We start from the raw sequence: 72,089 nt of genomic DNA on the forward strand, positions 1-72,089 counted from the left end.
CTTCAATTTGCTCATGATGCATGTAAGATCTATAAATTGATTAGTTTGGGATATTAGTGTTGAATACTAAATAAGTTTGATTACGATATACAATATAAATTTTATATTATATTTCTTTTTAATAGTTTATGTATTTATATATATACTACTAACAATGTGTTTGAGTTTCTATTTACTTTAACTTATATATATATATATATATATATTTAAAAATATACCCTAACATTATCCACTTCTCTCAACAACTTCACACTTATAACTACCCACGTGTCTTGAAAACCCATGAACTCCTTCCCCATCTGTTTCATAAAGAAAAAAAATTCTTAATTTTTCCAATTGATGTTGTCACCAAAATTTTAGTGTTTCATTTTCCAATATTGTTTATTTGGATAATCATTTTCATTTATTATATATAAAAGCAAGAGTTTAAATAATTTTTTTGTTATCAATATACTCTTTTTTATTCATTATATTAATGTTTTTGTTATTTTAAATTTATTTAAGATTTATCTCATTTAAATATATAAATTTTAACTTTAGTGAAATATTTGAGAAAATGTTGAATTTGTTGAGTGATTACTTGTTCCGTTGTAACTTACAAAAGAGAAAGTGAAAGAAATATAAAAAAAATCAATTTAGGGAAACGCTTACGTAGTTTAGTTCATTAATTTAAATTTATATGGTCTTGTCTAGTAAGAAATCAATTATAAGCTCTAAGTACAAGCTATTCAAGCCCAACTGATCCTTAGATAGCTGCAACCTCACTATTGGATATCTATAATGAACTTACTACCCAACTAAACATTTCCTTAGGGTAAAAATACATCCAAAAACACACTTAGTTAAGACTTGTTGCATTGTCCGTTGTAACTAGACAAACAAGTTGCACTAATAATCTCACATTTAGTTAATACCACCTCGGACTGCCCCGAAACAATGGTTTTCTCATCTCAATCAACCTGTCATCCCAGGTTGACTGGAAACAATAACTTAATGCATAACATCTACTGCCCCAGATTGCTTGGCAACGATGGTTTTACTCAGTAATATGACCATATGAGTCCAGAAAACTAATAGGGTAACAAATAATCCATTTTCATTATAAGTTCGATTCTCATTCTATCGATCTCAAAATAATCAATTCGTCAATCAATATATCATTCATTCATAGCATGATTCGTCTCAATTCCAAGCCAATTTCACCTTTTCACCAAGTTAGACTATTTTCAATTTTATTCAATTTAATCTTCTATCTCGATAATTAATCAAATTCATACTAATATGATCCGATCAATCATAATCAACTCAAATTGATCTAGGATCTACAACAGAGTCTACTTCTCAGGTTAAAATAGAAACTCAGAGTAGAGTTGCTTCTTCACCACAGTCAGCACCACAATATTCTATTACCAAGAATAGACCTATAAGAGAAATTAAACCTCCAAAAAGGTACGCTGAGGCTGATCTAGTTGCTTGTGCTTTAAATGTGGCTGAAGATATAGACGCAAATCAAGAGCCATCTACTTAATTCCGAGGCAGTTAGTTGTGAAGATTCAGGAAAGTAGATGTTTGTCATGCACGAAGAAATGGAATCACTCCATAAGAATAGAACATGGAACCTAGTGAAGCTTCCTAAGGGTCAAATGGTTGTTCGTTATAAATGGGTGTTCAAGAAGAAAGAAGGGACTCTAGGAGTTGAAGAACCCAAATATAAAGCAAGGTTGGTTGCAAAAGGTTGCAGTCAGATTCCAAGTGTATACTTCACAGATGTGTTTCTCCAGTTGTGAAGCATAGTTCGATTCGAGTCTTGCTTGATATTGTGGTCATGTATGATTTGGAGTTTGAGCAGTTAGATGTAAAAATAACATTCTTGCATGGAGAACTTGAGGAAGATATTTACATTCAACAACTAGAAGGTTTTATAGTCTCAAAAAAAAGACTATGTTTATTTGCTGAAAAAATCCCTTTATGGCCTGAAACAGTCACCAAGGTAGTGGTACAAGAGGTTTGATTCATTTATGACTACTCATGATTTCAAAAGAAGTAGTTTTGATAGTTGTGTTTATTTTAAGAAAAACAATTATGGTTCTTTTATATATCTACTCCTTTATGTTGATGACATGTTGATAGCAGCCAAAGATAAAGGAGAGATAAGAAAGGTTAAAGCTTAGCTTAGTGAAGAATTTTTGATGAAAGATTTGAGAGCAACAAAGAAGATACTTGGGATGGAGATTTCAAATATAGAAAATCATGTAAATTGTACCTAAGTCAGAAAGGGTACATTGAGAAAGTTCTTTAAAAGTTTAATATGCAGAGTGCCAAGCTTGTTAATACTTTATTAGCAACCCACTTCAGATTTTCATCGGCTTTGTCTCCACAATTAGATGATGAGATTGACTACATGTCACGTGTTCCATATTTTAGTGTAGTGGGATCTCTCATGTATGCTATGGTTTGCTCACGTCCAAATTTATCATATGTAGTTAGTGTAGTCAGTAGATACATGGCAAATCTCAAAAAAGAACACTGGAAAGCAGTTTAGTGGATTTTCAGATACTTACTAGGTACTATTGATGTTTGCTTAAAGTTTGGAAGAACTAGAGATAGAATCATTAGGTATGTTGATTTTGATTTTTTCGGAGATATCGATAAAAGAAGATCTTTGACAGGGTATGCCTTTACTATTAGGGGTTGCGCAATCAGTTGGAAAGTCACTTTGCAAACTACAATTGCTTTGTTTACTACTAAAACTAAGTACATGGCGATTACTGAGGCTTGCAAAGAAGCTATTTGGTTAAATGGACTCTTTGGTGAACTCAGTAAAGACCTTCAGTTCAGTATAGTGTTTTGTGATAGTCAAAGTGTCATCTTCCTTACGAAAGATCAAATGTTTCATGAGAGAACAAAGCATATTGATGTTCGGTATCATTTTATGCGTGATATTATTGCTTGTGGAGATATTGTTGTGAGCAAAGTTAGTACTCATGAAAATCCTGCAGATATGATAAATAAGTCACTTCCTATAACCAAGTTTGAGCATTGCTTGGACTTGGTTGGTGTTCATTGTTGAAGAACACCCCTTCAGGGGTTTCGTAGAAGAGGTAGAAAATTTGTTCGTTGAGAGTTCGTGGTGAAGAATTTGTTCTTTGAGAATTCGTGTCAAGGTGGAGATTGTTAGAGTTGAGTGACTCGAATCCTTCTTAAATTAAAATACAGTGGTAAAATAAAATAAAAGAAAAATCCATATAGAACTATATATATATATTTATTTTACATTGATTAGAATAAGATTTTTCAACCTTACTACACTTCATCTATTTGGCATTGATTAGAATAAGATTTTTCAACCTTCAAATAGATGTAGTTGAAGCTCCTATTGTATCATTTGAATTCGACATTAGTGAATTTTTTTCTCCTCTGCCTGTGATTTTTTCCGAAAGGATTTTCCATGTAAAATATGTGTGCTTTCTTTTTCTTTTTCTTATTGCTTTGTGATTGTTCTATATTGCCATTATCGACGTTAGTTCTACAATTTTAATCTTTTATGATATAAAAATAAATATTTTATATTTAAAATAGTGAAAACAATTTAAAAGTTCTTGAAAATTTATTCTTTTTTAGTAATATTTATGAAAAAGACAAAAATTTTATTAAATAATATTCAAAAGCCATAAAATAAAACTCATTTTGTCAAAATATGTTTAAATATTCAAAATAAAAAACTAATATGAAAAAATTGATAATCAAACTAAACCAAACTAAATTATGATAAATAGTTCAAAAATTCAAAAAAAAAATCAACTGAACCAAATCGATATCACCCCTAATACAATCTGCATTGGTAGTTTTAAGGGGTACCCAATTGGCTAAGAGAGATTTTCAAACCATGTCATCTACGGATTTTATGAAAGCTCACATACGACTTATTGATATGCATAATTGGAGCCATCAAGCAAAGAGAGCTTAGACACAACTTCTTTCTTTCTTTTTCTCCATGTTTTAACAACTAACAACAAGATATCCACCAACTACATATATGGATCTGATATTAAATGAAAGTATGGAAGTTGTTGAATTGTAATTCATGAAAGAATAAGTAAATGAAACAAAAACAGATGTATATATAGTTCAATTCAACAACCTACGCTATAAAATATTATTGAGTGAGATATCCAATACAAGATATGATTCAAGACCAATTGGTCCTTAAATTATTTCAACTTCACCATTGTACATCTATAATGAACTCCCTCACTATTGTTCTTCAAACCATTATATTTCCAAAGAGAAAAAATGCTTTAATATATAAACTTCAAGAATTCCATATATAAAGTTTTATAAATAACACAAGTATATAATATAATATTTATAATAACTATATATAATCTATGAATTATTGTGGTAAATTTATTAACTAAAAAAAAGTAAAATTGAAAATAATGATGGGAAGTTTTTTTTTATAATATTTAAATTATTAAAATAATTTATGTACTTTAATTATAGTAAAATTATATTATTTAATAAATTATGAAAGTAGTGAGTACTTTTAGTAGATAAAAGCATTGTATCTATTTTTGAAGAAAAATGTGAGGGATGAAAAGCACATGTGACATCGCCAATTCAACTAAAATCGAGTAAAAAGTATATCATTGTTCTATGATTCCACATGAATTCAATCTTTCACTTAAAACAAAAATAAATTATAAAATTAAAATATTCAATTAGCATCAATGTCATCTTGCAACTATATTTAATTAATTAATTAATTGATGATTGCCCTTATACGACAAATTTTTTTTTGCTCTATGTGCCCTACTCTATAAATAAACATTTAATTCATAACTAGCAATTAAGCTTACACAAAGCAAATCATCAATTTGAAGGAGGATTTAATAAGCTAATTTTTTTTAAAGAGTGTATATATATATTTTGCTAGAAAATAGTTTTTAGTGGGGGAATCAAAATATAATTTTATTATATTTATGTAATTTTATAAAAATTTAAGGGGTTAAATGATAATTTTACCATTTTTAGAGCCAAGATCATTGTCTGTTAAATCCTTAAATTAAAGGATAATATGTGTTTGAGCATGCTTAAATTTATTTTGCTAATTGAACTAAAACTTAATCGTTATTATAGTTAAGATTATAGTTAGGCTTAACTAAATCAATTAAATTATAATTTAATCAAAATAATTTAATATGTAATTTTATAAAAATTTATGGGGTTAAATGATAAATTTACTATTTTTAGAGCCAATGCCATTGTTCTCTTAATTCTTAAATTAAAGGATAATATGTATTTAAGCATGCTTAAATTTACTTTTTCTTAATTATTTTCAAGGGCGAAACTAGGGCCTGGCAGGGCCGACCCCCCTAAAATGAAATTTTTTTCATTTAAGGTCTTTGAAAATTTTAAAATTTAAATTAGTAAAGGTAAAATTACACTTCAGCTCCACCCAAAAATGATAAAATTTTAATATAATCATTTAAAAATTATAAAAATAAAAAACAGTGAAATTACATGTTTTCTATAATAAAATTATTTAATCATTATTATAATTAAAAGAATATATTTAGGCTCAACCAAAACAATTAAGTTATGATTTAATCAAAATAATTGAGATGTCAAATCAACTATTTTTAATGAAGCAAATCAATTTTGTTTGATATGAATAGGAGAATTAGGTAAGGTTTAGAAAACTACAAAGTGCTTATTAAAACATTTGATAATGCAATTGCAAAGTCATGTAGAAAATCAAATCAAAATGATTTTCTCTGTTCTTCCATTTACTTTTTTTTTTTTAATAATAAAGATTATAGTGGAAGATGAAAAAGATGAGAACTTTTTCCCCCTCAACTTGCACCTCTCGAATATGATGAAATCCCAAAATTAATTAATTAATTAAAACCCTAAAAAGTAGTGGATGGGGTGAAGTGAAAATTAATGGAATTTTTTCGCTCCTTTCTTCTTCTTATAATACATTACAAGATATATGGCTGTTAATTAAGAATTTGTTTTGCCCTTTATTTTTTTCAGTTTAAACAATCTAATCATATTTTACTTATTTTCTTTCTTATCAACTAGAATTTAATTCAAATTGATATGCTTATCAGACACATCCTAAAAAAAATGCAACCCTTTGGTTATATTATTTACAGATTCTTGATGTGTCTCCCTGATGATATATCAGAGATTCTTCAACAAAATAAAACGTGTAGCGTCTTTGAATAATTAATTTGATGTAATTTCTTTTTATTTGTTTTTCACTTAAAAAATTTGATTACACCACAAAATGAATATTATTTCATTAAAATTAATTATGTCGTTAATATTAGACATGAAAAATCAAATAAGAAAATAAAATTATTAAATTTGAGGTGATAAATGGTATAAGTTAATATATATATATATGTAAAATGTAGCTCTATATTAATATGAGAGTAACTTTTTTTTAAATAGAAAATGTAATTTAATTTAATTTAACAAAGATCTTTTAGATATTATCAATTGTACTTCAATTATTAAATTAAAAAATAAAAAGATAAAATTTTAAATAGGTCTAATTATATCAGACATCCTTGAACTATAATTTTCATTCTAAATTGGTCTTTGAATTTCAGATCATTCTAATTATATTCTCAAACTACTAAAGTTATATTAATTAGGTATTTTCATCACTAAAATTGTTAATTTAACTGTTAAATAACACGTTTGATTTTATGTGACATAATTTAAGAAAAAAATGAATATTGTAAAATGGATGTTTTAAAAATCTTTCTTTTAACGTTTACAAAAATTTTACAAAAGTTTTATAGTTTACTCTCTTTTTTTTTTCAATTTTACTTTATTTTTAATTTTTGCTTTTAAAACTTTTGCTGCAACATTTTATTTTTATTTTAAATTTACCTACATAAGACTTGATTTATCATTTAACGATTAAACCAACCGTTTTAATAATGAAAATGACTTGATTGGTATAGCCTCGATAGTTTAGGGATATAATTAGAATATTTTAAAATTGAGAACCGATTTAAAACAAATGCCATAATTTGGGCCTGATGCAATTAACTCTTTCAATATATAAATAAAAAACTAAAAGCATAATTATACCTTAAATGCCCCCTTAATATCAAAATGAAAATAAAAGAAAGAAAATGGCCCCTTCCCTTTCCATCCGTCTACAGCTTCTCAAATTAATTGCCATTGAGAAAACACAATTAAATGATGTCCCCTCGGGTCTAATTTTGTTTTATCTTCTTGTTTTCAAATAATATCGTTTTATCAATGAGTCTAATCATTGGAATAATTCATTCAAGTCCCATACCCTAGTGTAATTTCCTAGCCATAATCACATTGGACTCATTTTTTAAGTGAAATTAAAATGATTTCAAGATGGGAAATGGGAAACATAATATGAATTTCCTAATAGTATGAACATATTTAATTAGTCCTACATATGAACATTTTTAGAATAAAACTTAGAGAAGCTAGGTTGGAATAAGTCTTATTATATGAACATATTTAATTAGTCACACATATGACAATCATTGAATTTCTTAGCGAAGTTCTTATTTTACATGGAGAAGATATTGGTTCTTGATTCAGTTTAGACAACAATTTAATTAACAGCCCATTGACAATAATCATTGTTTTATAAAGAAAGAAAAGCCTAAATTATTAAATAAAACAAGAATGTATCAAAATATATATAAAAAAAATACACAAATATGATATAAATATTCAAATGAAAGAAAATGGATTACTATATAGATCATATAAAACAAAGTGATTTCTGTTTATTCTTTGATATAAATTTATATCTATATAAATGCTTAACTTGAGTGACAGATAATTATTTTAACTGCAATATTATATATCAAAGAAAAGCAAGTGGCAAGCACAAAACTTTTCAAATTATTAACAACTTTCTTTTATATAATATGCAAATACAAAATATCAGCTTCAGATTCACCCTTTTTGTTTCTCCTTAAACATTTTCAAGTCAAAATATATGAAAATGGAGACATCCAATTCAATCAAATGTGTAAATTCAAAGAAGGGGGGTTCCTAAAGAACTGATCTAGATCCTTTTTAAAAAATGGCTGCAGACACAAGAGCCATACTGCCATGGAAGAGGCTGGTTTGGTTAGGTTAAGACATGTGGGGAGCAAAATGCAATGCTCTCCATTCAGGGAATTAATGCATGCCAATGAATATGTATATATAACTAAAAAAGGGTTTTTTTTTTTTGGTATGATAGCTTAGACATGCATTAGATGCCACTGAATGTCAGAAAATAATCAAAGGAACTATACATGCATGTATCTATATTGTAAATGTCCACTCCATCATAATATATATATATTATCAAAGGAACTATAGAAGAAAAGGGTAATCCCAGAAAATAAGGTTAGATGAAAGATTTAGATAATCTTTTATTATTGGAAACATAAAAGTAAGCAAAGCAAAGAGAGATAGTTTAATTAATATACAATGAGATCATCACCTAGGTTTTCTTTTTTCTTTTTTTTCACAATTTTATCCCTCAATCTCCCTATTTTTAGATTCAAACACAACATTTTGAAAAATCTATGAAAATCATGTCTCACTCTCTTATATATAAAAGCTATGGTCGGGATTTATTATTAGTAAGGCTGTCGACCATGTACCCAACCATATGTCTCATGCCCTAATTGTGTTCCTCCATTGGAGACTAAATTAGGAGGCAAATTGTATATTGGAAGTGAAGATGGATCAAGCAGACCTGACTGCGGGCCGCTGCCGCCGCTTCTGATTGTCGGTGGAGAATTGGTTGCTCCACCGTGGATCTGATCCCCATGGCCGCCACCACCACCACTGACAGTTTCTTCTTCATCTTCTACTACAGGCAGTCTTTCGTAAGTTGCGTTAGCAAAGGTTGCTGCAATGACCATAACAGGCCCTGCTGCGACTAGTGAACCGACGACGCTACCGCCGACGACTTGTCCTTGACCGCCAGCTAGGTATACGGTGAGCCCTGTTGAGCCAGGTGGTGCTGGTCCAGGCAAGAAAGCTCCAGTCAAAGACAAGATTTCGAACCTTCCTTGAAGAGCAACCACAGCACCAGGTGCTGCCGGTTGTCTTAGTGTAACGTTTGCTACGGAGCCACTGCCGCTAAGCACACAAACCCCACGTTGTCGTCTCCGAGCAAATTGGGCTATACTTTCAGCGACATCAGAGCCGCTTGCAACTTCCATGACGTGACTACGGAGCGCGTTTGGACTGTCCCTGGTGACGAAAATGGGCGGTTTAGGCTTGTTTTTGGAGCCTGGAGGTCGGCCTCTTGGTCTTCGGTTACCGATCTCGACAGCACCCTCTTTCGGCTCGTCGCCGGTGTCCCTATCATCGTCTTCTTCATCCCCTCCGACGTTGTTTCTGCTTTTTCCCATGTCGTTCATTGAAATCTCAAGGTCACGCTTGTCTAACCCTGGTGAATTACCTGCCGGGTCCATGCCTTGTAAACTCACTTGATTAACCCACCAAGGATTCGCCATAGCTGCAAATTGAACTCAAATAAACTAAACCGACGATCAAAAACCAGAACTGGGTCGATCTTTTCGCTTTGTTTTAACAATTCAATTAAAAGGGTTTCTTGAGATAACAAGAGAATTAGATGCAATTTTAAAACTGGGAATCGATTGTAGAGAGAAAGACCAACAACAACAAAAGGGAACTAATTAATCTGTGTTGAAGAGGGAACAAAGAAGATCAACGACCCAAAAATGTTTGAAGAAAAACAAAGAACCTTTTTGTGGTAGCATCAACACAGAGAAAGAAAGAAAATGAGAGAGAGAGAGAGGAGAGAAAAAGGAAAGAGAAAGAAAGAATAAACTAAAGCACTAAGAGATAAATTTATTGAAGTATTTAAAATTAATAAATAAATAAATAGAACTATACCAACACTTGAAAACAAAGGTTGGATCAAATGTTCTTTTCTTTCTTTCTAGGTTGAAACTGTATGTTTGTGTGTGTTCTTTATTTAGGTAGCTGTAGGCTTTGTGTGAATTATTAGTGTTACTTTAATATGATAATAATGTTCTCAATTACATATTAATTTTTAAGTTGTGTTGTTCGTGTTATTTTCTTGTGTCTCTACATTATTGTCAAGGTAGGAGTTTCTTGATTCAAATACGTTGAAGTGTATTATTTTTTTTATTTATGAGTTAAGGAGAAGTTATATGTGGTTTTAAGCAGTTTCACTTATATAAATTATATGCATTCGTGATTATTTATCTAATCAATAGATTTATTAGATATATATATATTTAGTAATGATGATTTTGAAATTTCTAAAAATGGTGAATTTGACAAAACTAATTTTATATATTTATTAAAATATATATAATACATTAAAATTCAGTTAACTTATATACAGAATTTATACATTTCATTCTACCATTTATATAACAAATAAAATTAAAATTCATAATTTAAAATCGGCATATAAGAAACTCAAGCTTCCAATACCGGTGCAATATATCATTAATTAGTGGTGACGAATGATAGGGAACAGCATCATTTATGATAATAAAATAAAACCAAACACACCCTAAACTATCTTACATATAATAATACCTATTTTAAACAGACAAAAGAGTTTGACCAATTGAGCAAGTTGCACAATTTTTATTGGTATATTATTATTGTCTCCGGCTTCATTTTCATTTTAGGATCCAAAATGACTTTTCGGAAAATAATTTTTAGAAATTAATTTATTTTTTTGAAAAAGTTAATATCTTTTTATGTTTAAATAAATTTGTGTAAAATATTTTTTATTATTTGATAGATTTCTTAAACATATTTCATAAAGTTGTTTTGAATGAAACAAACATATTGGAGATTTTCTTATATTTTTATTGCTTAATTGAGTTTATTTTAATCTATAATTTTATATTTTATATTGTTTTTTCATATATTAAAAATATTTTATTAAATTCAGGTTCATTACAACATCATTTTTAATAACATAACTATCAAGGTCGTATTTTTTTATTTAAAAATGTGACATCAAAAAAATTGACAAAAAATTTAACAATGTCAATAATTGGACTTGATTTTCAAATCTTAAAAGTAAAGGGACTAAATTCTTGAAAATAAAAATACAGACTAAATTACAAATTTGTGAAGAGTATATAGATTTATGACATATTTTAACCTTTATACAACAAACATTTATTGTTAATATATTTATAATTACAATAAATATTTATTATTAAAATATTATATTGAATATTTTCAATAATATGTTAAGAATATTATTTATAATTATTGTTTTAAAAATTATTATTAAAATAAAATTAAATATTAAATCATTATTAAAATAATAAATTATATTAATATATTAATAATTTATTATATGACTAAATATAAATAATTAAATATGTATGTTTAATAATATTAAATATATAAATTTTATTAATATTTAATATTTTAAAATAAAAATAAAATTTATTATCAACATAATAATTTTAAACTTGATGTAAGTTGATTTTTATATAAAATAAAATTACCTACAGAGGAGCTCTTTTTCGGAAAATAACTTACGCTTTCATTTTATAGGAAAAATGGCTTATTTTCCATTGACCAAATTATTTTCTATGAAACAAGCATAGGAAATGCAAAAATATGTTTCGTAAAACTTTTTAATGTAAACAACGGACCCTTAGTTGATGTGGAAAGGAAAAAGGTTAAGAATTCAATTTGAGTTCATAATTAGGTTTAATGGGCAGTAAATTTGATTACAGATTAAAACAAGTAATCGTGATGAGATTAGTTACTATAATAATAAAATTGATCAGGATAAATTTAAAATCAATTTTAAAAAATATATTTATATTCAAATGTAATAGTGATATCATTACAGTTAGAGAACAAAATAACTATTGAAGAAATTAAATTAAATTAAATTTATATAAAATATAATTTTACAGTAAATAATTAATTTATATAAATTATTTTATGTAATTAATAATATTTATGAATATATTTATATGTTTAATTGATGTAGAAAAAATATTAACTATTAAGTAAGAATAATGAATAAACAAATATTATAATTGAAAATGTTAAAATAATAAAACAAAATTTGCTATGACGAAAAGATGTACAATGCAAGGGTATTATACGTTGTGTGCAAGCATTTGGGCTTGTAATGCTTTGTGCCTTCTCGGGCTTTAAGTTGATTTACGCCGGCCGGCACTTTATTCAGTTGTAGTTTTTGGGCTAGGCATGTTTCACTATGATCCAGCATTACCCAAACAGATAAATAGGCAAGTAATTCTGGCCTAATTATCAATTTAGATTTGTAATAATAAGTGATGCTCCAAATTGTTTTGAAATCTGTAAATGTACGTTATAAAAATAAAAATCTCTTCCTGCATTAGTAACAATGTCTATGCCAAGCGAACTCACTTCCTCTTGGATTAGTAATAATACTCATGCCAATTAAACTAAGACTCAGTTGGCACATTATAAAAACTTAAATGCATGTATACTTTCTAAATTGAATATAATATTTTTTAGCTTTTCGTTAGTGAAAAGATAATGGATGAAATGGGATCAGTTTTATAAATAGTATTCATATTTACATTCATATTTATAGAAGGATGACTAACCGTTAAATTCTTTTATATTTCAATCGGCCACTTTGTTAAGTACTCGATACAAGAGTGCTAGTAGGGTGAACTCCCAACCATATTTGGGGATAAGAGTGAGTTCCTCTAGCAAAACTTATCTATATCATAAGCATTCCACCAATCATATAGAGTCACAGTAGTGACAACAACACTTTCAATTGGAAGGATCATGATGATGGCTACATTTTTCAACATAGTTGTCACTTCATCGTAAGGAAAGTGAAGTTGAGAGTCTTTGATGTCCATCTTTCCACAAAGCTATAAGCAACGATAATTGCATTGGATTTTGAAGTATTACATACATATTAAAAAACTGCTGCCTCTAGACATGCTTTTAGTCGACCTTACTCTTTATTTGGCATTAGATAACGTGCATGTTGTCAATTTGAAGATTTCATTCCTCAACCTAATAGTGCACAAAACAAAACAATCAATATACTATGTGTAACAAAATAAAAATTAAATATTAACAATAATAAATACTAGATTAAATAACCAATTGATCAAAATTACCATATCCACATGTTATGCATATCTTGTTAGAATGTGCTTTGTCACCTTACCTTACCAATCACAATCTTATCTATGGGTGGCATCCCTCCAACTATGGTCCTCGCCAGTACATGCATGCTCGACACATGGAGTGATTTTAAACTATCTTGCCAAGACAAATGTTGAGTCTCTTCATTACACAATTACACAGATAGCCCATGTAGGCTCTTTTCAAATCCACATCAATCTAATCACAATCGAATCGCTAAATCTATTAGTTCTATTGTCGCCTAGTTAGAAGGCTATCATGTTTGTTAAGAGGTTAACCACAACAAGACCAACATAGACGTGTATCAAGACCTAATGCCAAGGGTAGTCAACCTTGAATATAACACCCCACCCTTAGCCTTAAAAGAGGATCTTCTTCTTCAACTTCTTCTCTTTATGCTCCTACCTTGCTTAACCTCCCACCAAATGGCTTTAGCAAATCACCACTGTATGAGCCACCCTCTTCATTCTTCTTGTTTTCCTCCTCAACATCACAACTACTAGAGCAATGTATTCCTTTAACAGAGCCACAACTACTCGAGGCCATTTTGTATTTATTAGGGCTAAACTCCCTATTAATCAAAATTAAATACATTAAATTCAAAGAAACTCAATGCTCATAGGTGTCGAGTAGAATTGTCCATGAGTTTGGATTTGGACAAGGACTTTTGTTTTTGAATCGGCCCGACTCAAATTAAATTAAATAAATTTAAAATATTTTTATTTAAATTTAATTATTAAAATACATAAATATTAATATGAAATAATATATTTTATTATTTTATTATCTTTAAATTTGTTTGTTTTTGTGAAGAATAAAACACAAATTGGATTGAGTTTTAGTTAAAAATATATATATTATAAATATATTTAACTATTTAAAAAATAAACATTAGCCAATAACTAATCTACTTAACCTATTTTAACAGCATACAAAATTAAATTAATCATCATAACCAATGTAATTCATCCAACTTATTAAATCGATTAAATCAGTTGCGTGGTTAAAATTGTAATAAATTATGTGAGTAATTGTCAGAAGATACCACCTCATCGATTGTCCCTAAACTAGTAGCCTATTTACAAGGTAAGCACCAATCTTTGGCCATTTGACTGCATATGATGGCAGGGAGGCTATAATATCAGAAGTATTACAAATTAAAAAAAAACACTTAAAACACGAGTCAGGCTCCAACTAGACCTGATTATGGTCCGAGTCAGATTTAGACTGGGTCAATGCAAATTTTAACCTGTTTTTTAAGTTTGAGTTTGACCCAATCCAGAAAATGAGCCTAAATTTTGCCTAAGCTCGACTCAGATAAAAATGTTAAAACCCGAGTCTGATTGTTCAGTATCAAAACTTTTTAATATAAAAATAAATTTAAAAATATAATATATCAATACACTAAAGCATTAAAATAAATGTTTTCCAATAAATTAAAAATATATTAAAAACATATTTATATTTAAATAATACTAAATAGTTGCAGCTTAGCAAGCAAATACATCTAAAATAGTAACAAATTAACAATAAAATAAAGTTATACAATATCCAAATAATTATAACAAAATAATAGTAATATAATAACAAAATTGCGGCAAAATAATAACAAACAATAGTAGAAAAAAATTTAGGTAGATTTGAGCTAAGCTCGGGCCGAAAAGTCTTACTAGAGGCTTGATCCATTGTTTAGAAAACAAGCCTTATTTTTTGTCTAAACCCATTTTTCAAGCTTATATTTTTACTCAAACTCTCTCACTTTTTGAGTAAACCTTCAGACCTAGGCGAATGACTCAATCAATGATCAAGTTTAACTCGAACCCTAGATATTGAAGCTTAAACCCAACTCATATTTTGAATTAGCTGAATATAAAATTCAAGTTTATTCCAAATCCTCTCAAATATCAATTTTAAGTTCATACGGATAGTTGAGATAAGTTTAATGGGGATTGTTTTCCAACATTGACAAATCCTAATTTCACAATGCAAATTCCACCCAGCAACAATCATTACATGTTGAAGTTTGAAAGGATGAAACAAATGCTATATTACTTGAACTTTAATTAAGCACCGTATACAGGTATATCCAAAAGATTTTCATGTATTGGAGGAATAGACATAAGTACTCGAACATGGAAGCAACATAAGGTGCAATGAGTAGATAAAAAAAAGCCCTCATGCCAGAAAACTAATGAGTGGATGTCCCCATGACATCCCATCAAAAGGGGAATAGAAGGGTGACACTTGAACATGATGAATGCCAGTTTCTCATTATCAGTTAACATCTTCATGAAATTAAGGCATTCAAGTACGGGGTAATGATGATATATATATATAAAGTTCAGGAATGCTTAAAACCAACAATGCTATTCATTTTGCATGCTTCCACTACATCGGTAGCTACTTTCATATTGGGACACCATATAAATTGATTGCATTAAACTAGCAAGGAACTACAAAGAAACATATATGGATTTATATTTAATACGTTAACGGTATATATTTCTATGCACTATTAGTGAGATAGGCGTATAGAATTATAGATTGTAAGTGCATCAAATATTTAACCCTTCATATACGAATATATTTTTTTATAAATTAATCCAATTATATATACTGAAAAAGTAAAAATTTCCCATACCTTCAAAAGTGGATACATTAATCAACTTCAAGCTTTGATTACAGGGAAAGCCTTTCCATGCGTAACTGAGATATTAACATCTTGTTGAACTACGAGGGTCAAGAAAAATACTCTACAAATCTCTACATGTATTTGTAATATTCGAACTTCGTAATTAATCAATGTACGAATTTCCATATTTCATCTGCCATTCCATGCAGTCCTCGAAATCGAAACTGCTTGCACAATCCAACAATGCATTTTGCTGCTGCTCGTAACGGCATATGTATTCAACCCAACAAGAAGCTCACAGATAGCTGCTTCGGTCTTTTCCCTATCTGCAAAATATAATGTTTGGAGGAGAAGAACGTTCGTCCGAGTAACAATTTGTTGCTGCTCGAAATTCCGCTCGCTTTGCCATCGGATCATGTTATGTGCCATTGGGGCAAGCCAATGTATATCCCGTCGAGAGTTTCTTTCCAATCGTGAGCCAATGGAGCATCGTATATCTCCAAGTTCTTGTCATAGGACTTGAGATTAGTCCTCAGAGACAGTCTCAGACTTGTTGGCAACATCTGATACAGATCGTCTCGAGCTTCTTCGCCGACCAAATGAGGGTACCGCAGCAACTTCTCGATGACGATTACTACATTCGCGTAATGCAAGGCAAGAGCAGAACCTCCCACAGTGGAGGGTGAAGCATATATGCTAACCTACTTTTAGGACCAAATTGTGCATTATTCAACACACCAAACTTGGATTGTCTCTGGTTTTCATTCAAAAGAACACTACATTGGGACTGAAGAAAAGGGGAGCTATTGCGCCGCTCTCTCTTCGGCCCATCATTTGCAACACTACAACATCCCGAAATCTGGCTACTTCGATCATCACAACCAACGTTCCCATCATCATTGCCGCTGTCCCCGTACCTTGAACTGAACGGTTCAAACTAAGGCAATCAGTGAAAAACCTCCCAGGACTAGTCCCACAAGCAAACCAAAATCCTCGACTCGAAACAACCCGAACTCACCCTTTCGAGAATCAATCCCCTATGCTTCAAACTCATTCCCTGTTTCTCCGTCACATTCCCAGGCTGACCACTCCCAACACTACTACTCTTACTAAGAACCCGTTTCAAATACCTAGAAACAACGACGTGGTCTTGATCACGAAACCGCCATTAACCCTCCCAAATTACTATCCTTTCTCAAGACTCCCCAAAAACAAGAAGAATCCTAGCAAAAACAGTACAAACAGTCCTAACCAACAACTCAACAACCTTATCAAATGTTTGGTTCCAAAGTGAAACATTTTTAAGATGCCTAACATCTTGTTTCTGCCAAATCAATTTTTGCTCAAAGCTCTCTTACTTTCCTCATGAGGGTTTGCTTGAAACTTCTTAGAACCCTGTTCTAATTCATTCAAAACCTCCATTTCATTATACAAATAGCAGTGGAATTAACATAGCTTTCATTTTCTTAACCATTCCATCCATATCTTTGACTAAAAATCCCAACTCTCTAACATCAATAACCCCATTAATTACATCTCCATAAACATGTTCAAAACCTGTTAAAGCAGGTTCATTACATTTTTTGCCTAGTCTAGAGACAACATTGGCAACCTTGTTTAACTCATCCAGCTTTTCAGCTAAAACAAGGGAAAGAAGGTAATTCTCATCAGAAGAAATCAAATTGGAAATGCCTTGGGAGTTTAAGATCTCGAATTTGAGCTTAGAAACCTCGGGTTCAGACAGGGATTTGTGGAGATGAATAGTTTTGGACATGACATTGGCAACTTCAAAAGACAAGATACCGACAGTTTCATGCTTTTTGGATGTTGGGTTGTTTTGGGTGTTCTTTTTCTTGGAAGAAGGGTCGAGAAGAAAAGCATGTTTAAGATTGGAACTTACCTGGCTTCCCAGTTTATGTATCCAAGTTTCTGCTACCATTGCTGAATAAGTTGAGAGCTTCTTTGCCTTTTGGGGTCTCAACAGCTGAAACTGAAAATCTCCTTATTTTTAAAAATGGGGTTTCCCTAAAGAAGAAGAAGACAATCCTTCCGAGTTCATTTTAATTCTTTTGGGTTGAAAATTAGAAAGGAGAGAGGTGTGAGTGTTTGAAAAAAAAAAGAAGGGATGGTGGTATTTGAATGTTGTCTATGAGAGCTTTGTTTTGCATTGGATATTCATTTCTCTTTCGATTTTACCCCTTTTTTAATTAATCAACTAATTATGATTTGTAAATAAACAGCATGATAATCTTTTCCAAAACTTTAATTAAAAGATAAACTATTCATACACTCGAATATATATTTTCTTGTCAAATTAAAAATTGACAGATTAATATAGATTAAATTAAATTAACTTAAATAAATTTACTCCATTTGTTGAAATCTAATTCAAATATAGTATCAAAATTTTTTTTTAAAATATTATTTGAATTTAACTTTTTATCCAACAACCCTATAAACATAATCTGATAAAGGACATCAAATGTAGAGTTTGCTAATTGAGATGAACATTTTTATTTAATTTCTATATTAAACAAGACAAAAAAAAATTGTGTTAGCACTAGGATCTTACTGATTGAGATGTACATTAATGGTATTCATTACATTTGAAGGTTCACTTATATTGTGGTTGATATCACCACCTAAAAGGTGAGACCTCATTAGTACTAAGATATCAAGTGGTTTTGACCCAATTTTTTTTTCTTATTGGTCAAAAAGAGAAGCACCCAAACCCACCCAAACCAACATATTTAGAAAGTAGTTTGACTTAGTTTCCAACCCAAATATTTCACACTTTTCACACATACACCATAAAAGCTTTCATGTATGAATGAATGTATATGTGAAGGAGAGAATGCATTAGATGTTGCTATAGACTGTTAGTTGGGGGGTTTTGGGGGGAGAAAAAAGAAAAAGAAAAAGAAAAGAAACATGGTCCCAAAAATAAAATGTTTATTAATCTCCTATACCTTCTCCATGGGGAATACAGCATTTCCAAAGTGGGCAAATTGTGAATTTTAATATATAGAGTAATTGGTTGATTGAGTCTTAGTTCGATTGGAATAAGTATTGTTGTGTTAAAGTGCATTATTTTCCTACATATGAGTTGAGGAGGGACTACTGACAGTTCTAGATATTGTGTAAAAAATATATATATAATCAAACCTATAATAAATTATTCAAATTATATATAATAATTGGTGTATCATATTTATATGTGTATAGTATATGACAAAGTATATAGTAAAATCAATTTAATTCTGATACATAATGATAACCATTTTAATATTAAGTAATGATAATAATAAATTTTATTTTAATTAGAAAATCAAAAAGTTTAAAATTTAGATAAATGTTTAACTTAAATATTTATTTACATATTATCTATTTTAATTGTAATTTTAACATGAAAATTTTAAACAATAATTATCAATAAAATTATTTTAATATTAATTATCTTTTTACTTTCAATAATCAAAGTATGTGTAGAATATTGTTGGAACAACTTTCATTTTGATAGTTGCAGAAAGTAAAGACTGAAGAGCAATTGCTAGATTCGACAGATTTTTTTTTTGGGTACCTAAGAAACAAATAATATTCACCATGCAAACTTTGGTTACACAATGACACTCTTTGAAGTCCTGATCCACTACTAACAAAGTATAACGATAGTGATTGCAGTTTCAAACATTGATGAAGCTTTCTCACACAACATGTTGCAAACGATGAAGGGATGGACGGGATTTCGGTGTGGGCATAGACCTAAAGCCTCAAAACGTACCAAAACAAAAACAAATCAACCGATACAATATTAACTCCTTTAATTCAAGTCAAAGGTTACATTTTCTAAGCTTTTTCCCAACCAAATCCAATCAAAGAGTTCCATCCTAAAGAAGGAAATGTAGGGTAATGGGATGTTGGTTGTGGACCCTTTTACTTAATATGTCTACAAAATTTTTACTGCAAGTCTAAACTTTGAATGTGCATTTGTTAAAATTAGGTCTAATTCTCAATCCAGCAAATTTTGATCAATTACAAATTATATACAGTGTAAAGTTAAAGTATTTATACATTTTTGTATTGTTTATATGATTATTTTTATGATTAATCGTTATTTATCATTAAAATATCTATATATTAATATATATTAACGTTTGATTTTATTTTACATAAAATAAATAGTTAGAAGTTTAAAATTTACATCAAATTTGACATACATAATTTATATAAATAAATCATAAACTATAACAATTGGATCGATAAATATTGATCGAACATATATGAATTTATTTTAATTTTTAGATTATATAAGGAAATCCCTCTTCTATGTGTATATATTAACTAAGTTGGGTTAGGTAGGGTGGCAGAACAACAATTCCAAATCTCTTACCTAAATCTATTTGGTTTGTACTTGGAATTTATCTAAAATTATTCATGTTATTAAAATATTTTTAATAATTAAAATTAAACCATTCGTTAATTTTTCTAGTAAAATTTTAATTCGAGTTGGGTAAGAAATCTAAAATCTAAAATTTAATCTTTTAAATTATGAAATCCAACAAATCTGAAATTTTAATCCATCCAAGAAATCTAAAATTTAATTAATCTCTTTCTCTATTTTTAAATTATTACTTCTTGTAAATAGAAACTCCAAATTGTAGTAATTATCTTTTTCAATGAAGCAAAATAATATAACAAAAATTCAAGGGTTAAATTACTATTTTGGGTCTAAACTTGACAATTATTTTTATATTGGGTCTGAATTATTTTTATTTAAGTCCTAAATTTGGCAATTGTTCCACATAGGAGCTTGAATTTTTTTTGTCCAATTAATCTCTGAATTTAGAAATTGTTGCCGCATTGAGTTTGAACTTGACAATTTTTCACATTAGGGCCTGAAATTAAGGTTTACAAATTACTTAGACAAAAAGATTCAAGTCTCACGTAGAAACAATTTCCGGTGCTTAACTAAAAAAAATTAGACCCTCCTCAAATTTCAGACTAAATAGTTATTTATCTCTTCTTTCAAACGCAACTTGTAGTAAAGGAAATTATTAGAGTTTTGGGTGTAATCTAACATAAAAAAAAAAAAAAAGAAGAGGTTGTTGGATGAAAAACTAGCCACATGGGTTGGCCACCCTTGATAAAAACAGGTCAAGTAAACAATTAAATAATGACAAAAAGAAAGCTTGAAGATGGGGTTCTCGCTTCAAATTCCAATTCCTCTTCTCATTTCATTTCAACAAAAAGAAACAAAAGAACTGAGTCATGGCAATGCTAACAGCTTATGATCTTTCAGCACCAAGCTGCAAACGGACAGACCCACAGATTTTCATTTTGGGGACATAAATAAATAACATCTATGAAAAATCCAATGTTTGTTCCAACAAACATATGACTACTAATAATATGATGTTTCATTTTCGTTGAGGGTCCGACTAGCATTTTCCTCTATAAATGATTTTTTAAAATACATGATGTTGTTCGTTTCATGGTTTTGAGTGAAAAGTAATGTTCAGGTAAAGTTTTTTCAACAATAATAGTTTTAGGATTCGAATTTGGTTCAAGAAGAAGTCCGCTTTCAATTTTTACAATCACTTGTTAGGTTCTCTATAATGATTTGAGGTTTATAGTTTTATATTTTCAAGCATTTTGAGGCATTCTCATTCTATGAACCCCTTAAAATTTTCGATAGAGATGAGAAACAAAATTTTGACCGAAGATAATATTGTTGTGGGCTCAAAACACTCAATAATTTTCTTTTTTTTTTCTTTTGCTTTCGTGTTCAATTCAATTCTTATTAATTTAAATTAAATAAATATAAAGCAATCCTTAAAGAATATAATATTTTTATAAAATGATTTAATTTGTTGATTTATATATATCTTATTAATGAATTTAATTTAATTGGAGAAAAGTTATAATGAGATAATGTGATTGGTTCCAAAATTTTCTCCTTTTATACATGTATATGAACGAGCTGCGAAAACGCAATCGTAAATAATTTTGTTAAGATAATTCGTAACAGAAGTCTAGGATCAAGATTGTTTGAGGTCTAGGATCAAGATTGCTTGAGGATCCCTTTAAGGAGCTTGTTTAATGGTTTTGTGTTTTTCTATTTTTTACCAAAAAATGTAAGTGAAATAAATAGCTCAATTAGTTGACAACAAAATTGTAATTTCAAAAAAATTAAAGTGCTTATCATGACAACCTGCCCATCCTTTAGCTGTTCAGGATAAGTTACATTGCAAGGAGAAATCAGCAAGCAAAAGGGGTTGGTTGATATGCTTACATTTTCTCTCCAAATTTCCCCAATAGGTTTGAGTTTGGACTCAAATTTTATGGGTGAGAAATAATTATGCATTAAAAAATATCTAAAATATTACATCAAACATGTAATACTAAAAGAACTTTGGATCGATTGATCAGATTTACTGTTGATAAAAATATATAAATATTATAAAAATGTAAAAATTTTATACACGAAATATTAGTCGAACATATTAAATTTAAATCTTATTATATACGTGTGTGATATTGATTTACTCCTAACAAACATACGTAATATGTTTTGTAACAAAAACTACTTTACGTATTACACAATTGGGTTGCTTTTGATGGAAATGACATATGTAGAGTGGCACTTTCATGGTGGGGTTGGCATTGTTTTTGACTAATTTGATTGATTGATTAAGCAATTGGATAATTGGATTCATAATTATCAAAAGTCATCAAAGTGTAAACAACTTCTTTAGCAATCATCAAATGTTTTTTTTTTTCTTTTCTTCCATCGCAGAATCTTTGGCAAAGTTTTATAACGCGGGAATTGTTACTTGTTTAGGTTAATATGAATTTCCATCTTCTGATATTTCTCAAATTGAGTTTCATACTTTACGAAAATTGATAAATTAGTCCAATTTAACTTGAATGGTTGAAGTATTTGTAGCGACGTAAAAAAATTTTTAATTAGTTTCGCTTGGTCACTAATTGTGGTGATTTATTAAGCATTTGAAAACTAACTTTCGATTTTATTAGTAAAGGGAGTCGCCACCGATCCTTTTTTATAGGTGTGATCGGATACCTAATAAAATTATTTTAAAACAAAAAGAAGGCCAAATTTAGGTCTACGTGAAAGTCCAGAGAAAAATTGGGGTTCGGAAGTCAGTTACGCCCGAGGAAGGTATTAGCACCCTCGCGACTCCCAAAATTGGTATCTCATAAACATGTGTTGACTTGATTTTCAAAAATACGAGTTCAATATAATATTTAATCGTGATCCGATTGAAAAATGAGAATTTTTAGTTTTCGATTTTTTTTTTAGAAAGGGTGTCCCGTTTTTTAACACAAGCCGACGAATTTCACCCAACATAGCGATGAAATCGATGGCTTAATATTAAATCGGTACATTGCCTTATTTTGAAATTAATTAAAACATGAGAAAAAATATTCCTAAAGTGAGAAATTAAAAATAGATAAAGGACGCAAAAAATGATATCATTAATGAAAATATTAACATGGAATACTAGAATATTAGAATAACAATAATAATGATATTTACAAAATAAAAACAAATCATGTACTAATAATAAATAGGAAAAATGATATATTTGGTAAAAATAATATAAATAATAATATGTACATAAAATACATATATATATGCATATAATAAAAGTATATAATAATAATATCTACAATAAAAGAAAATATTAGGAAACGTACATAAAAAATATATACATAAAAAATTTACAACAATAATATAAAATAATGATATGTACAAAAATATATATATACATATGTACATAAAATATACACTAATATAATAATAGTTATAATAATACTAGCAATAGTAATAATTTGTAATAATAATATATACACAATATGGTATTTAAAATATATATATGTATATATAATAGTATTTAAGAATATATACATAAGAAATATATAACTAATGGCATTAAAAAATATATACATAATATATATAAAATACCTAAAAAAAAGAAGGGGGAAAGAAGAGAGAAGGGAGGGGGGAAAGGAAATCCGGCCAAGGGGGGCCGGTCACCGGCCGATCGTCGGCCGCCGCCCGTCACCGGCGCCGGCCACCGCTCACGGTGGTCGGAAAAGGTAATTTTTTTTCTTAACAATATATGTATATATAAAGAAAGAAAAAAACAACACAAAAAAAAAAGAAAGAAAAAAAGATTCGAAAGAAGAGGAAAAAGAAAAAAATGCAACCTTTTATTGATGTTTCTTTTGTGTTCAAAATTTGAAGGGATTTTGTGTTTGTCTCCTTTTTCAATCTTTGTAAAATCCCCCCTTACATGATTTTTGAATGGCTTTTTATAGCCATCTTTTACATGATTTTCTATTATTTCTTTTTCTATTTTGTAGGTGGTGGTGGTAGACAATGGATATCAAAAATGGGAGGAAAAATGGGGCAAGTGGGAAAGTGGTTAGGTGGCTAGGGTTTCTTGGTTTTTTTTTGGGAGGGGGTTAGGTTTTTCTTTTTCTTTTTGGGTTAGGTTTTTTTTTTTTTGGTTAGGTTTTTTTTTTGGGAGGGCTTAATAGGCTTTTGAATTGGGTTTAATATTTGGGTTTTGTAATGGGTTTGGGTAGATGTAAATGGGTCATGGGTTAAGGGTTTTAGTGGGTTTAGAGGTTTGGTTGGGTTTTGATATAATCGGGCCCGGGCAATTTGGGCTTCTACAGCTGCCCCTCTTTGCTCATTGTCGTGCAACGATAATAGAGCAAAGACTTTCAAGGAAGACCAAACTTGCCGATCTTGCTAGGTCTTGACTTGCTTTGGAACTCTTCTTGTTTAGTTAGTCCCTTTTCAGTCCACCGCATCTTATAGCTTTGGTTCAATCCACTGCAAATTCGGAGATATGCCTTGTAGCTTCAATCTGTTCAAATGTAACTTCAAGGATATGAGATTTGTGGCTTCAATCCGCTTCACTGTAACTTCAGAAAGATAAGATCTACAACTTCAATATGCTCTTCTATCGCTTCAGTGAGATAAGGTTTTGGTCTTCTCTTCTACGACTACAGAAAGGCAAGATCTGATGCCCTCGATCAACTCCACTGCAACTTTAAGGAGACAAAATCTGACGTCTTCAATCAGCTTCAATCTTTATTCTCTACTCTGCATGTGATCCTGAGCTCAACTCATTTTTCGCAATATGAATTGACTCTCTAAAAACAGACATTAAAAACAGAAATTGAAAATAGCTCAGCGCGTGAGCCAAGGCTCAACTCACCTCTCGCAATATGAATTGATTTTTGAAACTTAACTTGAAAAGCAGATTTTGAAAATACCTCGATATGTGACTGGAGGTTCAACCACCTCTCGCAATATGAGTTGATTTTTGAAAAATAGAAATTAAAAGACTCAACTCAACTCTCGCAGAAATTAAAAAGCTCAACTCACCTCTCGCAATATGAGTTGAATTTTTTTGAAAAAAAAAAGAAATTGAAAATAGCTCAGCACGTGAGCTAAGGCTCAACTCACTTCTCGCAATATGAGTTAATTTTTGAAAACAGAATCTGAAAAACAGATTTTGAAAATACCTCGACATGTGACCCGAGGCTCAACTCATATCTCGCAATGTAAGTTAATTTTTTTGAAAAATATAAATTGAAAAAATACCTCAATGTGTGATCTAAAGCTCAACTCACCTCTCGCAATATGAGTTGATTTTTTTGAAAGACAGAAATTGAAAATAGCTCAGCGCGTGAGCCAAGGCTCAACTCACCTCTCGTAATATGAGTTGATTTTTTTTTGAAAGGCAGAAATTGAAAAACAGAAATTGAAAATACCTTGGCGTGTGACCTGAGGCTCAACTCGCCTCTCACAATACGAGTTGATTTTTTTGACAACAGAAATTGAAATTACCTCAGCGTGTCCTGAGGCTCAACTCACCTCTCGCAATATGAGTTGATTTTTTTGAAAAACAGAAATTGAAAATACCTCAGCATGTTTTGAGGCTCAACTCATTTCTCACAATATGAGTTGATTTTTTTTTGAAAAACAGAAATTGAAAATACCTCGGCGTGTGACCTAAGGCTCAACTCGCCGCTCGCAATACGAGTTGATTTTTTTGACAACAGAAATTGAAATTACCTCAGTGTGTCCTGAAGCTCAACTCACCTCTCGCAATATGAGTCAATTTTTTTGAAAGGCAGAAATTGAAAAACGGAAATTGAAATACCTCGGCGTGTGACCTGAGGCTCAACTCGCCACTCGCAATACGAGTTGATTTTTTGACAACAGAAATTGAAATTACCTCAGCGTGTCTTGAGACTCAACTCACCTCTCGCAATATGAGTTGATTTTTTGAAAGACAGAAATTGAAAAACGGAAATTGAAAATACCTTAACGTGTGACCTGAGGCTCAACTCGCCTCTCGCAATACGAGTTGATTCTTTCAAAAACATAATAATGAAAACAGAAATTGAAAATACCTCGGCGTGACCTGAGGCTCAACTCACCTCTCGCAATATGAGCTGATTCTTTCAAAAACATAATAATAAAGACAGAAATTGAAAATACCTCGGCGTGACCTGAGGCTCAACTCACCTCTCGCAATATGAGCTGATTTTGAAAAAGTAGAAATTAAAAGGTTCAACCCACCTCTCGCAATATGAGTTGATTCTTGACAAACAGAAATTGAGATTACCTCATCGTGTCCTGAGGCTCAACTCACCTCTCGCAATATGAGTTGAAATTAAAACACAAAATTGAAAATACCTCAGCGTGCCCCGAGGCTCAACTCACCTCTAGCAATATGAGTTGATTTTGAAAAATAAAAATTAAAAGGCTTAACTCACCTCTCGCAATATGAGTCAAACTAAAAATACCTCAGCGTGCCCCGAGGCTCAACTCACTTCTTGCAATATGAGTTGATTTTGAAAACAACAATTAAAAATACCTCAACGTGTCTTGAGGCTCAACTCATCTATCGCAATATGAGTTGATTTTTTTTAAAGGCAGAAATTGAAAAACGGAAATTGAAAATACCTCGGCGTGTGACCTGAGGCTCAACTTGCCACTCGCAATACGAGTTGATTTTTTGACAACAGAAATTGAAATTACCTCAGCGTGTCCTGAGGCTCAACTCACCTCTCGCAATATGAGTTGATTTTTTTTGAAAGACAAATTGAAAACAGAAATTGAAAATACCTCGGCGTGTGACCTGAGGCTCAACTCGCCTCTCGCAATACGAGTTGATTCTTTCAAAAACATAATAATGAAAACAAAAATTGAAAATACCTCGGCGTGACCTGAGGCTCAACTCACCTCTCGCAATATGAGCTGATTCTTTCAAAAACATAATAATGAAGACAGAAATTAAAAATACATTGGCATGACCTGAGGCTCAACTCACCTCTCACAATATGAGCTGATTTTGAAAAAGTAGAAATTAAAAGGTTCAACCCACCTCTCGCAATATGAGTTGATTCTTGACAAACAGAAATTGAGATTACCTCATCGTGTCCTGAGGCTCAACTCACCTCTCGCAATATGAGTTGAAATTAAAACACAAAAATTGAAAATACCTCAGCATGCCCGAGGCTCAACTCACCTTTAGCAATATGAGTTGATTTTGAAAAACAAAAATTAAAAGGCTTAACTCACCTCTCACAATATGAGTCAATTTAAAACTAAAAATACCTCAGCGTGCCCCGATGCTCAACTCACTTCTCGCAATATGAGTTGATTTTGAAAACAACAATTAAAAATACCTCAACGTGTCTTGAGGCTCAACTCATCTCTCGCAATATGAGTTTATTTCCCTTGAAAAGCATGAATTAAAAACATCAAAATACCAAAACCTGTCCTTTGGTAGAATTCGGGTGTCTTTTCCTTTGATTCAGTGCGACTCTCATTCAAGATTTCTTGCTCTGTTGGAGTACCTGTATATGCCATGTATGATGTTATCATGATGTGCACATGTTTGTCTTAAATGCTTTTATGCCTACATGATTATGCAGTGCTCCTTAAGCATGTTTGTCGTATGTCCATTTAGCCACGATTGTTGAGGATCTGTGTTCATTGCTTTGATTCTCGACTTTCTCTTCAGGCCTTATACCTGTCTTCAAGCTTCACGAGCAATCGACGTTTCTCAGATATCACTCTTCTGCCCCCGATTGAACTTTGTTCTTACTTTGAGACTCTTGTGCTTATCAAATTTTCATCCAGGTAATGCTTAACATTTCTTTTGTTTAGAGTATGTCATTTCACCATTTATCATGTAAATAAACACATAATGAGATGCATGAAAAAGGTTAGATAGGGACAAAAATGATATTTCATATTCATCTATTTCAAATGTGGCAAATAAAGCAAGTTAACCAATAAGAGTAAAAAATGTCAAAAAGAAAGAAAGGATCGTATTCAACGGATACAAATGCTCTAGATATTCAACACATGAACTCTTCCTCGTTCCTCAATCAAAAATCTTTTCGAGCGCGGCTTCTTGCGTAGAAGATTTTGAGCTTTCAGAAATGCTTCAAATACTGTAGCCTCACTGCTTGACTGATTGTTCGACCGCCAGGTTTGTTTCATTAGGACGCCCTCTTAGATTTTCATCCTAATCTTTTTGTACTAATCAAGACGCCCTTTTCGGGTTTTCGCCTTGATCCCCCTTTTTTTTTTAAGATGCCCTTTTCGGGTTTTCATCTTAAGCATAATATTTCTTCACAGCATCTGAGTTCACTGGATTTGACAACTCTTTCCCATCCATCTCGGTAAGGATCAAAGCTCCTCCTGAGAATGCCTTCTTTACGACATATGGTCCTTCCCAATTTGGTGCCCATTTTCCTCGCAGGTCTTTTTGTATTGGGAGAATTTTCCTCAGCACGAGTTCTCCTTCATGGAATTCTCTTGGCCGTACCTTATTGTCATGGGCTGTGATCATTCTTTTCTGGTATATTTGTCCATGACAAATTGCCCTGAGACGCTTTTCTTCAATGAGGTTCAGTTGATCATATCGAGCTTGTAGCCATTCTGCTTCTTCTAACTTTGATTCCATTAAGACTCGCAGAGAGGGGATCCCAACCTCAATAGGTAGCACAGCTTCCATTCCATAAACCAGAGAGAAAGGAGTTGCTCCTGTAGATGTTCGCACAGATGTGCGATATGCATACAAAGCAAATGGTAGTTTCTCGTGCCAATCTTTATATGTCTCAGTCATTTTACCAATGATCTTCTTAATATTTTTGTTGGCTGCTTCCACAGCCCCGTTCATCTTTGGGCGATAAGGCGAGGAGTTATGATGCTTTATTTGGAATTGCTCGCATACTTCTTCCATCATCTTATTGTTCAGATTCATGGCATTATCTGAAATGATTCTCTCAGGCAAACCATATCGACAAATGATTTCCTTTTCAAAAATCTACAAACTGCAGTCTTTGTCACATTGGCAAACGAAGCAGCTTCTATCCATTTTGTGAAGTAATCAATAACCACAAAAATGAACCGGTGTCCATTAGAAGCTTTTGGGGAAATTGGCCCTATAACATCCATGCCCCACATAGAAAAAGGCCACGGAGAAGTCATGACATGAAGGGGTGAATGGGCTACATGAATTTTATCGCCGTAGATTTGACATTTGTGGCATTTTCTGGCAAAATTGATGCAGTCACTTTCCATTGTCAGCCAATAATAACCGAGTCTCATGATCTTTCTGGCCATATTGAAACCATTGGCATGCGTTCCGCAAATTCCCTCATGGACCTCTTCAAGTATTTTTCTGGCTTCAACATCATCCACGCATCTCAAAAGCATCTGATCCTTTCCTCTTTATACAGGATATCCCCATCAAGAACAAATCCCGCTGCCATTCTTCTAATTGTTCTTTTATCGTTCTCATTCGCTTGTTCGGGATACCTTTGATTCTTGATATATTCTAGGATATCATGGAACCAAGGCCATCCGTCTACTTCTTTCTCAATGCTACAACAGTGTGCAGGGACCTCGTATATGCTCATTTTGAGGGGCATTATTTATGCTTCTCTACTTACTTTGAACATTGAAGCCAAAGTGGCCAGGGCATCAGCCAGTTGGTTCTCTTCTCGTGGGAAGTAATGAAAAGTTATTTCTTTGAATTCCTTGATCAATCCAGCTACTAAATCGTTGTACTTAATCAATTTTGAGTCTCTCACTTCCCACTCTCCACGGATTTGGTAAATTACTAGGGCTGAGTCCCCGTACACCTCCAAGATCTTGATGTTTCGTTCGATAGCTGCACGAAGCCCCATGATACAGGCCTCATATTCTACGATATTATTGGTACAGAAGAAGTTTAGTCTTGTAGTGAACGGATAATGATTCCCGTCTGGTGATACCAGGATTGCTCCAATTCCATGCCCTAAAGCATTTGACGCACCATCAAAGCACATCTTCCATAACTTCTCTTTTGATGACTCGGATTCTATTTCTGTGATGCACATTAAGTCTTCGTCTGGGAAATCGAATCTTAAAGGCTCATATTCCTCTGTCGTTCGAGTTGCTAAGAAGTCAGCTATTGCGCTCCCTTTTATCGACTTCTGACTTACATAGGCAATATCATATTCCGAAAGGAGGATCTGCCATCGTGTCATTCTTCCTGATAGTGCCGACGATTCCATCATGTATTTTATTGGGTCCAGCTTTGAAATTAGCCATGTCGTGTGATACAACATATATTGTCTGAGTCTCCGAGTTACCCAAACCAGAGCGCAACAATATTTCTCAATAGGCGAATATTTTGCCTCATATTCAGAGAACTTTTTGCTGAGGTAGTAGATCGCTTTTTCTTTCTTTCCTGACTCATCGTGTTGCCCCAGTACGTAACCCATTGAACTTTCGAACACAGTCAAATACAATATCAATGGTCTTCCAAGAGTTGGCGGTACTAGCACTGGAGGACTGGACAAATATTGTTTTATCTTATCAAAGGCCATCTGGCATTCCTCGTTCCATTCTCCCGAGTTATGTTTTCGAAGAAGCCGAAAGATTGGGTCGCATTGGTTAGTAAGTTGAGTGATAAATCGGGCGATGTAGTTTAATCTCCCTAAAAATCCTCTAACTTCCTTTTGCGTGCGCGGAGGTGATAATTATTGGATGGCTTTTATTTTATCTGGATCAACTTCGAGACCTCTTTCACTGACAATGAAGCCTAGCAACTTTCCCGAGGTAGCCCCAAATGTACATTTGGCTGGATTAAGCTTTAGCTGAAACTTTCTCAGCCTTTCGAACAACTTCTTGAGGTTCACTACATGCTTTTCTTCCCCTCGGGATTTAGCAATCATATCGTCGACATAGACCTCTATCATATCATGGAATAACGTCACCATAGCCCTCTGATATGTTGCCCTTGCATTCTTTAACCCAAAAGGCATCACCTTGTAGCAGAATGTTCCCCACATCATTATGAAGGTAGTTTTCTCCATATCTTCTGGGGCCATTTTGATCTGATTGTACCCTGAGAATCCATCCATGAAAGAAAACAATGAATGTTTTGCTGTGTTGTCCACCAACGTGTCAATATGTGGCAAGGGAAAATTATCTTTTGGGCTTGCTCGATTCAGGTCACGGTAATCCACGCACATTCGTACTTTGCCATCTTTCTTTGGTACCGGGACTATGTTAGCCACCCATTCTGGATATTTGGAGGCTTGTAGGAAGCCAGCATCAAATTGCTTCTTGACTTCCTCTTTTATTTTCAACAGCATTTCGGGTCTCATCCGTCTTAATTTTTGCTGGATGGGCTTGCATTCTGGCTTTAATGGGAGCTTATGGACCACTAAATCTTCATCTAGCCCTGGCATATCCTGGTATGACCATGCGAAAACATCTTTGTATTCGCGGAGTAAAATGATCAAACTATGTCTGGTACTCTCTAAAATAGAAGTCCCAATCTTCACTTCTTGTTTCCTCTCTTCAGTGCCCAAATTTATTGTTTCCACAGATTCTTCATGAGGCAAAATCTGTTTATTCTCTTGTTCCACCATTCTTAAAAATTTAGGAGACGAGACATAATCTTCAGCATTTTCTTCAGCTTCAAATTCTCCTAAGCAAACAGCCTTCTCAAAATTAATTTCAAGATTCGTAACGGGCTTATTCATGTCGTCAATATCTGAGCACCTGAAAGTTGAATGGAAAAGGAAGCTATAGAGGGGCATCCAAGTATTGGAATCAACAAAGAAATGTCATGTCATGGCAATGAGGCAAATGTGAGTATAGGCTATGAAATGAGAAAATGATTATGAAATTAGCGATAATGCGAAAAAAATAGTGACAAAATGCATCTTTATTGTTATTCATTTAAATGATAAAGAGCGAATGCAAACTCTTACAAAAGAATTCTATTATATCTAAGGACATAACAGAATGTTAACGTTTGAGCATTACTCTGAAGACTTATAAACTACAAGAAGATCCTCGGCAGTCCAATTGTTCAACATGAAACCCGGGGGATAAGGGCGTATCCTTGAGACGTCTTTACTTGCGTTAGCTTCTTTGTCAATGACATTTATACTGACATTCTGAAGACCCCTTTCAATTAATAACAGCGTGCTTTGTATATTATCTTGTCTGGTGTATATTATTCCTGCAGATGTAAATGTTTTTGACAAATGAGGGTACGTTATGGGCTCTCATTCTATTTCTCGGCCCAAAGTTCTCGCGATCCTTCTCTCTTGATCCTTCTTCCACTGTTTTCTTCTTTGACCCATGTCCGGCTGGAACCCCAAACCGTATCGGGCCTTGTGGTGCACTGGCTTTAGGGCCCTGACTATTCCTTGCAGGTACCTTCCCAAACCTTTCCTTGCTCGGGCTCCCTTTCCTACAGTCAACTTGACACCCATCTTGGTATTTCTTGACAGTTTTGGCTCGGGAATTCTGTTTCCCTCAGCGACAAATATGGCATTGACAAATTGAAGAGATCGGAAGGAACATTCCATAGCATCTTTACTCACTTCAATATATGGTACGTCGGCAGAAATAGATGCTACAATGTCTTCTTCTCCCTCGACAGTGACCAAACAGCCATCCATGATGAATTTCACCTTTTGATGAAGGGATGATGAGACCGCTCCAGCAAAATAAATCCAAGGTATTCCCAAGAGACAATTGTATGATGGTGTAATGTCCATGACTTGAAACTCAACATCGTATATGTAGGGACCCACTTCTAAAGGGATCTCAATTTTTCTCATAACTTCTCGTCTTGTTCCATCGAATGCCCTTACTGTAGAATGGCAAGGCCTTAGATAGGACAAATCTATCAGAATCTTGGAAAGTGTGGCTAAAGGCATGACATTGAGTACCGATCCATTGTCGATGAGCACATTCGGTATTATATAGCCCTTACAACGGGTTGTGATATGCAATGCTTTCACTGAGCCTCTACCATTGGGCGGTATTTCATCATCATTAAAAGAAATGAAATTATCAGCATTCAGTTTGTTCACCCACCTATCTAGTTTTTCAACGGATACATTGTTTGCCACATAAGCTTGATTTAACACTTTCAGCAGAGCGTTCCGGTGTGGCTCTGAATTCAACAGCAAAGATAATACCGAGATTCGCGCTGACTGCTTACTCAATTGTTCTACCACGTTGTACTCACTGTGCTTGATAAATTTTAAGAATTCCTGTGCTTCCCCTCGTCCACAGGCTTTTTAGCTTCTTGTTCAGGCACAGTTTCATGCTCCTCTTCGGTCACATGCATCGGTGATTTTCCTTTCTGTTTCAAGTCACTATTCTTTACTGATTCGACCTCTTTGAATAACATCTTCCGCTACGAGTGAAATGACCTACTTCCCCAACGCTTCCAGTCATGGCTTTGGGTTTTTCATCTTCAGATGTGACGATATTAACGTCATATTTTCATGGTACTGCTTTATTGTCCTTATAGGGGAAAGGAGATGGTACCTCGATTATCACTTTTGGTTTCACTGGTTCCTTCTTCGCGTCATAATAAATTATTAACGGTTGGTCGGCGCTATACGGACAACCTGAGATTGATTGTCGGAGGTACATACTTCTTTCTCATTGGCCTCTTCGCCTTTATAAAAAATCCCAATCTCCTTATTGTCCATCATATTTTGCAGTAATCTCCTGAACTCTTTGCAGGATTGAATGTCGTGCCCCTCAATACTATAGAATTCACAAAAACTTGGATCTTTTGTATTCCTTCCCTCGAATACTCTGTTAAGATGACAAAGCGAACCCTTTTCAACTAGCACCTCCAAGATTTTCTACAGAGGTGTTCTTATTTCAGAAACCCGTCTTCTACTTTGTCGTTTGTCCTCCTCTCCTACTGCGCTCACATTCCTTTCGGCGTGGTTTGGGAATGGGTTCTCGGATGTACCGCCAGTGCCATCAAATCGCAGAATACCCGCATCGATAAGTCCTTGAACTCTCCTTTTGAAGGCCAGGCAGTTTTCCGTAGAGTGCCCTTGGTTTCCCGCATAGTATGCACAACTAGCGTTTGGGTCGTACCATTTCGGGTATGGGGGCCTCAATGGTACCATATAATGCGGGGATATCAATTGCTTCTCCAAAAATTTTGGGTACAGTTCCCCATATGACACAGGAATAGAGGTAAATTATGGTCTCTCAGAATTGGGTTTTGCTGGCCTCTGCTCGTTTTTGGGTTGACCTTGGACGGGTATTGTATTTTATGGGAATGTGGCGGTTGGTCTCGAGTTACTTGTGGAGCAAACGGGGTAAGAAGAGTAAGGAGGCGGTGTTTGGTAGTAAGGGGTTTGAGGAGGGTAATAGAAATTCGGAGGTGGATAATTTCGAGGTCGGGGTTGGTTTGGATATGGGTTAGGGGCATAACGGCTTCCCATTCTCACCATGTGGGCTTCTGGTTCTTTCTTCTTCGTGGGCGCTGCCCTTCTTGAACTTTCTTGACCTTCCATTCTACCGCTCTTGACGGCATTCTCAATGAGCTCACCAGATATTACAATATCCGCAAACTCTTTCGTGGCACTTCCCACTAATTTGTCATAAAATGGCGCATTTAAGGTGTTGATAAAAGAGAACGGTTATCTCCATTTTTGTTAGTGGGGGTTCCGCTTGGGCCGAGACTTCTCTCCATCTCTGCACATACTGTCTGAAGGTTTCTGATGGCTTTTTCTCCATCATTTGCAAGGTCATCCGGTCTGGCACCATATCCGACACATGCTTGTACTGCTCGCAAAATGCTGACGCCAAGTCCTTCCAGGATCGAATCTTTTCTCTACTGAGTTGGTTGTACCACCGAAGAGCTGACCCTGTTAGACTATCTTGAAAGCAATGTATAAGTAGCTTATCCTTGTTCACATAACCGGTCATTTTTCGACAGAACATGATGAGATGTGCTTTTGGGCACCTTGTCCCATCATACTTTTCAAAATCAGACGCCTTGAATTTCGGAGGCAAGATTAGATCAGGTACCAAACTGAGTTCTTTGGCACCTAGTGCGGAGAAGACTTCAGTGCCTTCTATTACTTTGAGTCTTTCCTCTAAACTTCTATATTTTGCATCATGATTATCCAATTTCAACTTGGCTACCTCTGCTGGGTTGTCCAGATCTGGAACTAGTGGATCAGCAGGGCTTGCCCCTAGGTTCGACACGAATATTCCTTGCCCCAGATTAGTGGGTGGAGCAGGTGGCATAGGTCGTTGTTCCAAGACTGTGGGTTCCCCTTAAGTATACCCTCTTTGTGTTGTATATGCGGGTGGTGGAGTGAATCCCGGGGGATAGAGTGGATCCTGATCGTGGTGAATTCTTGATTGAGGTTCCATAACATTGGGGTTCTGCACGGGTCCTTTTCCTTTGACCAAAGTTGTCATCATCTCCATCATTTTGGCCATCTGATCTCTTTGCTCGAGTGATTCCTCTCGAGATCTCACCATTAGGTCTCTCGTTTCTTGTTGCGATTTGGCCAGTTGCTCTTATAATTCCTTTTGAGCCCTTTCCATCCTTTCAATTCTCTCATTGAATTCAGCCTCCATTACTCTAGCTTGTCGGCGCGTTTTATACGGATGACGTGGTTCCAGTCTTGTGGTATTACAACTGCGAATTATATATTTTATCTTCATTGACCAAGTATCGGATATGCAATGTATGAATGAATGCATGAATGAATGCATGAATGTCAAATGAATGTCAGTCATGAATGAATATGCAAAAATTTGGTGTTAATTTCAAGATAGCCCCTATTTAGGCATTTCCTTAATCAAAGGAGTATTACACAATGTTTCAGTCACTCGTATAATTGACTCCTCCATTAGAAACCCGTTTTTGGCAACCAATCTCTAATCAACACCTTCCTAACAAGATGCCTTCGATGCATGATGAAAAATAAAAATACAGACAAATGACCTTGGTTAGCGCAACACATATAAACAGAGAAAAATTGTGGAAAATCTAACAAATTAAGCTACTTGGTCCAGTGGACTCGATTCCCTTGCTTAGAAAGCACAAATGTAAAAGAAATAGAAGGTAAGATGTGCTTTTCCCGTGTACTTATTTCGGTGACTACTAAACGAGCGGAGGTTCGGCATGGCTCTAGTTGGGTGGCTCGTATGGTTCACTATATGCGGTTTTGGTTCTAGACAGGTACTCGAATTGCTCGTACTATCATCTGCTAAGATTAGCACGAAGCCTCGGTCATAACCCATCACAGGCTCACGAGTTCAATTCGAGGGATTACATTTACTTATGCCTATGCGGAGGGACAAGTTAACTCACGAAATCATAAGTCATATGTAACCCGAAAGTATTCACTAGCCTGTACGGAGGGACGAGTTAACTCACGAAGGCATAGCATTTACTTTCACTTAAACGGACAGAGCCCGGGTAGAGAGCTTATGTTATGCAAAATGCAAGTGCACGGTGTGTGGGAGAAACTTGCAATCCTTCCATTTATTTTAAAACTACAAAACTAAAATGAAAGATAAAACAAATTAGGAGATACGTATGTATGATTTTTCGAAAACAAAACTTAAGGATCATGATTAAATATTAATTTGAACATGGAAATTTGAAAATTTTGACAACACGCGTTTCATTCAACTCGACTCTCAAAAATGGAGGTCCCCAGCGGAGTCGCCAGCTGTAGCGACGTAAAAATTTTTTTAATTAGTTTCGCTTGGTCACTAATTGTGGTGATTTATTAAGCATTTGAAAACCAACTTTCGATTTTATTAGCAAAGGGAGTCGCCACCGATCCTTTTTTATAGGTGTGATCGGATACCTAATAAAATTATTTTAAAATAAAAAGAAGGCCAAATTTAGGTCTACGTGAAAGTCCAGAGAAAAATTGGGGTTCGGAAGTCAGTTACGCGCGAGGAAGGTATTAGCACCCTCGCGACGCCCAAAATTGGTATCTCATAAACATGTGTTGACTTGATTTTCAAAAATACGAGTTCAATATAATATTTAATCGTGATCCGATTGAAAAATGAGAATTTTTAGTTTTCGATTTTTTTAGAAAGGGTGTCCCGTTTTTTAACACAAGCCGACGAATTTCACCCAACATAGCGATGAAATCGATGGCTTAATATTAAATCGGTACATTGCCTTATTTTTGAAATTAATTAAAACATGAGAAAAAATATTCCTAAAGTGAGAAATTAAAAATAGATAAAGGACGCAAAAAAATGATATCATTAATGAAAATATTAACATGGAATACTAGAATATTAGAATAACAATAATAATGATATTTACAAAATAAAAACAAATCATGTACTAATAATAAAATAGGAAAAATGATATACTTGGTAAAAATAATATAAAATAATAATATGTACATAAAAATACATATATATATGCATATAATAAAAGTATGTAATAATAATATCTACAATAAAAGAAAATATTAGGAAACGTACATAAAAAATATATACATAAAAAATTTACAACAATAATATAAAATAATGATATGTACAAAAATATATATATACATATGTACATAAAATATACACTAATATAATAATAGTTATAATAATACTAGCAATAGTAATAATTTGTAATAATAATATATACACAATATGGTATTTAAAATATATATATGTATATATAATAGTATTTAAGAATATATACATAAGAAATATATAACTAATGGCATTAAAAAATATATACATAATATATATAAAATACCTAAAAAAAAAGAAGGGGGAAAGAAGAGAGAAGGGAGGGGGAAAGGAAATCCGGCCAAGGGGGGCCGGTCACCGGCCGATCGTCGGCCGCCGCCCGTCACCGGCGCCGGCCACCGCCGGCCACTGCTCACGGTGGTCGGAAAAGGTAATTTTTTTCTTAACAATATATGTATATATAAAGAAAGAAAAAAACAACACAAAAAAAAGAAAGAAAAAAAGATTCGAAAGAAGAGGAAAAAAGAAAAAAATGCAACCTTTTTATTGATGTTTCTTTTGTGTTCAAAATTTGAAGGGATTTTTGTGTTTGTCTCCTTTTTCAATCTTTGTAAAATCCCCCCTTACATGATTTTTGAATGGCTTTTTATAGCCATCTTTTACATGATTTTCTATTATTTCTTTTTCTATTTTGTAGGTGGTGGTGGTAGACAATGGATATCAATAATGGGAGGAAAAATGGGGCAAGTGGGAAAGTGGTTAGGTGGCTAGGGTTTCTTGGTTTTTTTTTGGAGGGGGTTAGGTTTTTCTTTTTCTTTTTGGGTTAGGTTTTTTTTTTTGGTTAGGTTTTTTTTTTTGGGGAGGGCTTAATAGGCTTTTGAATTGGGTTTAATATTTGGGTTTTGTAATGGGTTTGGGTAGATGTAAATGGGTCATGGGTTAAGGGTTTTAGTGGGTTTAGAGGTTTGGTTGGGTTTTGATATAATCGGGCCCGGGCAATTTGGGCTTCTACAGTATTGATTTTCTGGCAAACAATTTAACGTGCAATGTTTACCAGTAGTGTCCAATTAGATTGAGTTTTCAATTTTTATAAAGTATGATGGCTAAGGGTTAATTTGGATGAGCGATGGGGTATGATGTAATTTGTTTAGTTTACTTTTTATCACACGCTATAGTATTGTTACAGTATCTAGTCTTATCACCACCGTTATTTTTACACTAATCGCTAGTAAATACACTGTCTATCCAAATCCATCCTAAATTTTTGCAAATCAAAATAAAAAGATTAACTTTTTTTATATAAAATAAGAAGATGATATTTATATTTATAATTAAACCCTCTCTTTATGTATACATTTTATTCCAGGTTTAGGTTTGAAAAAATTTCCAGTCAAAATAAGACAACAACGAGAAAAAGAAAATGAGAGAGGTTTAAGAAATTTTCCAGTCAAAATTTGTTTTTATAATGTTAATTGAAAATAGGTTAAAATGAGCTATTAGTATCTGAACTTTGACAAAATTTAAGATTTAGTTCATATACTTAAAAAATTAGAAATTCAATTTTCTTATATTTTTTAAAATTTGTCAATTTAGCATGTTTATTTTTAATTATATGACTGGTCACATGAGTACATTTAATCAACATGCCAAATTGACAAATTTTAATAGAAATTACTTGCGATTTTAATGATTGAATTAAAATTTATATATAAAAATAGTTAGAGAAATTAATTTCTAACTTTTTAAGTACACAGACTAAGAATAAATTTTAACCTTTAAAATAAATTTCAAATACCAAAAAATTAAACTAAGTCGACTGTTAAGTTAGGTTGAATTCTGATTTTATTGTCTTAAAGCTAGCAAATCTGTCTAAATTTTTATATAAAATGAGCTATTGATTTCTATCAATTAGTAAAACGGATCGGACCAAGACGCAATTTTTTATCTAACTATTGACTCTGTAAATATTTATTTTTTGTCCAAATATATTTTTTAAATTTAATATTTTTATCGTAACTCTTTTAAATAGTAAATAAATCTTCAAAATTAAATGAATAGTTCAATAGATAGAAAACCTAAAGCCAAAATAAGTTTTTTTTATTATACAGTTTTCAAAATACTTATAAATCTTCTAACACTCAAATTCATAACCTCCAAATTATTGTAATGATAATGGTACCGAATGAAGTAATACTAATTTAATTAAACCTAAAATAATTAGCTCAACAAGTAAGAAACTCTTTAAAATTAAACTTGAAACTTAGGGTCTGTTTGATAGGGGGAAAATATTTTCTAAAATTAGTTTTCCACATTTTCCGGTGTTTGTTTGTTGGAAAATATTTTCCCTATGTAAAATCAATTACAAACACGGGAAATAGTAGCCTTTAGTTTTGGAAAATGTCTTACTGTTTCTGATTCGGTAAGACATTTTCAGGAAAATTTTCCTTTCCCTTTCCCTTCCCCTTCCCCTTCCCCTATCCTTGACACCTGATCTTCTGCTTGCCATCAGCCAACACCGATTCTTAACACCAGACACCGGCGTTCATCAAGTCTGGGAATTCTGCCCTGAATCAGGAACCCCAGAAGGTGGAAATGGCTTTTTGTGCGTATTCCTTCAGATGAGGTTAAATGAAGAAAATGAAAGATGCTTACTCTACCTGGATGCTTTTACGAGAAAGCCGCTTATAGCAACAGCAGAAAGGCAACTGCTGGAACGCCATATACCTGCCATTCTTGATAAGGTGTGAATTGAATTTTTGGTTGTTCTTTGTGCTTTGAACACCTTGAATTTGCATCTTCTTAGTAGCTATGGTTTCTCTAATTTGTGCAGGGATTTATGATGCTGATGGATGGACACCGTATCGAGGACCTTCAGAGGATGTACTCACTGTTTTCAAGGGTCAATGCAAATCACTCAGGCAGGCCATAAGCTCATATATTCGGAGAACTGGGCAGAGCATTGTCATGGATGAAGAGAAAGACAAGGACATGGTGTCTTCCTTGTTAGAATTCAAGGCTTCACTTGACTCCATATTAGAAGAAAGCTTTTCCAAGAATGAGGCATTTTGCAACACCATTAAGGATTCTTTTGAGCATCTAATTAATCTTCGTCAGGTTAGCATGTTTGTCCTTTGTATTTAGAGATTATTTTATTTTTAAACTGCATGTTCATTTACCTTTAAACCAGTAAAGTAAATTCCTAATTTAGATCATCATATTTTGAACTTGACTGATGGTCGAACTTTATTGTGTTTAATAGAATCGACCTGCTGAGCTTATTGCTAAGTTTCTGGATGAAAAGCTTCGTGATGGTAATAAGGGTACTTTTGAAGAGGAATTAGAGGGTACACTTGATAAAGTTTTGGTTTTATTCAAGTTCATCCAGGTAGAGTTTCCCACAAAAATGATTAAATTTACTTTTTTCCCCCAAGTAACAGTTTTCCTTTTGTGCATTTCTTTCTTTCTTGCCTCACTAGTTAATGCTAGAGTTGTGAATGGCATTTTTGTTGATAATTAAGGGCAAGGATGTTTTTGAAGCATTCTATAAGAAAGATCTTGCTAAAAGGCTGCTGTTAGGGAAGAGTGCTTCTATTGATGCAGAGAAATCCATGATTTCTAAGGTCAGTATGTTCTTCGCATTAAATGGTGTGTCTTCAGAAGATTGTATTAAATTGTTAATTTGTTATGTTCTTGCGATGCTACAGCTGAAGACAGAGTGTGGCAGCTAGTTTACAAACAAACTTGAAGGAAAGTTTAAGGTTTACCTCTATATCCTTTTTTGTATAAGTTTGTAAAAGAAATGCATTCCATAGGTTACCATTGGAATTTCTAATCATCAATCTGGTGAACTGCATCCTTTAGGGTTTTGTAAACATGGGCAGTCCATAACTTTTATATCCACTAAGAGTCTAAGAATATGTTACCTGTTAGTGGTGGTATTGTCTCCAGTAGTGTTACCCCTCATGACATGAGTTGGATTAATTATGTGTAATTCCTGTAAGCAGAATGTGTTGAACTAATGACCATGTAATAAGTTTGTTGTGCCTGAGGGTAGATCATATAAATATATAAGAAAATAATTGAATCATGTCAGAGTAGAAGAGAAAAGTACTCAGCAAGTTAAATTATCTTCTATTTCTTGGAGTACCTACTTGTGTACTGGTTGATGTAAGATCAAACAATTTACATAATATATGGAGTTTGTGTGATACTGAAATTTATTTTTGTGACTAGATTCTTAGGTCTAAAATATGTTCACATGCAAACAACATTTACTCTTAAATTTTGTGCACTTTAGTGGACTACCCAGAAATCTAAAATATGTTCACATGTAAACAACATTCCACTTGTTGAGTAGATATTATTTTATGAACTAAAGACATAATTATGTTATTATTGTCTGCTAGCTCTCTGGAAAATATTATGTTATGAACTAATTTTAATGGGTTCTTTAGTTGTCCTAATTCTTGGCAGAGCACTCAAGTCTGTGTAGCTGCTGTAAACATGGACAAATATCAATATGCAGGCTTTAGGTGGGTGAGCCATTAGTACATTTATGCCCATAAAGAACCTACGTCACATTACATTACATTAAAGGTTTCAATAAGTTCATTAAACAAATTTACAAATGAAAGATTGTAAATTTAGTGAAGAATGTATCTGTTTCGATCTTGGTTTAAAGTTTTTATGACATAGAATTGCATGCAATGCTGATATTTTCCTTTGGAGCAAATTGAGTTCTTTTTGGCTTTCTACAATAAATAGACTATGTTTCTAGCATTACTGTTTTATTTTTCAAAGAGTTGTATATTGCCTTTGGGTCCATAATTTGATTCCTTTTTTTATGTGTTCTTACTAATATAAGTTTTCTATTTCTGTTTGTTTGAAGTTCATGAGCATGTTTTGTATAAACATGAACAACTGTTGCAATGTATGGAGGTTGTTCATGTCTTTTTTAAATGATGATCCTGATGAATCATGTTTGTGAACATATTATCTTGTCAAGGTTATAAATAGTAATTTCAAATTCCCAATAGATTTGGTTAATCTTGCTTTTTAATTTGATGTGCCCGTTTTTAGAACATTGCTTTGTTATCTGATATATCTTTTATGGAAGGTTTCTTGATTCTTACACATTGCTTCCTTTGGAGTGGAAGGAGCTGTCATTCTAATAATCGTCAAATACTAATACAGATTATTGTAGTTCTTCTATAAGAATGATTATGGTTGGAAAAATTTCTGAGACTGTCATGTTTGGACTTTTGTCAACTCCTAATTCAGTCTCGTTTTGTTAGTTCATTGGTAGTTAATTTAGGGTTGAAGATATTGACACTTTTATGTGCTGTAATATTATGCACTTGAACAATGTTGTTACTATGTGGTGTACTACTAATTATGTATTTGGATAATATTATTTCTAGTACTCATTATGGTTTCGAAGTAATTTATAATTATTCAATATTCTTACTAGTACTCATTGTGGATAATACTTTTTTTAATTTATAACGATCAATATTGTAGCTTATTATTGAGTATTATTATAAATAAATCATTGCAATATATGTAAAAACAATTTAAAATATAAAAAATTATTAATATATATTAATATATGTAAAAAATAACTTTTCCGGAAAATATTTTCAGGAAATCTGTCAAACAGCAGAAAATATTTTACACAAATTCAATCAAACACCAGAAAATATTTTCCAGTAAGTCATTTTACAGAAAAGTAAAACATTTTTCAGAAATCATTTTACGGAAAACATTTTACTGCCAATCAAACAGACCCTTAATCAAATTAACAAGCAAGAAACTCTTGAAAATTAAATTGAAAAATGAATCCAATTAATTGATACTCATGTGAAAGAGATCAAATGAAAAAAAAATTGTATGATAAAAATGTTCTAATTATAATATATATTTTTGGTGAAAATTTAAAAAAAATACAAGTTCAAAGAAAATTAGACCCTCAAAAAGGAGGATCCTTAAACAATCTTAAAGCTGGTCTTCTATCACGAACGATCTTGACTATACTATCTACAGATATGTTTTCTTCTCGGAGAATATGTTGAATCTTTCACTGTTTTATCGTTGATAGGATCAAATGAAGTCTTCTGAGAAGAGTTGAATTCGAAATTCTAGAAGTACCCTCCTGAATTGAGACCTTTTTGAATATCTTATTTACGATAATCTTTAATTCATCAAAGATATCCTAAAGTTCGGCATCATAATAAACACTTTAGTATTGATTATTTTTTCATACACTGGCATTAATTAACATTTTCTGTTCTAAAGGATTTCAATTAAAAACAATTATGGATCTCATAATTATTAAGAGTTAATTAATTCTTAGAGAAATATTAAAAACCCCAATTGGCAAGAAACCTAATGAAAAGATGGGCGAGAAATGTAGTTAATAGAAAATGGGTTAATAATGGCCTTTTGGGTCTACGCTTTAAAGGAATATTGATAAACCCAAACATTTATTTTTGTTTTAAAGATTACTTATTGAAGACAATAATGAATGTACCTAAACAAAAATTGCTTTTCAATAATAATTTATTTTTAGGAAAATATTATTCTCCATCTTACTAAAATACTACTTGATTGAGCCAAATTCAACATTAACGCTATTGTAAGTTACAAAGTACATTTACTCATAGATGGAGTTGGATGAAATTAGATTCAAATTATTCTTATTTTAGACTTTGAATTTGAAAAGTTGTAATTATTATTTAAAATATATTAAAATTTTAAAAAATAAAAGAATATTTTGGATATAAGTTTTAGCTCCTTCAAGAATTTTTTTTTAAATTTTTGAAAAATACAAACGTCCGAATTCTTGATATGAATGAATAATTTTTAACTTTTTTCTCCTTAAAATATTGATAATTTTAATGACTTATTTTATAATTACTCAAATCCACTTAATTGCTTAAATAATCTACTTTTAGATGATACCCAGAAGAAAGTTATGTATCAAGCTTTATGCGAGTAGGTTAATAAAAGCATATTCCTCTTTCGACCAAAAAATATAGACTTATATGTACGACATTGATGTGTGTTATGTCTTAACGTTCTTTTATTAGTTAATATTATTTCACGTCCATAATATTTGTGGAACAAATTAATTAACAATGATTTTGTTTAAAATGGTAAAATTAACATAGTAAAATTATGATATTTTGGGTTCAAATCTCATGATTCTCAAAACGCATGCATAATTTATCAAAATATAAAAAAGATATAAGTACTATGATGTGTGACGTGGTGGTTTCATCTTTACTCTTAACCATGTGATTGAGGATTTGATTATTACTCACGATAATGAAACATATTAAAAATAATAAATTTTTGATAATTTTACAATTAAATTGAAATTGATTAATGACTTATTTAACTCAATTAAATACATTATCATATATATATATATATATCTAAAGAAAGAAATAAGGTGATGTGGTTGGACAGGATAATCTAAACCCAAACAAAGTTCATGCTCTGTATCTAAGCCTATATGACTCAGTTATTGTAATGTGGTCGCACATCAAAAGCTTCTACTATTCCATCATTCACGAAATGGTAGATGTGATATCTTTAGCAGTTTAAAGGAGGTGAGGGAAGATGATCCATTGAAATGTGGATTTCTATTTATCAAATTATTAACATGAACAAATAAACAAATATTAGTGGCGCGTACGTTGAACAAAACCAAAGAAGAATAACAAGCTCAACACACGCCGTTACATCTAACAACATTTCTTTGTTTACATCTAAACCGGCACAAACGGCGCCGGTTCGTAACAAAACGGAGCCGCTGGATGTTGCCACATTGCAAAAACACGCTTCTGACGCTCCGTTGTCTGGTTTTGCCGCTGCTGCTCTTTTCTCGGTAGCTCTTCTCTTTTCTCTGTCATCCCCAGAACAATCGAGGGAGGCGAAGGAGGAACCGGTGATAAGAGAGGGATCGCAACGTTCCAGTTCGAAACCGGACTAATCCGTATAGAAGCCGGAGCACACCGTTGAAGTCGACTAGGTTGCCGCTGATCGGAGCCGTCGACGGCGGAGCTTTTTCTCGGTGTTGTTGACATGTATGAGGTGAAATCTGACTGTTTTTGTGATTTATTTGAGAGGAAAAGGAAATTATTTTTTGAGAGAAAAGATGGAAGTACATTGATTGAGTTGGGAGATTTATATAGGGAGGGGAAAGCGTGTGGAGCGCACGTGGAAAGGTTGGCATAGCCGTCAGTTTATTGGCTTGGCTTTTACAGCTAACAGCTAACAGCTGTGCATATTTACGAAATTATAGGGAACTCTTTGACTTTGACCGGAAAAATTTTAGGAATTTAATTAAAAAACTATTTAAAATTTTTTTATTAACTCATTGAGTAGTTAAAATTAATACTATATATCATTCACTATTTGTACTGCCTATATTAATCAAAAGCTCTCTCTCATTTTCTTCTACAATTCATTTTTTATTTTCATAAAACAACTTTAAACATCACGAATTTACAAGTCAAAATTCAAATAGTTTTTTTCTCCTGTCTCTGACACTAACTGTTAGATCGACTTGGATCTAAGGTAAGTCCTTATACTTGTCGATGGATACTAATCCAACATATTGATTGTCGAATCGTTGTTTAGAGCTCACTAACTGGACCTTTTTTTTAAAAAAAAAACTTACCTACCCAATGACTTGTTCAATGACCATTTTATAACTTTTTGAAGTTAAATGACCAAAACATAAACTTATTAATAATTTAATGACCTTTTTAAGTGTAGTTACTCTTTTCTTTTCGGTACAACTCACATATCACCGGCAGAAACAAATCAATGTCCCACACTCTTGCTAGTAAGCAATCCCTGCAACAATTTTATACAACAATTTTATACTGGATATAAGTTGCTAATTGATATAATATTTTTTGAGCACAGGGAATGAATGGAATATATTGTTAATTTAAATCTCCGGTGAGGAAAATCTCGAATACACAAACGAAACTCAAACAGAAAAAGAAGAAAAAAGACAAGGCTCTAAGGCGTGTATCAAGCCACTGTCTTTAAAGTTATATTTGCCCCCACCTATCTTCGGTGTGCAAATGAGTTCCAAGCAAATTAACCTCGAGGATACAATGAAGCCAATGACTATTTGCGTTTTGCACTGACGAGAATAGTCCACTACGTACTGAGCAATATATAACAAGAAACTCAATTTCTACAAAGGATTTTTGCAATAATACTTTATAGAATAATCTAATAATATTAGAAAATGAAGGAAGGAAAGAAAGGATAATAGAATTTGTTGGTGTATTTTCCAAATGAAATCTCATTCCTATTTATAGAAATTTTCATATCTCTTCGTAGAGACATCTTTCAATAGGTGTCTTTTTGAATAATAATATCCTTAAAAATAAACACATAATTATTCATTTAATATTATAACTATTTAAATAATATTATTTAAATAGTTATAATTCTTTTTCGGAAAATTAAATAACATAACTTTTGATTAATTACATCTATTCATTTATGGTTATTGGAACACTATAAATATTTAAAAATGTTCCAACATGTGATGAATTCTTGTATGGAATATGCAAACTTGACTGTATAACCAAGTATGGGAATGAGGCTGCTGGATTTGTTCCCAAACTGGAAACTCATGGAGCTGGTTGCTGCTGCCATCATCCTCGTTAGGAATTGAGAATTTACTAGATTTGTACCCTCACTATGCATATATGTAAATGCGAAAGCTGTAAAGGTCCCTTTGCTTAACAATTTCCTGAAACATACACATCCAACTGAGTTGTCACCAATATACAAAAGAAAAAACCACTAAACATCCATAGACATTGTTCAAGCTGAGCATAGGGACTTTAGATACATTCATGCACTATTTCTTTACTTTTTAATCTGTGAATAGTATAAAATAAAAAATTAATTTTAAAATTAAACCTAAATTTGAATTAATTATGTAATGTTATATATAAAATTTAATTTTGTATAACTATATACATAAATGATTCCCAACTTCATATTATTTATATTTTTTTAAAGGAAAGGAGGTAGTGAGTGGATTAAACTCAAAGTTGATGTTAATTGAGGGCTTAATATCAAGTCGTTTACCATTTAACCCATAGTTTAATCACACAAAATTACATTTGTCAAATTAAAAAAATAAGTGAAGTTGTTTGTTTTATGCAATTAAATTAAAATTAATTTCCATCTCTACCTTCTTAATGGGTACCTTAGAAAAGTAAAAAAAAAAAAAAATTATGGAGAAAAATATAACAAACTAAAATTGACTAAGTGCATTTAATCAAGGTGTATCTTTTATTTATATATATATATATATATTAATCTGAATCTATTTGCCAACGAGATTCCTTTTATATGAGAACAATATGTTTAATAATTATTTAAATTTTAAACATATTTTATAATTAACCATTTATTTATTTAAAAAATATTTGTAACGAAAAAATTAATTGTCGACACTCTAACTTTTTTTTTAAATTAGGCAATAATGCAGTAATTTCCAAGCAAATTGAACATCATTCGCAAAAATCATTTTAAGTAAAAAATTATTTTAAGAAAAGGCTGAGCCGAATAAAATATTGTGAAGCCATTCCACCTCCAAAGTCGGAAAACACGCCTCAATTGACCTACTAAAAATAAAAAATAAAAAATAAAACCGGCTTGTCGACTTCGGCTGCGGGGCCGCAACTATAAGCCGTGTAGGGTTAGTGTACACGCCATTGGGTTTTGACGCTTTTTTATATAAATAATATAAAAAATTAATTAATTATAAAAATGAGTTGGGATAAATTATTTACAAAAATAAGCTATTTTCAACGGTGTTTGTCGTTTGACACATTGATAGTATCATCTTCTTTTTTTTAGTAATCATGGCTTAATCAAGAGTTAAAATTTTTTTTTGTGTCGTTATTATGTCAAGTGATATTAGTTTATATTTTTTCAAAATGCTCATGAAAATATAAGTATATCGATGGAGAAAATAAAAAAAAATATTGTCAGTGTGTCAAGCAATACCGGTCAAATTTAAAAAAAAAATATTAACTAAAAAAACTACAAATTAAAAAAATGTGATTGATGCTTCGACTGTATCGAGACACCAATTATTTTTTTTTTCGCGTTTATAAAGGTGGCAATGGTCTCTCCTTGCCCCAACACCATCACCGGGAGTTTAAGAAAAAGAAAATTTGTGGGCCGTTTTGTGTTAGTGTTTAAGGGAAGAAATTACTTATGTAGAAGTTGTAGGGAGAGAGTGATAAAATTAAGGTATGTTCTTTAATGATAGTTTGTATATTATATGTTTGTTTATTAAATAATTATTGAAATTTAAATTTAATATTTAAGATTGTTTGTGAAAAATTTGTTATGTGTTGTAGTTTTTGGGATAAATTATGATAGTTTTAAGTATATATTATTAATATTTTTCTTAATTTTAATATGTAATGTTTAAAGATTATATTTTTATTTGTAAAAAAAAAAGCAGTTTCAGTTGGATTTTTGTGGAGAAAAAAAATGTATGGTTTTTTTAGTAGTAAAATGGTGGAATTACGATTGATTCATGAAATAATACACCAATAATGAGAAATCTGATTACGACATGTGCCGAGATCTCAGAATGAAGCTGCGGGTTGCTTGGCCAAAATAGCCACTCATCTTGCTAATTTATAATTATTTGTTGCTCCTCTAAATGCAGTGAAGAACATTTTGTTAGAGGATCATAATAAAGCTTTGATTTTGTAATGAAACCTATGGTTATAATCACATAAATTGTTGTTTATTTTCTACCAAAAAATATATATGTTTATATTGTTATTTTTATGTTTGTAATTTCTATTATACTAGATTAGTTAGGTTGATATTTCTATAATTTTTAATAAATATAGATTTCAACTGCAAGAATATTTTTTTATGCGTATATGATTATATCGATTATTTTAATTTTTTTGTTTAACTGGTGATTAATTATTTAAAATGATATATTTATTCAATTTTATTTGTGCAGATATCGAAATGGATTCTCTAATCAAAGCTATCAACCACACTACAATGATGATTAATGTGCCAATAAAAAAAATTATTATTTGTTTTTCATGGGTATATTTATACAGTTGCACGTCATTTTTTATTTAATTGGAAGAATTTAAATAGTGCGGTAATTTAATATGGACTGCTGCGTGTTGAGGGCATGTGTCCACGGCTCGAGCTACCGACTGGACGAATATTTTTTTCCATACTTGGATGCTACCAAATTTGGAATAGTGGCATTGATTCGGATGTTTGAGTTGACGGTCAACTTAATATCCACATTGACTAAGCGATGATGCTCGGAGACCCACACATTTTATTTGCCTTGTGGGGAGTGCACCATCACCTTGGAAGATGTTGCATTGCAACTCGGGCTTCTAGTTGAGAATAATGCGCTCACATGTTCAAGTAAAGTGCTTGAACCTACGACGCTTTGCTATCAGTTGCTTGGACACTCGCCTGGTGATGGTGAAGCTAGGTTTACAAGTTTGAAATTTTTCTGGTTAAAGGAAAATTTCAAAACCTTATTGAGTAGTGCCACTGAGTGGGCAAGATGTGCGTTGCTCAGGCATATATATTGCAGCTGATAGGGGGTACTTATGCCGGACGAAAATAATAATAAAGTCTACATGGTGTACTTGCCTCTATTGTCTGATTTGCAACCTGCCCATTCGTATAGTTGTGGTTCAGCAATATTGGCAACGTTGTATCGTGACATCTTGCAAACTCAACAAACAACTTAACTAGTTTAGTGTTCATGTTCTAGTCGAGCAATAAAGTGCGATAATTGTCTCCATGCTGTCATCGTCTATAAGTTCCATCTCGGTATATTTCCACGGATTTAACGAAATTGGAAATTTGTTTCATATCATTGACTTTTATATTTTTATTAAACCTCATTCCTATTTGTTGGCGAGATTCAAATATACAACCAACAAAAAAGTGAATAAAATATTTGATTTCGAAAAATTAAGTGATTGAAACGAAAAAAAATTAATAATTGAATGACCAAAATAAAACAAACTGAATATTAATCTAACTATTCTTGTACTTCACTATAAAATTAACAATTGAAAATTTTAAATATTAATAAAATAATCATGAAAAAGTGTTGTTGTAGGCCAATTTTGGCCCGTTTACAAAATACCCGGGCCCATTAAACCATTGCGAGAGGTGAGTTGAGCCTTGGCTCACGTGTTGAGTCACTTTTAATTTCTGTTTTTATGTTTGTTTTTTAAATCAACTCATATTGCGGGAGGTGAGTTGAGCCTCGGGGCACGCTGAGGTATTTTCAATTACTGTTTGTCAAAAATCAACTCATACTGCAAGAGGTGAGCTGAGCCTCAGGACATGCTGAGGTATTTTCGATTTCTGTTTTTCAATTTATGTTTTCAAAAATCAATTCATATTGCTAAAGGTGAATTGAGCCTCGGGTCGCATAGCGAGGTATTTTCAATTTTGGTTTTCAAAAATCAATTCATATTGCTAGAGGTGAATTGAGCCTCAGGTCATACGCCGATGTATTTTCAATAGATGTTTTTTTCAATTTCTACTTCTCAAAAAAAAATTAACTCATATTGCGAGAGGTGAGTTGAGCCTTAGCTCACGTGCTGAGCTATTTCTATCTTAACGTCTGTTTTTAAAAAAGTTAATTCATATTACGAGAAGTGAGTTGAGCCTTGTTTCACACGCTGAGGATCACATACCAAGTAAAGAATAAAGATTGGAGCTGATTGAAGACACCAGATTTTGTTTCCCTGAAGTTGCAGTGGAGCTGATCGAGGATATCAAATGATGCCCTTCTAAAGTTGCAGAAGAGAAGACCACAAGCCTTATCTTACTAAAGCGATAAAAGAGCAGATTGAAGCTGTAGATCTTATCCTCCTGAAGATACAGTAGAAGAGCAAGATCACAATGAATTTTATATCCCTGAAGATACGAGTAGATTGAAGCCACAAGTCATAACTCTGAAGTCGCGATGGGTTGAGCCAAAGCTACAAGATGCGGTGGACTGGAAACTACCTGAACAAGAAGAGCACCAAAGAAGTCAACACTTGGCAAGACCGGACAAAATTGGCCTTTCTTTGTGTCTTTGCTCTATTCCCGTTATACGACAATAAGCAAAGAGGGGCAGCTGTTGTAGGCCAATTTTGACCCGTTTACAAAATACCCAGGCCCATTAAACCATTTAACCCATCCTCAAACCCAAAACCTAAAATTAATCTAGCCCAACATCCAAGCCCAATCCCGAAACCCTAGATCCCTACTTGCCTCTCCCCACTTTCCCATGCTGTCTGCCACCAGCACCATCCCCACTCTCCCATGCTGTCTTCCACCTTGCGCACTACCACCACCACTCCCCACACACGTCACATGCCTCCATACAAGCGTCTGGTCACCCATTTCACCTGCAAAAACGAGACAAACACGCGAAGATAGAGAGGCCACAAGAGCAAAAAATAAAAAAACAGTAGAAATATTTTTGTATTCGGCTATATAGCCTGGTAAAAATGTAATACCAGGATACTAGCAATCAAGAGAAAAAACACAGCAAGGTGGATCTTTGATTTCATTTTATTTGTTTTCATTTCGTTTTAACTTCTTCTTAGTTTCCTTTCAAATTTACTACAAATAAATAAACAAAAGGGGGTTTTGTTTTCAAATACAAAAAGGGGATTGTATTACACAGATTATTAATCAAAAAGAGAACTAAAAAGGTTGTTTTCATATTTTCTTTTCTTGGTTTTTTCTTTAGATTTTTTTATTTTCTGTGTTAAATCTTTTTTAAAAATAAAAATAAAAAACGAAAGAGGGGCTGAAAACTTACCTATTCTTCGCGTCCCGCCACCATCGGAGATTCCCCGATCCAAGAGAGCCACAAAACCCCTCAGGTTTCTCGTTTAGGCCATGGAAAAGAAAGGAGGGGGGGACGAGTATTCGGAGGGCGAAATAGGAGCTTTCTCACTTGAACTTGGTAAGAGAGAGGTTTGTTTCAGAGAACTGAAAATGGAAAGGGGGAAGGAAAGAGTTTTTGTTTTTTTTTTCTTGAAAAAAAAGGAACCAGCAGAATAAAAAAGTAGGAAACCTTTTTTAAAATCATTTGAAAAGGTACCGTGAGTGTAGTGGGGGTTGTAAATTCTCCCTAAAAGGGATATTTATGCGATTAGTCCTTTTTATTCGCAACTCAATTCAATCGGCCCCCATTTCCAATTTTCTTTTGTTTTTTTTAATTCTAACCCTCAGATTTCGTTTGGTTTTTAATTAGGTCCCTGATTAACTTTCCAGTATTTATAATTTTGTACCCCAAATTTTAACTCGTTTTCAACCATGTCCTAAATCTATTTAATCCATTTATTAACTTTTTAAAAAAAATAATATTTCACCTATGTGTTATTTAAAATATTTTATATGTTATTTACTTTACATCTATTCCAACTTATTTTAATGTATTGTTTGTTTAAATTCTTATTATTTATTTTAACTTGCTTTATGCATATGTTTTATATTGGTCTATTTTATATGTATTATTTGTTTTATATTCCTTACCTACTATATATATGTACATATATTCTATTTTTAAATTGTTTTGTACATTGTTGATTAAATTTTTTTCTCATTATTTATTTTAAATTCATTTCTTATTATTTTAAATTTTGTTTTACATTTTAGTCATTTTAATTTGCGTTATAATATTTTTAATTCACTTGTCTTTGATTATTAATGATTAGTATTTAAGTTACATATGTTATGTGATTATTGCCATTGTGTATGGTATAATTAGTTTATTCGTATTTTCGTTATTGCCATTGTTGACACCATTTTTTTGATGAAAACGGGGTCGACTTGGATTTTGAAAATGAAACGAAATTGGGAGTCGCCACCAATCTTTTTTGATGAGGTGTGATCGGGTCACCTCGTAAAATGGTTATTTTTGATAAACAATTTGATTTTATTAAAACAACGAGTTTGGTCTACGAAATCCAAAAACAGGTTCGGGAGTCGATTACGCACGAGGAAGGATTAGCACCCTCGATGCGCCCAAAATTGGTACCTAGTTGATTAATTTAATGTCTTAGTGTCGAAAGTTAAAAATGATTTTAAAATAAGCTTGAATGATGAAATTTGCAAAAGGATAACCAATTGTTTGAGTCATGTAAAGAAATTGAGTCCCAATACGTTAGGGTACAATTCCTCATAATCCCCGAACTTTGGATATTTCTCTTATTCCATACGAAAATCTTCATTTCGAGAAAGTAACATGCCACACCCAATACGTTAGGGCACAACAAGTTAAGTTCCCAAAATGATTTTTATGCATTCATCTTGAATAAAGAACATCCTTGGTTATTTAAGATTGACTAAGAAAATCAGAACCCAATACGTTAGGGCTCAATTTCTCTCGAAAATCCCAAACTTCCAAAAAAGCTTTTATTCAAAAAAAACTTTAAATCGAGAAAATAATTTTGACGAATGGTTAAAACCAAAATGTATTTTCAAAAGGGTATGTTAAAAAGGTTTATATACAATATGATGCAGATCCTTTAATTTAAAGCATATATACGTAAATATTTACAAATATATATACAAGTATAGTATACAAGTAAACTTGCAAGTATGTGTGCACATATATTTAACTCGCCTATACAAGGATACACAAAAAAAGGAATGTAATATATAAAAAAATAATATAAAAAAAGTGTATATGTATATGAAAATCATGAAAATAAAATAAATGGATAAAGTATGCACATGGGTATATGTTTACGAAAAAATAAAAAGACATAAGTATATGTGCGTTGGTAAAGTACGAAATTATATATATGTATATCAAAATACTTATATGTCTATACAGTATGTATATATTAAAATGGTATAGAATGGTAAAAAAGTATTTTTTAAAAAAATGTATATACTATAGGAAATGAATGTATATTTTAGAACATGTATGTATAAAAAGAAATTAGGAGAATAATACATATATATATATAAATACGCACACATGTTTACAAAATAAAAAAACTAAAAAATATAAAAGTATATATATATAAGTTGAAAAATAAAAAAATAAACACACGTATAAAATATATAGGTAGGCGTGTAATGTAAATCAAGCATATATATGTATATATATTATAAAAAAAAATATGTGAATACCATATAAGGAAAATGCATATATATATTATAAGAAAAATGCATGTGAATGAATATAGATAGAGATGATGATAGTAATAATGATAATATATAATATAATAATAATGTTTAAAAAAATAAAAATAAAAATAGCCCCACAAAGTGTATTAAATCGAACGAAAGGCGAGAAAACAGAGACAAATTCGAAACAAATAAAAAAAAAACCAAATTAAATGCGCTGGAAACAATGGAGGACCAAAAGGGGAATTAACCCATCCCTCCTACATACTGCGCAGCACTGGGTTAAACCGTCACGCGATTAAATATTTGGGCCAAATTTAAAAAAGAAAAAAAAACTTGATTAAGACGCGTCACAAAAGGGGGAGGGCTAACTGCGCAATTTCCCCATTTAAGTGGAGATGCGCGGACCCCCCCAAAAAGCTAAACGGCGCTGTTTCTTGACTCCTCTTTATACTTTAACAAAACTAAAAAAAAAGAAAATCATTCTGCTTCAATTTTTTTAAAAAAAAAACTCAGTGGCTCTGTTGGGTTTCTCCCAACCCATTCTTTGCGCCGCTACCAACCAAGGCCATCCCACGCCCTTAGTCACCTCAGTCTCCGATCACGGCGGAGAAAGGCGCACCGTGGCGACACCGGTAAGCGTTCCCTCTTTCTTTTATGCTATTTTAAACAAAAAATAGAACGAAAATAAAAGAAAATAGAACATATAAAAATTAAAAAAAAACTGAAAAAAAACGAAAAGAAGAAACCTTTTGTAAAAAAAAACCTTTCGATATATGTATTTACTCTTCTTTTAAGAAAGCCCGACTTGCCCTCGTATTGAATCTTTTTTTTTCTTTTTATTTCAATATTTAGTATAAAAAACGAAAATAAAAGAAATAAAAATAAAACAAGTACAAGAACCAAAAAAGGTTTTTCCTTTTGAAATTTTCTCTGTTTTTCTTGTTTTTTTTATTTAGATGTTCGTCAAAAAGAAGAAGGCCCTTTTACAAGGAAGAGATTTTCGGCCTTTATAGCCGATCTACCACTTTTATTTTCTATTTCTTTGTCTTTTTGCTATTTGTTCCTTCTGTTGTTGCGTGCCTTTTGTTGGCTTTGCAGGTGCCCGTGGCCGGTGTTGGTGGTGGGAGTGTCAGACGGTATGGGCGTCGTGGTGGCCAAGGCTGAGGCGTGCGAGTGGCGACCGGTCAGAGGCGTGCATGCGTGAGGGGGGCAGACGAGGCTGAGCGGCGCGCCCTAGGCATGCTGCGCCTAGGGTTTTCTGCTCTGCTGTAAACATTTTGTTTTTTTTTATTTGGGCTAGGGTTTCTGCTATTGGGCTAGGTAGTGGGTTGAATTTTGGGTTTGTTATTTTCCTTTGTAATTGGACTGTTGTTCATTGCTTTAATATTCGGGCCTGGGCATAAAATTGGGCCTTACAGCTGCCCCTCTTTGCTTGTTATCGTGTAACGAGAACAGAGCAAAGACTAAGAAAGGCCAATTTTGCCCGGGCTCGTCGAGTTTTGACTTCTTTTGGTGCTTCCTTTCTTCAAGTAACCTCATTCTAGTCCACTGCGTCTTATGATTCTTCGATCTGCTCTACTGCAACTTCAGATACGCCTTGTAGCTTCAATCTACTCTGCTACGATTCCATGGGGATGAGATTTGTGTTTTTAGTCTGCTTCACTACTGCTTAGGGGAATAAGATCTGTCATCTTCACTCTATTCCACTATTGAATGCAGGGAGATAGAGTTATCGGCTTCAATGTACTCCACTGTAGTCAGGGAGGTAAAATCCGCCATCGTCGATCTGCTTCGCTGCCAAATACAGGAAGGCAAGATCTGCAATCCTCAATCTATTCCACTGTCAAATACAGGGACAAGATCTGCTTTCTTCGATCTACTTCACCACCAGTATGGGAAGACAAGATCTGCTTTCTTCGATCTACTTCACCACCAGTATGGGAAGACAAGATCTGTATCTTGGATCCACTTCCTATCAATATAGGAAGATAGGACCTGCTATCTTCGATCTACTTCACGCCAATACATGAAGACAAGATCTGCTTTCTGCGATCTACTTCGCCACCAATATGGGAAGACAAGATCTGCATCGTCGATCCACTTCCTACCAATATAGGAAGACCGGACCTACTATCTTCGATCTACTTCACGCCAATACATGAAGACAAGATCTGCTTTCTGCGATCTACTTCGCCACCAAATGGGAAGACAAGATCTGCATCGTCGATCCACTTCCTACCAATATAGGAAGATAGGATCTGCTACCTTCGATCTATTTCACGCCAATACATGAAGACAAGATCTGCTTTCTGCGATCTACTTCGCCACCAATATGGGAAGACAAGATCTGCATCTTCGATCCACTTCCTACCAATATAGGAAAATAGGATCTGCTACCTTCGATCTACTTCACGCCAATACATGAAGACAAGATCTGCTTTCTGCGATCTACTTCGCAACCAATATGGGAAGACAAGATCTGCATCTTCGATCCATTTCCTACCAATATAGGAAGATAGGATCAGCTATCTTCGATCTACTTCACGCCAATACATGAAGACAAGATCTGCTTTCTTCGATCTACTTCGCCACCAATATGGGAAGACAAGATCTGCATCTTCGATCCATTTTCTACCAATATAGGAAGATAGGATCAGCTATCTTCGATCTACTTCTTGCCCCGGGAGAAGAACTATCAGCTTCAATGTACTCCACTGTAATCAGGGAGGTAAAATCTGCCATCTTTGATCTGCTTCGCTGCCAAATACAGGAAGGCAAGATCTGCAATCTTCAATCTATTCCACTGCCAAATACAGGGAGATAGAATTATCAGCTTCAATGTACTCCACTATAGTCAGGGAGGTAAAATCTGCCATCTTCGATCTTCAATCTATTCCACTGCCAAATACAGGGAGATAGAGTTATCGGCTTCAATGTACTCCACTGTGGTCAGGGAGGTAAAATCTGCCATCTTTGATCTGCTTCGCTGCCAAATACAGGAAGGCAAGATCTGCAATCTTCAATCTATTCCACTGCCAAATACAGGGAGATAGAATTATCGGCTTCAATGTACTCCACTGTAGTCAGGGAAGTAAAATCTGCCATATTTGATCTTCAATCTATTCCACTGCCAAATGCAGGGAGATAGATTTATCGGCTTTAATGTACTCCACTGTGGTCAGGGAGGTAAAATCTGCCATCTTCGATCTTCAATCTATTCCACTGCCAAATACAGGGAGATAGAGTTATCGGCTTCAATGTACTCCACTGTAGTCAGGGAAGTAAAATCTGCCATATTTGATCTTCAATCTATTCCACTGCCAAATGCAGGGAGATAGAGTTATCGGCTTTAATGTACTCCACTGTGGTCAGGGAGGTAAAATCTGCCATCTTCGATCTGCTTCGCTGCCAAATACAGAAAAGCAAGATCTGATATCTTCAACCAGCTCTGCTACAAACGAGAGAGGCAAGGTTTGTCTTCGATCTACTTCGCTGTCAGTGCAGGAAGGCAAGATCTGCTATCTTCAACCAGCTCTACTACAAACGAGAGTGGCAAGGTTTGTCTTCGATCTGCTTCGCTGTCAATGCAGGAAGGCAAGATCTGGTAACTTCAACCAGCTCTGCTACGACCGAGAGAGGCAAGGTTTATCTTCAATTTTTACTGATTTGTCCTCTAGGGAACATGACCTGTATAATGAACCTAATTATGCCTAATGATTAGGATGGCATGATCAAAATGAATCAAATGCTCCTAACTAGACATGCGTGAATGGTATTTGAATGAATGTAGAATGTCATGAAAATAATTCCTTAATGCTTAGGTTATCATCGCTCAAAAGCTTATTAAGGCTTTATCACTAACGTGTCGCAACGCCTTCTTGACCAGCCGGCATTTCCAAAGAAACACGTAATCTGATTGCCCCCACTGTGAACATCGAAGTTCAACCCACTAGGACATAAAATTTGCACCATCAATCTCCCACTGTAACCCCAGGGTAGAAAGATATGGCTTTTGTCAATCTTCTCCTATCGCAATTCAAGGGTATAAGATTTAAATCCTTCTGGTCCCTTACATCATTCCCAATATGTCGTACCAACGACTCATGCGCAAACGAGGGCTCTCCTTCCCGAGGTAACCTCTTCCTATTGCCTGAAGACCATCACTTTCTTGTTTATTCAAGCTTTGTCACCAACATGGTGTCTTGTCAATCAACGCGTTTGACAACAAAAATCCAAAGAGAAAGTCTAAACTTAGACTATTCCTTCCCAAATTTCCAACCTTTAAATTTGGAGTGTTCTAAACAATTGTCCTGCTTCAGGCTCCTATATTATTTAGAAACTTTTCAGAGTAATATGCAAAACTTCCTTCGTGAAAGTTTTATTAGTCCATTAATCATTATTCCAATGCAACATGCTTGCAAAAGATCATAACGATTGATAAAATAGAATTGATTTGAGAGCATAGCTCAAAATGGATAAACTATCAAGGATAGCAAGAATAAAAGGGGAATTAATTGAGAACACGTATCTTGAAAAAGAATGAAGTATTCCAAGAGAAAAAAAAGTATGAGGACAAGATGCCCCAGATATCGTAGCTTGAACTTCTCTGTACCAACTCTTTGAAAGACCATTCTGTGTTTGACATGTGTTTAGGAGACCTACAAGACTTTGTCGATACCCCAAGATGCTACCTACCCTTTCCTGTTGAATCAGGTATAGCAAGATCATTACATGCCCCGATTTGATCAAAATTTGAGATGCTCTGATCGCCTCATGCCCCAATTTGATCCAAAATTTGAGTCGCCCTTTTTTAGGGTTTTCAACTCAAGCCCCTTTTGTCTCAAGGCGCCCTTTGCGGGTTTTCACCTTGGCCTCTCCTTTTTTCACTTATTTTTCTTTTCTTCTTTTTCATTAATTCTCTTTTTTTTTAAGTGAAGTATTTGTTCCTTGAATCAAAATTCTCAAGATTAGGCAAGTTCTTGCCATCTATCTTGGTCAATACCTACACTCTCCCAGATAAAGCCTTCCACATAAGGTCCTTCTGGCTTGGCATCCACTTTCTTCTGAAGTTCCCTTTGTATGGGAAGGATCTTCTTTGATATCGGGTCCCCCTTGTGGAATTCTCTGGAGCAAACCTTGTTTTGGTGAACTCATACCATTTGCTTTTGGTATATTTGACCATGATAGATATTTTGAACATTCCTCTCCAACCAGGATTGGATCCAAAAACTCAAAGAGAAGGAAATCTCGACCTCAATAGGTGAAACCGCAATAAGCCCAAAAAGAGGGCGTTGCCCTGAGAGAGTTTTTTTGGCGATATGGTGTTAATCTTGAACAGACTTCAAACTTCTTATATTTTGCTCTTGTTCAAATTTAGTGCATTGTCAAATATGATTCTTTTTGACTTTTTGTGATTTTTCAAAAAATTTGCTGTCGACTTCGTGACATTGGCATATGAAGCAGCTTCTTCCCGTGAAGATAAACTGATGACCACCAGACCTTTTTTTTTTGGCGAGATCGACCTAGTAACCTTCATACCTCACATGGACTCCATTGATTTTTCGTAAGGTGGAATCTGTTTTCACCTTGTTCTACCCTCCTCAATAAGTACGGAGATAGGCCACAATCTATGTCATCTTCGAAGTCATGAGATTTCTCTAAACACATGTCTCGCTCAAAAGGAGATTCTGAGTCTGTAGCAGTGTCATTCATGTCGTTGATATTCAGGGACCTGTTGTTGGTGCAAAAGAATATACAAAGAATGTATGAATTTAAGAATAATTATCTGTACAATATAATTATGAATGAATGAATGATTTTGGAGAAAGAATGAAAGATTAAAAATAATTATTCATAAAGAATGAAAGAATATTAGCTCAAAAATGATCGCAAAGATGCATTTCATTAAAATAACGACGTTCAGACATGAGCCTATTTCACAAAAAATTCATATTGCTTCAGGCTAAAAGCAACAAGTTTGTTCTGAATATTACTCTAAGTAGGCTCTAAATACTACAGAGACTTCTTTTACAGTCTGATTTATTTAGAACACTTCCAAGTTTATGAGGGCAAATATCTAACAAAGTTCCCTCTTCAGTTGTGTCTTCATGCATGTCATTGATGTGAACACTTCCCAATATCTCTTCATACATCGTATTCACCTTATTGTCAATCATGATTGGGTAGCAGATTTTTTGCAGTAGATGAGTCACCCAACTTGACAATACCCATGTTGATGAGTTTTTCAACTAGTTTCTTGAAGGTGATGCAATTCTCTATTGAGTGCCCCGTAATTCCTGCGTGGTAGTCACAGTGTGTGTTCGCATTATACCACTTTGGATATGGAGGTTGTGGGGGTTTTGAGTAGGAAGGGGAAACAACATGCGCATCGAATAAATTTTGATACAACTCTTCATACGACATTGGAATTGGTGTGAACTGAAGGTTCTCAGTACCTGGTTTCACTCCAGGTTCTTGTCTCAATGAGCCTTGTTGGTTAGCGACCATTTTTCTTGGCTGACTCACCGTAATTGGTTTTGAATAACCCTTGCTATATGTACTCGTGTTGTTCACCTCATTGTCTTTGTGCTTTGGGGTTGATCTCTTGATGCCTTCTTCCGCACCTATCTTCCCACTTCTTATTGCATTTTCAATCATTTCACCAGACATCACTACATCTGAGAAGCTCACGGTAGCACTTCCTAACATGTGGTTAATGAACGGTGCTTTCAGAGTGTTGATGAAAAGCATCGTGGTTTCTTTCTCTAAAAGAGGCGGCTGGACCTGTGTCGCGACCTCTCTCCATCTTTGGGCATATTGCCTAAAGCTCTCACTTTGCTTCTTTTCCATGTTCTGCAATGCGATTCTATCGGGTGTCATATCTGTCACATGACTGTATTGCTTCATAAAAGCTTGCGCCAAGTCTTTCCATGAATGGATGTTGACGCGGCTTAACTGGTTGTACCACTTAGCTGCAGACCCGATCAGACTGTCCTGGAAGCAGTGGATCAACAGTTGATCATTGTTGATGTATCCTGTCATTCTTCGACAGAACATAGTTATATGAGCTTCAGGACAACTAGTCACGTTGTACTTTTCAAACTCCGGCATTTTGAATTTGGGAGGGAGTACTAGGTCAGGTACCAAACTCAAGTCCTTGGCGTCGACTCCACAATGGTAGTCGGTGTTCTCCATGGCTCTAAATTTCTCCTCTAGCCATCTACATCGGTCCTCAAGTTGTTTTGACAAGTCCGTTTTCGCTTTCTCCATCTCTGTCATGTTATCGAGATCAGGAAACACGGGGTTGGTAGGATTATCACCGGGATTAGAACCCGAGCCTATTGGAAAGTTCATCGATGCTGGGGCACCGACCTGGTATTGGGATCTAATGGTAACAGGTGCCCTCTGCGGGTACACCTCTGGTTGCGCTTGGATGTTAGTTGGGGTGAAACCTGGAGGATAGGCAGGGTCATCGTGATCATCCCCAGCATCAACTAAAGGGCCTTTTCCTTTGTCATTCCTTCCAGTCAATAACTGCTTTAATTGGTTCATCACAGTGTTCTGGGATTCTAACATGTCTTGCTGGATTTTTTCCAGTCGTCCGTGCATCTGATCTTGCATCTCTCGTTGCAACTGTTCCAATCTTTCCAACCTTTGATCCATTGCTTTCGTTTGGCGACGAGTACCGTAGTGATATTTGATTAGATTTTTGTTGGTTTCTAGGGTAACTGAAATAATTTTACCTAGTTAGGGTCACTTCGTGAAAGTCTAATGCATATGATGCAATGTAATGCAAATGCATGAAATGAATGCCAAAAGAAACGTTGATTCTTGGTTCAATTCTATTAGAACAACTGGAATAGAAAACAAATCTATTTACATAAAGCAGATATATATACGGCTTTGCCGTCATAGGCGGGGACATTCGATCCTCTTCTTCATTCGAGCGTTAAGATAAATCTCCCGAACTCTTCAAAAGGGACATCCATTCTATCTCTTTTTCTTCATCTGGGCCGCAACTCGTTACTCACTCATCCTTGTGATGCTCGTTGGCTTCTCTTTAAAAAGTTTAGCGGTTCTCGAATAATCTTTGTCATCTTGAGTCTTCAAGCAACGAGGCAAAGTCGTATAGTCCTCTACTGAACTATCATCCTTCTTTTGTTATATCTTCTCGGACCGTATTAGGACAACCGTATCGTCATCCACTTTATCAAGAAACCCATTTTCTTATGACAAGCTCTCTATTTAGCAATTGAACGTGAATCAACACCTCTTTTTATAATGAAAATGCAATGCAATCATGACAAAAAGAAAACATGTTAGTACAAAGCAAAAGCAAGCAAGAATAAATAGAACTCCTATTTGGGTGAATACTAGGGGTTCGAAGTGGTTCTACCTAGGGTGAGCTCCTAAGGTTCACTACATGAGGTTTGGTTCTAAAGTAAGGGTACCTGAACCAGCAGATTCCTCGATCCACACCCATTGTAGGCTCATGCAGACCGAGTTCGGTTCAGGGGGATACATTTCTCTATGGCCATGCGGAGATGAAAATCTCACGAAGACATAGGTACGGATGTATCCCGGAAATGATTCACTATCCCATGCGGAGGTGAAAACCTCACGAAGGCGTAGTTTCTCACTCCCACTTAAAAGGGTATGACCGGCGGTCATGCAATGCAATGCGCATAGGTATAAAATAAAATACAGAACACGATAAAAAATATAACTCAAAACAAAAAGAGATGCAATGAGAGGATCGTAAATTTAAATCGAATTTTCCACTTTCAACAAAAAGACAAGAAATAATCAACACGTGGCTTGACTCTCTTATAATCCCCAGTGGAGTCGCCAAGCTGTTGACACCATTTTTTTGATGAAAACGGGGTCGACTTGGATTTTGAAAATGAAACGAAATTGGGAGTCGCCACCAATCTTTTTTGATGAGGTGTGATCGGGTCACCTCGTAAAATGGTTATTTTTGATAAACAATTTGATTTTATTAAAACAACGAGTTTGGTCTACGAAATCCAAAAACAGGTTCGGGAGTCGATTACGCACGAGGAAGGATTAGCACCCTCGATGCGCCCAAAATTGGTACCTAGTTGATTAATTTAATGTCTTAGTGTCGAAAGTTAAAAATGATTTTAAAATAAGCTTGAATGATGAAATTTGCAAAAGGATAACCAATTGTTTGAGTCATGTAAAGAAATTGAGTCCCAATACGTTAGGGTACAATTCCTCATAATCCCCGAACTTTGGATATTTCTCTTATTCCATACGAAAATCTTCATTTCGAGAAAGTAACATGCCACACCCAATACGTTAGGGCACAACAAGTTAAGTTCCCAAAATGATTTTTATGCATTCATCTTGAATAAAGAACATCCTTGGTTATTTAAGATTGACTAAGAAAATCAGAACCCAATACGTTAGGGCTCAATTTCTCTCGAAAATCCCAAACTTCCAAAAAAGCTTTTATTCAAAAAAAACTTTAAATCGAGAAAATAATTTTGACGAATGGTTAAAACCAAAATGTATTTTCAAAAGGGTATGTTAAAAAGGTTTATATACAATATGATGCAGATCCTTTAATTTAAAGCATATATACGTAAATATTTACAAATATATATACAAGTATAGTATACAAGTAAACTTGCAAGTATGTGTGCACATATATTTAACTCGCCTATACAAGGATACACAAAAAAAGGAATGTAATATATAAAAAAAATAATATAAAAAAAGTGTATATGTATATGAAAATCATGAAAATAAAATAAATGGATAAAGTATGCACATGGGTATATGTTTACGAAAAAATAAAAAGACATAAGTATATGTGCGTTGGTAAAGTACGAAATTATATATATGTATATCAAAATACTTATATGTCTATACAGTATGTATATATTAAAATGGTATAGAATGGTAAAAAAGTATTTTTTTTAAAAATGTATATACTATAGGAAATGAATGTATATTTTAGAACATGTATGTATAAAAAGAAATTAGGAAGAATAATACATATATATATAAATACGCACACATGTTTACAAAATAAAAAAAAAACTAAAAAATATAAAAGTATATATATATATATAAGTTGAAAAATAAAAAAATAAACACACGTATAAAATATATAGGTAGGCGTGTAATGTAAATCAAGCATATATATGTATATATATTATAAAAAAAATATGTGAATACCATATAAGGAAAATGCATATATATATTATAAGAAAAATGCATGTGAATGAATATAGATAGAGATGATGATAGTAATAATGATAATATATAATATAATAATAATGTTTAAAAAAATAAAAATAAAAATAGCCCCACAAAGTGTATTAAATCGAACGAAAGGCGAGAAAACAGAGACAAATTCGAAACAAATAAAAAAAAAACCAAATTAAATGCGCTGGAAACAATGGAGGACCAAAAGGGGAATTAACCCATCCCTCCTACATACTGCGCAGCACTGGGTTAAACCGTCACGCGATTAAATATTTGGGCCAAATTTAAAAAAGAAAAAAAAAACTTGATTAAGACGCGTCACAAAAGGGGGAGGGCTAACTGCGCAATTTCCCCATTTAAGTGGAGATGCGCGGACCCCCCCCAAAAAGCTAAACGGCGCTGTTTCTTGACTCCTCTTTATACTTTAACAAAACTAAAAAAAAAGAAAATCATTCTGCTTCAATTTTTTAAAAAAAAAAACTCAGTGGCTCTGTTGGGTTTCTCCCAACCCATTCTTTGCGCCGCTACCAACCAAGGCCATCCCACGCCCTTAGTCACCTCAGTCTCCGATCACGGCGGAGAAAGGCGCACCGTGGCGACACCGGTAAGCGTTCCCTCTTTCTTTTATGCTATTTTAAACAAAAAATAGAACGAAAATAAAAGAAAATAGAACATATAAAAATTAAAAAAAACTGAAAAAAAACGAAAAGAAGAAACCTTTTGTAAAAAAAAAACCTTTCGATATATGTATTTACTCTTCTTTTAAGAAAGCCCGACTTGCCCTCGTATTGAATCTTTTTTTTTCTTTTTATTTCAATATTTAGTATAAAAAACGAAAATAAAAGAAATAAAAATAAAACAAGTACAAGAACCAAAAAAGGTTTTTCCTTTTGAAATTTTCTCTGTTTTTCTTGTTTTTTTTATTTAGATGTTCGTCAAAAAGAAGAAGGCCCTTTTACAAGGAAGAGATTTTCGGCCTTTATAGCCGATCTACCACTTTTATTTTCTATTTCTTTGTCTTTTTGCTATTTGTTCCTTCTGTTGTTGCGTGCCTTTTGTTGGTTTTGCAGGTGCCCGTGGCCGGTGTTGGTGGTGGGAGTGTCAGACGGTATGGGCGTCGTGGTGGCCAAGGCTGAGGCGTGCGAGTGGCGACCGGTCAGAGGCGTGCATGCGTGAGGGGGGCAGACGAGGCTGAGCGGCGCGCCCTAGGCATGCTGCGCCTAGGGTTTTCTGCTCTGCTGTAAACATTTTGTTTTTTTTTATTTGGGCTAGGGTTTCTGCTATTGGGCTAGGTAGTGGGTTGAATTTTGGGTTTGTTATTTTCCTTTGTAATTGGACTGTTGTTCATTGCTTTAATATTCGGGCCTGGGCATAAAATTGGGCCTTACAGCCATTTGCTTGTATAATATTGTATTTGTGTTGTTATTACGTACTCTATGTTATATTTTTTTGTTTTATCTAGTTTATATCATATCATACATTAACCCAACATACTTGCCCGACTTGGATCGCTTGATTTTTTTTATTCCAAACAAATAATGTACGTCGTTCAAATGCCATATTCGCTACTACTTAAAAACAAAAATTTCAAAATAAGGCAATGTTTCGCGTTTTAGAACATCGAGAAATTGTGCCCTAACTTACGGGGTTTCGATTTTCTCATTGGTTCTAAATGGCAAAGTATCCTTTTGAGTTTTAAAATACACGAAATTCTAATTAAAATTAAAGATACACCTATGCTCGAGAATTCATGGTATTGTGTCCTAACTTATGGGATGTGATGCTCCGATATCTCGAGATAAGGAAATCTTTAAACTAATTGTTTTGAGCTAATTCAAAAATTTTAAAATCGATATTGATAGAAAAGATCATATTTCAAATTCATTCCCGATTTTTGATTTTCGACATTAAGACACTAACTAATCAATTCGGTACCAATTTTTGGGCGTGTCGGGGGTGCTAATCCTTCCTCACACGTAACTGACTCCCGAACTTGTTCTCTTGGAATTCGTAGACCAAAATGCCGTTTTAGTAAACTAAAATTGTTTTATTAAAACAAAGGTGATCCGATCACACCAAATAAAGATCGGTGGCGACTCTCGTTTTAATTTTTGTTTCCAAACAAAGTCAATTCCCGTTTTCAAAAAAATGGTTTCGACAAGTGTAATATCAATTTAAGTGTAAGATTATAGATGAATCTCTCTCTTAAATCATATATCAAGTAATTTGCATTTTATTTTTTTATTTTCTTATTATATGATCCTAAACTTGCAATTTAATTAACCTCCTTTTAGTGGGAAGAATGTCATTTGTTGTAAGAATGGCATTTCTTTATATTTACTCAAACTGATAGAATCACTCTAAATTTAGACTACTTTATGAGATGAATAAATTAAGCAAATATTTTACAAGATTTTTCCCAATTTTATTTTATTTTATTTTTGTTTCACTTAATTCTTATGGTCATTTTTTTATTATTTGATGCAAAAATGAAATATCTTGATTAAAATAGCTTAATTATAATAATAATGTATATTTTTATAAATATTAAGTTGTGATTTATTGGTCGAGTGTTCATCTACCTTTAAATAGTCTAGATTTGAATCATTATTATACTATATATATATATTTGCTTTTTTCTTGGACATATTTATTTGATATTTGAAAAATTAAATGTTAATATATACTTCTAATACATCTAGAAGGGGTCTACGTTATTACATGTGTATATATTTTACAGGCATAATATGATTAATGTCGATAAATTGTTAATAACATCACTGGTTTAGTGGTAAATTTGTTCGGGTTTTAAGTTGATTGACACGACGTTCATAATTCGATCTTTGTGTTTGTAAACCTCAATATTACTATTATAATACATGAATACATGTGTATATTTATAAATATATATTTATATGTTTACGTTTATAAAGAGATTGAGATATTGGTAAGAGTATTATATATGTTGTAAGTATAAGAGATCAGGTTCGATCTCAAGTAATTCTATTCCTTTCTTGGATTGGGATCATTATAAAAATAAAAGCAGATAATTAATGAAGCTTTCAATTATTTGAAAATATAAATGTAAAAACTAATATTTCAAAAAATTAAAAAGAAAAGTGTTGATAGGAAAAAAAAAGTTTAAAGAATTCCTTCTCTAAACAACTTCTTGTTAGCTTCAAAAATTGGCAAGAATAACTAGCACAAATAAAACTATAAAACCATAGATTAAACCTCCCCAAATGCATGATTTTGTTTCCTTAACCACATACTTCAAAAAATTAAGAACATTAGAAAAAAAAAAGTGAGAGAAAGGGAGAGATGGATATGGAGATAGGATCACAACACTTTGGGCACCAACATCCGGTGGAGTTCAAAGATGTGTTGAGTGATGAAACTAAAGAAGCTATTTGCTTAAGGTGCGGGGAGATGGTGTTCGGTTCAAGCTTTAGTTTCATGGAATGCGAGTTTTACCTCCACAAGAAATGTGCTGAGGCACCTTCGAAGATTGATCACCCTTTTCATCGTAATCACCCTCTGGTTCTCTTACCGAAGCCAAAATACAAGAGATGCTTTTGCAATTTTTGCGGCAAAACTTGTGAGAAGTCTGTTTATCATTGTTCTTGTAAATTAGACTTTCATATCAAATGTGCTTTATTTTCCCTTAACATGGCTGAAAAGAAACTTGAAGAGCTTAAACACATAACTGTCAAAGTTCCTTTGCTCTTCACTGAAGATGATAATAAGGAACTTGAAAAGCTTTACTGTTTTATGTGTTGGGAGCCATTATTAGAATCTATGTACTTCTCTCTTGATTGTGGGTTCAACCTACATAAGAAATGTGTTGAATTGCCTCATGAAATCAAGTACCCTATTCACAAGAGGCATCCTTTGATTTTGCAGTTTAATGTTGATCATTTCTCTTGCAAAATATGTCTCCAAGAGCCATCTGGAATGGGAATTGTCTATTCTTGTTCACCTTGTAGATTTTCCGTTCATATCAAATGCGCAGAGTTTCCTCCTATACTCAATCTCCCATGCCACCGAAACCATCCTCTTTTTCTACCTGTCAAAAGGGGAGGCTCTTGCCACGCATGTAGAAAAAATCCCTCTTTTATGACATGCGAAGAAACCCAACAAAATAATTTTTATCATTGTTCATCTTGCAACTTCGGCCTTCATTTAGAGTGTGCTTCACCACCTCTCACCATTAAAGAAAAAATTCATGAGCACCCTTTCTCTTTGTTTTGGAGACAAGCCTCGTTCATTTGTGATGCATGTGGTCTTGAGGGAAACTTCGTTTCCTATATATGTTCTACATGCAACCTTTTAGTCCATAAAAAATGCATTTCCCTACCACCCATAATCAGAATCCCACGACATAAACACCCAATTTTTCACAAATATTTTCTTCAAGATCATCAATTTAAGGATTGTGATTGTAGAATTTGTGATGATAAGGTGAATATAAAGTATGGGAGTTACTCTTGCTTCAATTGCAAGTTTGTCGTCCATGTGAAATGTGCTTTAGAGAAAAAGGGTTGGTACAAGGAAGTTGAGCCAAAAGATATAGATGGGAAGTTGGCAATAGTTCCCAAAATGTCTGCTAACCCCATCGATTGTGTCATTGAGAAAAATGAAGATGGAGAAATGACAAAAATAAAACATTTCGGCCATGAACATAATCTAATATTAAGCAAAAACCTCATTGAGGGACATTGTGATGGGGCCAGTCTCATGGATAAATATTGTGATGGGTGTGTGCTACCCATCTCGAATCCATTTTATTATTGCTCACAATGTGATTTCCTTCTCCACAAATCTTGTGCTAAATCGCTTAAGCAGCAACAGTTGTGGTTTCATATATGTCAAAGGTTCCTCATCCTTCTTGTGGGCTACATATTCAGATGTGGCCTTTGTCAAAGTGAGTGCAACGGCTTTTCCTATATGTGCAAGAAATGTGATGTTCATTATTGCCTTTATTGTGCAACAAGGGACTACAGAATCAAGCATCAAGGGCATAAGCACCCACTTTTCTTTGATCGTAAACATGAAGGGCGGTGCGATGCTTGCAATGTTAAAGTACGTGGTCTCTACAAATGTAAGCAATGCTCTTTCAATTTACATATCAAATGTTTAAGACTACCACTCACAGCTTGGCACAAGTTTGACAAACATCAACTTGCACTCACTTACAAAGAGGGTAATGAGTACTCAGAATATCAATTCTGTGACATTTGTGAAGAAAAAAGAGACCCAAGTCATTGTTTTTATCATTGTGCAACTTGTGATATTTCTGCTCATCCATATTGTGCTCTTGGAAAGTATCCATTTATCAAACCAGGAAGCATTTACAATGAATTAGAGGATCACCCACATCCTCTAACTTTTTTAAGGAAGATTTTTTCTGGTCCTAGATGCCACAAATGTGGTCAACCATGTCGAGATTTGGTTCTTGAATGTGCAGATTCTTCATGTGATTATATTGTGCATTGGGACTGTGTAAAGCCTGCTTACCTTCGTAGCAAAAAAACTGCACGTCATAAAACTGAAACATATGAAATCGTTCCAGAGACCACCGAGGGCTCGTCTTGCATAATCTTGGTACAATCCTTTGCTAATTTCTCATTCCAATATTTTTTGCTTTTCTAATTTAATATGATCCTTTCAAATACTTACGATTGAAAACTTTCCTATAACCTATTTTTCTCCTTTATTCCTTCCCTATAAAATATTGTTTTTTTTTAAAAATTATGAAGTTCTTATCTATTTATCAAGCTCATGGACATTTCTATGTATTAATCTGATTTATTGGAAAATTGTACAGTGAAGAAGAAGAAGAAGGAGGAGGAGGAGAAGAAGAAGGAGGAGGAGGAGGAATATAATGTTTATTAAATGTCATAATTATTGCAATGCATATATTGTGTGTTCATTCGTGGATTCATACAATTTAACAATAATGCCTGTGGGGAAGTTGTTGCTGCCCCTTCCATGTTCTGTTGTAATTAACTTATTTTATTGTTTAGTCATCGAGTTGGGTCTTGTACAGGTTTCAATTAAGTTGAATTTGATTTTTTGAATCTAAAATATTTGACAAAATAAAAGTATTGATCGACTTGGATATTATGTTTCTCAATAGAATACTTTGAGATAATTTGATAAGTTTGAAAGTTTTTTTATTTCTTGGTGATTAAAGTGTTATTTTGTAGAGATAAATATCATATTTATTTAAGAGAATGTTTTAGAACTATTGAAAGATAGATTTATAAAAAATTTTACTTGATAAATACTCAGGGATAATTAACAAGATAATTTTAGCTATTAAATATAAGTTTAAATCCCATCAATATACTGTTATTAATCACATTGGGGAGCCTACAAATAGACTATTGATTAACGCTATTCTTCTTTTGTGTGGGGTGTCTCCGACACGTCCTTGTGTTGGGATTTGTACAATTTGGGTCGATAGTTGCAATTAATTTTTTGTGTAAAAGTAAATTTAGCTTAAGCCAATAGTTGATTTAGATAATTGGTGAATAAAATTATTTTTTAATTGAAACTCTGTAGATTTAAAATAGGAGAATCTAAATTACGTTAACAAATATCATTTGTCGATTCTCTCTTTTATTTTTTCGGCTCAATTATATTTTGAATTTGTTTTGTAAAGTCTCTTAATTTTATTTATATATTGTTCCATCAGAAGTTAAAAGGAAATTATTTTTTTAAACGCTTGTAAACTAAATTTTATTGTTCCACCAATAGTAGGTACATCAATGCTCAAAACGTAATTCAAACTAAAAGGTTTTTTTCAATGTCCATTCCTCACTTTTACGTCAATTGTCATGTTAGCAATCAATCAACTTATAAATAATTTTAAAATTATATTTATCTTTAATTAGTTTTAAAATTATTTATTAATTTACTGATGATATG

General features: G+C 33.3%; 3 protein-coding genes, 1 non-coding gene and 2 pseudogenes across 4 annotated transcripts; 3 read left to right on the forward strand and 3 right to left on the reverse strand.

Annotated features, from left to right (window-relative positions):
- Nucleotides 1–8,413: 8,413 nt before the first annotated feature.
- LOC107944988 (AT-hook motif nuclear-localized protein 20) lies at nucleotides 8,414–9,800 on the reverse strand. The gene has a single exon (XM_016878797.2). It carries the CDS (start codon nucleotides 9,534–9,536, stop codon nucleotides 8,649–8,651), a length of 888 nt encoding a protein of 295 aa, XP_016734286.1. The 5' UTR covers nucleotides 9,537–9,800; the 3' UTR covers nucleotides 8,414–8,648.
- A 6,032-nt stretch (nucleotides 9,801–15,832) lies between these two features.
- On the reverse strand, nucleotides 15,833–18,001 carry LOC107936223 (protein PSK SIMULATOR 1-like; annotated as a pseudogene).
- A 16,442-nt stretch (nucleotides 18,002–34,443) lies between these two features.
- On the forward strand, nucleotides 34,444–41,908 carry LOC107923189 (cullin-4-like; annotated as a pseudogene).
- A 272-nt stretch (nucleotides 41,909–42,180) lies between these two features.
- LOC121216662 (small nucleolar RNA snoR103) lies at nucleotides 42,181–42,286 on the forward strand. The gene has a single exon (XR_005912846.1). It is a non-coding gene; the product is annotated as a small nucleolar RNA snoR103 (small nucleolar RNA).
- Nucleotides 42,287–45,330: 3,044 nt separating this feature from the next.
- LOC107923165 (uncharacterized protein At4g14450, chloroplastic) lies at nucleotides 45,331–45,868 on the reverse strand. Its single transcript, XM_016853379.2, has one exon. It carries the CDS (start codon nucleotides 45,791–45,793, stop codon nucleotides 45,476–45,478), a length of 318 nt encoding a protein of 105 aa, XP_016708868.1. The 5' UTR covers nucleotides 45,794–45,868; the 3' UTR covers nucleotides 45,331–45,475.
- Nucleotides 45,869–68,395: 22,527 nt separating this feature from the next.
- LOC107923771 (uncharacterized) lies at nucleotides 68,396–71,277 on the forward strand. Its single transcript, XM_016853932.2, has 2 exons — nucleotides 68,396–70,760; nucleotides 70,984–71,277. The coding sequence occupies exons 1-2, from the start codon at nucleotides 68,478–68,480 to the stop codon at nucleotides 70,984–70,986; spliced, it is 2,286 nt and encodes a 761-aa protein (XP_016709421.2). The 5' UTR covers nucleotides 68,396–68,477; the 3' UTR covers nucleotides 70,987–71,277.
- The last annotated feature ends 812 nt before the right edge of the window (nucleotides 71,278–72,089 follow it).

This window comes from Gossypium hirsutum, chromosome A02, assembly GCF_007990345.1.
Source record: "Gossypium hirsutum isolate 1008001.06 chromosome A02, Gossypium_hirsutum_v2.1, whole genome shotgun sequence".
NCBI lineage: Eukaryota > Viridiplantae > Streptophyta > Magnoliopsida > Malvales > Malvaceae > Gossypium > Gossypium hirsutum.

Bases quoted from the DNA above. Each gene is read 5' to 3' on its own strand.
- LOC107923165 (XM_016853379.2), bottom strand. From the start codon at position 45,793: ATGTCAACAACACCGAGAAAAAGCTCCGCCGTCGACGGCTCCGATCAG.
- LOC107944988 (XM_016878797.2), bottom strand. From the start codon at position 9,536: ATGGCGAATCCTTGGTGGGTTAATCAAGTGAGTTTACAAGGCATGGAC.
- LOC107923771 (XM_016853932.2), top strand. From the start codon at position 68,478: ATGGATATGGAGATAGGATCACAACACTTTGGGCACCAACATCCGGTG.